This window comes from Lissotriton vulgaris, chromosome 3_1 (assembly GCF_964263255.1).
Source record: "Lissotriton vulgaris chromosome 3_1, aLisVul1.2, whole genome shotgun sequence".
NCBI classification, from domain to species: domain Eukaryota; kingdom Metazoa; phylum Chordata; class Amphibia; order Caudata; family Salamandridae; genus Lissotriton; species Lissotriton vulgaris.
In genome coordinates, this window is record NC_141689.1 from 1946236825 (window position 1) to 1946308913 (window position 72089).

Consider the following 72089-nt stretch of genomic DNA (forward strand, 5'->3'; position numbering starts at 1 on the left):
TGGTTACAGAACCAGAAAGGCTTCAAAAAATGCAGTAAATGCAAAGCCTGCAACCATGGGATAAACACCACTAAAGTCAGTATACCATTCAGACAAAAACCATACACCATAAGAGCACAATACTCGTGCAAAACTGAATTTGCGGTGTATGTGCTGACATGTGTCTGTGGTAAGAGATATGTAGGTTCCACCATCCACCCAGCACATGTCAGAATATTACAGCACTTGAGGGCAATAGTGAACAAAGACCCTGCATATCCAGTAGCAAGGCATATCAACCAGCTACATGAAGGTAATGCCCAGAATCTCACATACTATGTCATCGACAGTGTGCCAAAGAATGCGAGAGGAAGCAATCGGAAACTAGCCCTACGCCGACTTGAGTCCAGATATATAATCCTTCTGAACTCAAAAATCCCGTTCGGTTTGAACGCGGACGAAGCCCTAAACGTACACGTGTAATTCAGTCTGTACTCTTTTCATCCCTCAGAACCCATTCTTTAACATCTGCTGTTCTACTACTACTCAAATTGATTTTAAACCACAAGCACTGCAACAAAATCACTTTTCCTCTAAACTTATCACTAATAACACCAGGAATCACTTTTAATTTTCATTTATCACCTTTCCAATCACACCAAACAAGTTACGAGCCAATACTCCACTTGGAGAAGAGAAAGGCCCATTGTGTTAAGAGTTGCAAAAACTAGTTGCGTCAATATGTAAAAGTATGACACCAATTTTCGATACAGCATTAAACCTAGCATACGTAATATATAGGGTATTGATTTACTTTAATACACGATATAAGATGCTACTAAGTATGTATATTGTCAAGCGTATGCGTATCAGAATCATTATACATGCAGTAGGGAGGCATATAACCTACTTGGGTCTGAATTCCTCGCACTAGTCCTACGAGTATGTCCTCACACTGAAATCTACAGAGGTGTGGTTTTAATATTACCAATACTGACCACTAGTGCAACAAATAGTTATCAGCTAACCAATGGTAGACAGTACACGAATGTATCTGACTTGTAAATAGTGTGGGCGCACGTTTTTATTTTATTTATTTTTAAAAGTGTTCTCAATTTCATGAACTGTACGAGTGTGAGGTTAACACACGTAACAATGAATTACTGAGACTTCTTTGCAATGTGGTTCAAATGAGCGTTACATAGTTGCATAAACATAGGTGAAAGACTGACATGATGTAACATAATGCAAGTCATGAAACTTTTCTATGTCCACACATGAGGGGTAAGCATGTAACCATAACAACCCTGGGCCAATTGAAACTTGTAACACATCTAACACCAAAGTAACCGTGTAACATTCATGTGTATATAAAGTGTAACAAAATGACAATGCAGATGTAGTGAACAAGGCGGGAGCAAGCCGCCGAAACGTGTCTATGCAGCAAATGAGCCATTAAATATCGTTTGGATTATGATTCACGGAGTCAGCGCCTTATTTTGATGGGAAGTTTGGTTTGGTGACAAAAAAAAATATATATATATATATATATATATTTTTATATATATATATATATATATATATATAAATATAGGATTTTACACACTTTATAGCTAGGAATTAGCATTTAAAAAACCTTAGAAATTCTCTGAAAAAACCATAGGTTTCACACATGGTAAAGTTAGCATGACATTTCAGTCATACAAAACCATTGAAATTCCCCCGTTATATTTAGTTCAGCTAACTATAACTCACGCGCCCTCAATGCACTGCTGATGACATCACATACTACATCACTCATGACATGGGATAATCGCACCGTATGCGTATGGTAATCGCTTCCGTGTGACGTCATTTACGTTTGTACGACGCACCGTGCGCGTACCCAATGAAAATTTTATAATGTTTAAAATGATATATCTATGTATTTATTTTAAATTTTAAAGGTAAACATCTGGGATAATCAAGAAAATTGTTTATTTTAACTTTTAATAAGCGTATATTACTTTTCAAAGCAACCGTAAGAGTACGCACAGCCATGTGACTTTAAAAGAAGAGATTTCAATGGTTCATAATACTTCCTACTACAACTGTTGTAATATCCCACCCATTTTGATCATTCTACTTGGACTTTCTGAGGAGCAGGATCTTTTCTTTGGAGCTGAAGTCCTGTAGAACAATTTTCATCAATATGGCTGGTCTGCCTCAAACACCCTCTGACCATTCATCAGATGAAAATGAATTTTTAAATTAGTCTCCTCAGAAAAAAAAGAAGCCTTTATATGGAATTTTTTCACTTTTCCAGAGGGACAAAAAAAGGTGAATGCACCTAAGGTCACGTGTAAGATCTGTGACATGACATTATCGAGAGGTGACCCAACAAAAAAGTACTCTTTCTGTACTGCGAGTATGGACTGTCACGTCAAAAACTTGCATCCGAACAATTATGCAAGGGAGGCAACACGCAGCCTACAGGACAATCCTCCACCTGCAGTGGCTAGCACCTCAAGTGCACCACCACCTCCTGGAAGCAGTCCAAACCCTATAATTGTTCCCCAGTTTGCTGAAATCACTTTCCACTGCAAACATTGCTATGGTGGGCAATCTGTGGACCTGATTGTCAAGAGGCGAGAGCAGCACCGTTGCCCTAACAAATATTTTTTTTTAACTTTTTTGTTCCAAGTCCACATTTTTTTGGTTTCAAAAGTACAATTTTTCTGTTTAAAAAAAAAATAATTTTCGAAAAAACTACAAAAACATATAAAGCAACAAAGACAAAAAAACTGTTCTTTTTAGAACTACCTCTACTGGTCAAAAAAAAGAACTATATTTCTATGTTAGTCTGTAAAAGTTTGTCAGAAAGAATGTGTAGTTCATATGAATGCATGAATAGATTAGTAGTGTATGGTGAATGTGAAAGTGCAGAACTATAAGGATGTGATACAGCATTAATATATAAGGTGTTTACCTATAGTATACTGTAGTCCCTCCAAAGCACTTGAATGTAATATATGCATATAAATATATTACACGTCTATGCTTCAATTTGCACTATTGGTGAAACTGCCTTGATGAATTTGTATGTATTAAAGGCGGTTTTACAACCCCCTTGTGCCTCTTTTACACAACGGTTGTATCACATTTGCAATGCAGTGGTGGTGCAAAAGATGTGCCATAATGTATGGTATTTACAATGTGACGTGATCGGAAGGTGCGTCACATTGTAAAGCCCTCGACCAGAAGGAGGCTTTCCTGCGCAGGTGGGGGGTTTTCTGGCACAGGAACGCCTTCTAAAAGTAACTAAGTGAAATCTAAAAGATTTGATTCAGTCACTTTTGGGATTATATTGCGTCAAAACCCTGCACCTGTTTGAATCAGGTGTAAGGATTGAAACAGCATTATGAGCATAGGGCCCAAAGACCATTCCTGGAGCTGCATTGCTCTTCCAATGCAAGTCAAGCAATGCACCATCTTCACAGCACAGATACATCACATATCTGTGCCATTTTTTCCTAATAGTGCACCACATTGATGCATCCATAGTGGTGATGTCACAGTGCACAATAACTGTCATATCTCTGGGGATATACCACTTATTTTACAACAACAAATTACTGTTTTATTGTAGTGAATGCCTTACTACACAGTGATCAATGAGTCACTAGAAAACTACACCAAGAGTAACAGAGTGTGTGGTGGAAGTGAAAAGATAGAAACTGCAAAATTCAACATAAATAAAGCAAATATGCAGGTACAGAGAACAGTGTATACACAGTCTGTAAGAGTTTGAAACGATCTATGCCCTAAGGCCCACTTTGTACCATGAATACTTGACTACTGAAATAGGCCTTATTTATGAGATTTTGCCGTAGAAAAGTGCAGCAGGCCTTCCTACTACGCTTCCCTATGGCAAAAAAAGGCTCCATATCTATAAGATACAGCGCATTCCTATCCTTTTGCCTTGCACCAGCGCACAATGGTCTGTCTGCACCAACACTGGAACCTTTGCACAATAGTGCAAGGCTGCCTGCGTTTCAAGGATGATTATTTTTGTACAGGTAGAAAAACCTTTCTGTTGAAAAATAATCACAGGCAACTTTTCCTTTTTCTAAGTGTGTTGCAGGAATCAGCACATATAGAAAAAGAATAAATGAAGAGAAATAAAAGTATTTTTCCCATTGTACCTTCCTTATGCCTCCCCTGGGGAGGCATACGTTTTTGGCAGTGCCTCAGATGTACGATTTCTCATAAATGTAGGGCAGTGTCGAAAGGCCATGGGTGTTTCTGGGGACACCCCCAGCAACACCCATTGCACACCCCTTTAACGCACTATACTGCATTAAAGGGGCTGATATTTATCAGGCAACAGTACACCAAATAAAAGGCCTTAGTACTGCTTGATAAATATCACGCTGACAGCTGTACCACGGAACATCACAAAAAGTGATGTTCCAATAGCGCAAGAAGTCCTATAAATGAGGCCGTGAATGATTACTATTCTGCAAGGAGAGTGTCTAGGTGAAAGAGTGTTTGCTGCAGGTGTAAGTGCGGTGAGTGGGGTGACCCTTAACCCGGTCACCCCACTCACCGCACGGCCCCCGTGTGCCCCGGACACCGCTGCTGCCTTCTCGCCGCTGCCTCCTGCTGCCTCCTGCTGCCTGGGCTCCCCCCCTCAGGCTTGCCCCCTCGCCGCTTCCTGTGTCTGTTTTTCCCGGCGATCCCTCCGTGACTGCCTTTTTTCCGGTCCTTGTCCCCCCTGCTCACAGCCGCCGCTCCTCTGTGGTCCCGCCCCCTTCCTTCTCCCCGGTCCCCATTCGCCACCCCGCTCCCGCCTCCCAGATGCTCCTCCCTCCCACTTGGCCATATATGGCGGGACCGCGCCTACGCACAGCGTTCACACGCAGCGGGCACACCGATTGTGCGCTTAAGGCGCACCAAAGGCAAGCCCGTCTGCGCCTGTCCACGCCTGGACCGCGCCCAGCGCCAGGACCCCTGACCCCCGATGCTGCCAGCCCACCCGACTGACCTACGATGCCACCACCCTCAACGCACCCAAACCTGAACGGAACCCCGCCTGCTACCGAGCCACCCCAAATGCACCCATGGACCCTTCACCTGTCAAGTCTGCAATTTCACCTTCCACCGGACCTGCACCGCACCCGAAAGACCAGGCTCCAGAAACAACCACCTCAAGTGCACCCTGCTCAACACCCGCTCTGTCCACAGACACGCCGTCGAACTCTGGAACCTGCTCGACACAACATCACCAGACATCGCCTTCCTCACGGAAACCTGGATGAATGCCTCCTCAGCGCCCGACACTGCCATAGCCATCCCGGATGGATACAAGATCACCCGGAGGGACCATGTCAACCAGACCGGAGGAGGCATCGCCATCGTCCACAGAAACACCATCTGCATCACGACCAACTCCGACGACACCCTCACCGCCGCCGAGCACCTTCACTTCCAGATACACTCCGACCCCAAGACCACCCTCAGAGGCACTCTCATCTACAGACCCCCGGGACCACGCACACAATTCAGCGAAGCCATCACAGACATCATCAGCCTGCACGCCCTCACCTCCTCAGACTACATCCTCCTAGGGGACCTCAACTTCCACCTGGAGAACAACAATGACAGCAACACCACCACCCTGCTGGACAACCACGCCAACTTCGGACTCAAGCCACTGGTGAACACCCCCACCCACTACGCCAGCCACACGCTTGACCCCGTCTTCTCCTCCAGCAAGCACCTCTCCTTCAGCCACTCCACCGGACTTCATTGGACTGATCACAGCTGCGTCCACTTCAACTTCAGGAGAAACACGACCCACCACCACGCGCAACAGGTTCCCTGCAGGAGCTGGAGCAAGATCACCACCGACCAGCTCACCACCTCCCTCAGCCAGAACCCTCCCGCCAACACAACGGACCCCAACGAAGCAGCCCGCAACTTCACACAGTGGCTCACCAACTGCGCCAATGACCTCGCGCCACTGAAGAACCCACCCAGCAGACCCGGCTGCAAGAAAGCCTCGTGGTTCACCAACGAACTCAAAACCTCCAAGAAAAACTGCCGCACCCTCGGAAAAGCCTGGCGCCACAACCAGACCACAGGAAACATGACAGCCCTCAAGAACGCCACTCGCATACACCACCAGCTGATCCGCACCAAGAAAAGGACAACATTCAAAGAACGACTGGACAAAAATGCCCACAACAGCAAGGAACTCTTCAGCATCGTCAAAGAGCTCTCCAACCCCAACATGACACCCTCGCAAGACCTCTGCGACTCACTCGCCTCATTCTTCCACCGCAAGATCGCCGACATACACAACAGCTTCGGCGCACAGACCACGCACCCAACCACCAAACCAACGCCCCCCCACCACCACCCTCTGCAACTGGACCCCGGTCAGTACCGAAGACACCACCCGCACAATGAACACCATCCACTCTGGATCTGCGACTGACCCCTGCCCCACCACGTCTTCAACAAGGCCGACTCCAACATCGCACCCAAACTCCGGGTCATCATCAACATCTCCTTCACCACCGCCACCTTCCCGGAGAGCTGGAAGCATGCCGAGCTCAGCGCCCTCCTGAAGAAACCGACTATGGGCCCCATCACGCTCCTCCCTTTTCCTGCCAAAGTCATTGAGAAGATCGTCAACAAACAGCTCGCCGCCTTCATCGAGACAAACGGATCCCTTGACCCCTCACAGTCTGGTTTCCAAGCCAACCACAGCGCCAAGACTGCCCTCATCGCAGCCACCGCCGACATCAGATCCCTGCTCAACAACGGGGAAACAGCTGCCCTCATCCTCCTGGACCTCTCTGCAGCGTTCGACACAGTTTGCCACCGCACACTAATACAGCGCCTCAGAAAGACCGGAAACCAAGAGAAGGCACTAGAGTGGATCATCTCGTTCCTCGCCAGAAGAACCAAGAGAATCCGCCTCCCCCCGTTCCGTTCCGCAGCCACCGAAGTCATCTGCGGCGTACCTCAAGGATCCTCGCTTAGCCCCACCCTCTTCAACGTCTACATGAGCCCCCTCGCAGCCATCGCACGCCGACACAACCTTAACATCATTTCCTACGCCGACAACACCCAGCTGATCCTCTCCCTCACCAACGACCCCACCACCGCCAGAGCCAGCCTACACGAAGGAATGAAAGACGTCACCGAGTGGATGAAGAACAGCTACCTGAAACTGAACTCAGACAAAACAGAAGTCCTCCTCCTGGGATCATCCCCCTCCGCCTGGGATGACTCCTGGTGGCCCCCTGCCCTGGGCACCACCCCCAAGCCAACGGACCAAGCACGAAACCTAGGCTTCATCCTGGACTCCTCACTCTCGATGACCAAACAAGTCAACACCGTCTCGTCATCCTGTTTCAACACCCTGCGCATGCTCCGTAAGATCTTCCGATTAATACCCACCGAAACCAAGAAGACGGTCACCCAGGCCCTCGTCACCAGCCGACTGGACTACGGGAACACCCTCTACGCTGGAACCACAGTCAAACTACAGAAAAGACTCCAGCGCATACAGAACGCCTCCGCACGACTCATCCTGAACATCCCCCGCAACAACCACATCTCTGCCCACCTGAGAGACCTGCACTGGCTCCCCGTCAGCAAGAGGATCACGTTCAGGCTCCTCACCCACGCACACAAGGCTCTCCACGACCTGGGCCCCAAGTACCTCAACAACCGCCTCACTTTCTACACGCCCACCCGCCAGCTGCAATCAACCAGCCTGGCCCTCGCCACCGTACCACGCATTCGCAGAGCCACCGCCGGAGGAAGATCCTTCTCCTACCTGGCGACCAAGACACCTACGGCTGACCCAGGACCATCTCTCCTTCAGGAAGCAACTCAAGACCTGGCTTTTCGAGCAGTAACAAACCCCCCCCCAGCGCCTTGAGACCCTTACGGGTGAGTAGCGCGCAATATAAATCTGATTGATTGATTGATTAAGGAGAGAGACTAGAGAATTCAATATATAAAAGGCAAATTTGGAGGTGCATAGAACAGTGTGCGCATAGTCTATCGGGGTTTGAAGATCTCCTTGCCTTTTGGCTGACATTGCACTATCAATATTTGGCTAATGACATAGTACCTCATTTATGACATTTTGCCATAGGGAAGTACAGCAGGCGTTCCTGCTGCACTTCCCTACGTCAAATGAAAAAGAGTAGAATGGTATGTATCTATAAGATACGGCACATGCCTCTCCTTTTCCCCTGCACCATAATTCAATGGTGTACCTGTGCCAACGCAGGCACCTTTGCACAATAGTACAAGGGTGCCTGTGTTGCAAGGATAATTATTTTTGTTCAGCAAGGGAAACCTTGCTGTACAAAATGAATCACAAGAGACTTTTATTTTTTCTACATGTGCTGCAGAATGCAGCAAGCATAGAAAAATGAGAAACAAACAGAAATAAACAATGTTTTCATTGTTGCGTCTTCCTCACACCTCCCCTAGGAGGCGTAAGCTTTTGTCACTGCCTCAAACTTACAATTTCTCATAAGTCTGGGGCAGTGTCAAAAAGCTACAGGTGTTGCTGTGAATGCTCCGAGCTAAAACATTGGTTATTTGTGCTTGATAAATATCACGTAGAAAGCTGTGCCATGGAACATCACAAAAAGAGAGTGATTGCTGAAAGTCTAATGATACAGACTTGGGAATTCAAAGTATAAAGGACTAGTTTGTAGGTACATAAAAGACTGCATGCATAGTCTATACAGGTTTAAAGCAGTCCATGGCCTAAGGCAGAGATTTCCAATCTGTGTGTCCCGACACAGTACAGTGTCGCCTACAAATAGTGGGTGTGTCGCAACCACTTAGCTCATAATGGCTGCTAATTAAGAGGCATTCCTTGACACTCTGCTCTATGATCTTTGAAACACCTGTGAAATTCAGCAGTGCTGACAGCTCTCATCTCCAGGATAGACGAAGGAAAATGCAGCCTGTCTATGAACTACAAAAAAAGCACACTAAAGGCTTTCAGTGTTAATCAGGGGTCTACAATTCCTTTTTTGGAAGTTCTTTCGGTGTCTTGAAGTACAGAACAAAGCCTTAACCTTGGAATCAGCGGCCTGTGCACAGCGAAGACAGGGAAGCCTCTTGCAGAGAAGCAGGATGTATGGTCTAGTGTCTCAATGGACTAATGCATCCATTGCAGGACCCTGTGTTCGACCTCATGGTCACAGGTTCAAATCCTGGCAGGTCCACTCAGCCTTTCATCCATCTGAGGTCGATAAAATGAGTACCATTGAGTTGGCTAACAATGAACATCTGTTATTCAGAGCCAAGAGACCTCTGGGTGAACGTGCGCTTTAAAAATACACATGTTATGTTATGGTATGCATGCCAAGTTAAAAATGTGTGTGCATGTGTTCATAGTTTATCTTCACTTTTGGTGCATGCCAGAGCTATTCTGCATAGAACCATTAGAGAGACGTTCCATGGCTACTCGCTGAAAATTCAAGGCATGTTCTCTCTGCTTGCTTTCTCATTTATTGATGGTAGAATATTCATGAAGTGTTGTAAGATAAAACTGTGCACAATTTAGCAAGAGTAAGCCCTATTGAAGAAGTGCTCTGCGTATGGATCACGGCTTGGCTTTTCTTGTGTTAATGGTCTCTACACGGCAGACATCTGCTCTTGCAAAGGGCTCTAGTAAACTCCTTTCAGGGTAGAAACCAGTATAGAACTCAACTTCAGTTGAGTGTAAGGGAGGGTTTCTTGCTGGAAGAAAATTGCAAAACGTGCTGGCTTCCCCCTCTGCTGCCTTGTAGCAACAGAGAGAGAGGGAGACAGAGAGAGTGAGTGACACAGACGGAGAGAGAGTAAGAGAGAGTTAGAGAGCAAGCAAGAGGAAGGTAAACAGAGGGAGAAACGAAGGGAGACAGAAAAAGACAGAGAGAGAGGGAGAGAAAGAGAGAGACAGAGAGAGGGAGGCTGATAGAGTTAAAGATAGAGACAGGCAGATAGAGACAGATACAGGGACAGGGGCAGAGAGATAGAGGCGGAGACAGAAAGAGACGGAGAGACAGAGAGGGAGACAGAGGGAGGAAGACAGGGACAGACAGAGACGAAGATAGAGGGTGACAGACAGAGGGAGGGAAACAGATAGAGGGAGGGAGACAGAGAAAGAGGGAAAGAGGAAAACTGTGGGAGACAAACAGAAAGGGAGAGTAAGGGAGATAGAGGGAGGGAGACAGAGAAATATAGACCTGAAAATAAAAGCTATAAAACACAACTTTGCTGGTGCATAGAAGAGTGCATACATAATCAATAGAAGTTTGAAGCAGTACATGTCCTAAGGTCCACTTTGCACCATGAGTACTTAGATACTACCTGAATGATTTTAATTCTACAAGAAGAGTCTCTCAAACCATTTTTAATTTTAAAACATACATTTATTCCTGTAACATTTCATGATTTATTAGAGCTTCTAACATCATTTCATCTGAAATTTCATTTTCTGGATGATCAATTTCAAAAGTCATATTATGAAACTCGATGTCGTCTAATGCTTGAACAAAATCATCATCCAATGTTTCGTCTAAAAAATTGCAGGTGATATCTCCAGCAGCAATACCTTTATCTTCATTTTCGCTCCCCATGAAAGGTATATTTAGCTCCTCAATCAGTGTTACTAATTTCAAAGCTAATTTCCATATTGTTCTGTTCTTCTTCCATACTGAATTGTTTAATGTTGTTGTTCCTTGTAAAAAAACATAAACACTTAATTTTATCATTTTTCCTAATACATAATGCAAAACTAGGTTTATCAACTATTTTGCCATTTAAAAAATACTATGCAAAAACCATTCTCAACTACTTTATATGCTTAGATCAATAACATTACTTATATGAATTTTTATTTTTAAATGTTCCTTACATTTTCAAACCAGTCACTTTTTATCACTATAAAAAACAAGCATTTGCAATGCAATAGGTCTCGCATTAGGAAAGTTTGAGCTATTGGTATTGTAAATGACAAATGTTTTATTTATGGTTTGGTTTTGAAAATAGCGAAATTAATAGCTTTGTCATTTACAATGCCAATAGTTTTAACTTTCCCAAATGTGACACCTATGTCTTGTCTTTCTCACAACCACGCTATCAAAGCAAATGCTGTTTTATTAGAAATAACTTACAACGGTCTGTCCTTGTAAAATAAATGATATATGGTCACCCTGGCTCTAAGCTACTTAACTCATGCTGCGTTTTCCAGTGTTTCATATAGAAGGCAGTACGTACTACTTCTGGTTTTCCTTCGGCAACACTGTCAGTAAGCATTACAAAACATGCCACGTTTTCCAGCATTTCGTACAGAAGGCAGTACTGTTGCTGGAGTTCCTTCGTCAACATGGTCAGCAAGCATAAAAGTGATTTACATGAGAAGCACATCTATACTAAAGCTTACCTTTCTGCTTCCGTGGCTTGGGGGAGGTCCATCTGAGCTCCTGGTCAACTTCCTGTGTTTCTGGGAAACTCACTTAAACCCCCGCTCCACAAAAACGAGACCTATTGGCTATGCCAATGCTTGTTGGAATTGACAAGTGTGAATAAATCGTGGAGTTGGGCTTGGAGTGGGGCAGTTGTGCAGGTTAACATATGTTAAACTGTGCTAGGGGTTTTTGGTTATGGGCTTTGTGAACGTGCTGTCAAGTTCCCTAAGTCCGCTAGTCCAGTTTTATTTTTGCTTTGCATTCTGGGAGTTGTAGTCCTAATTTTATAATCATTTTAACCGTCTAGAGGTCCCTGAAAGTAAAGCAAAAACTTGGAGTGAATGAGCAACTCTCACAAAAACTTTGGAAACTTTGAAGCTCTGAGCTTTATGCAGTGTACTGTTTGGTTAATAATCTGGGGAGACACTGACATTGGAAGACAAGGACCATGGAAGACATTTAGAAGTCCGGGGAGGGGTCATTGGTAGAAGTCCTGTATAGACCAGGCGGTGCGGTGCCTGTGGAGACACTGGAAGATCCGGACAGTAGAGCCAGGAGGAGACGGCCATAGAGACACTATTTCTTTATTTAATTGATGTTTTATAAAGGAGAAAGGGGAGAACATAGTACGCAGGGACATGAGGCAATAAAGAGCACTGAAGAAAAAAACAAGTTTAAGCTATTGGCATTGTAAATGGCAATGTGTAATATTTATGTTTCGAAAACATAACTAAAAGACATTGTCGTTTACAATGCCACTAGCACAAACTCGCGAGACCTGTTGCATTGCAAAGGCTTGTTTTTAATAATATCACTGCTGTCTTCAGTAATCTGCACCTATGATGTCTGCGGCTAATCCCAATTTCTTTGCAGTGTATCAAATGCAATCTGATAATACAGCTTTTAAAGTTTTTCTTAAGGCATTTTAACTTCTTTTATGCACCCGTGTCACTCAGATATTGTTTTTTTAATTAATACTCACATATTGCTTTCTTTTGTAGAATCCCTACTGACATTGTAAAGATTTTTATGAATCATACAATACATTTATTATTAATGTCCTTGTTGGGGTAGGGGCAAAACTGATTTATATAAGTTTGCCCTGGTCTTTAATGGAATAGTTTTCTTAATAAGGTGCACACTATTTAAACCTGCTATAAACGGTACATATTCAGAAGGCTCTATTAAGCTAGGGAAATTATCACAAATAGTTGTTATATTTAGATGAGATAAAAACTGATATCTATCCGTCTGTCTCATTGCCCTGCGCAGCTCTGAGTTCTTTGCTCCCCGGTCTGTCACTGCCATTAGTAGGAGCGACTCGTCCTTGCTTCTGAAAACCATTAGGGCCTCAGGGTCATGCCCCTGAGCAGGGCTTCTGCCCACTACAGACACCCACGGTTCATCTTCTGCCCCCACCCGCTGACCCCCAGACGAGCGCTGCTGCAATCAGAAGGGACTCGCCTGCATTCTAATGGGCCCACGGGCCCCGAGAGAGCTGCCGCGGCCAGTGATATACTGAACAATGTCACACTTGCAGACTTGATTTAGCGCCCTGAAGTCACCCAAAGATTCTCTGCGATTAATCGCGCCTGTCAGTTACGCGGGGGCACAGGCAGAGTCTGTGAAGCAGGTGCAGTAGCACCAGGGCACGAGGGTGCGTAAGAGTTGCCCACGGTACCACGGTTTGCTTCAGTGACTTCCTGCTGCTAATATGTGAGTGAGTTGCTGTGTTTTTAAAGTGTGGACTGAGGAAACCTCCTACCACGACGGCGCCGCTTAAAGGGCAGTTGGGAAGAGCCTGACATGTGACTGGCTCTGCCCCAGTCCAACCTCCCTTCCCCACCCAGCTGTGTGAACCTTCTGTTAATCAATTATTTGCTCAGTTGTAAAAGATCCTCGCAATCGCTATAAATCCGCACTTAGTATGACTCAGCCTCCCGTTGAGTGACTGGCATGACTTCCGGTTGCAGTGACAGACTAACTTTACACAGTGAGTGGTTCCGAATTCCAGTGGCTCCTCCCATCTGTGTTACAGAGTCCTTCTTACCGGATGTCCTGGACAGCAAGACCAACCTGTTGAAGCTGTGAACGCGCTGCTTTTCATCTCAGTGCCTCTGCTGGCTGGCTCTGGCCTGCATTTCACCTCCCACGAACCCGGCTTCTCTTGGTATGACGTGTTTGTCGGAGGTCTAGTGCTTGAAGGAGAGGCGCCTATAACAACATTGACGTGTGGCTCTAAAAGACTATAGTTCTAATTCCGGTTTCATGTTTTGTACAAATGATGTGATACTGGGCAAATCACGTTTCCTCTTTGTGCCGTCACAGTGCTATGGGCTTTAACCAGTGCTTAGTTTGCGAACAAATAAGTGCCCTGGCTCCTGTCATGAGGCTGCTGCAGCTTGCACTGCTCGACATGCACAACTACTACGAACCATCACAGCTTTCACATAGGACATGCAAAAGAATTGTCAATGGCAACGGGCGCCGACTAGCAGGAAATGCAGCAGGAGGTGGTGCGGGACAGCACGCAGCGTCCAAAATAAATAAATAAATAAATACCGCCTTCGGGTAAAGTCCGCGCTATATAAAAATGCATAAATAACTAAATACATAAATACCGCAAATCACCGCCGTCACTCTGCCGGCCTGCGACCAGGAAGTCAGGCAGGCCGGCGCGACAACAGGAAACAGGAAGTAGGAGGGCGGGAGCCTACCCCGCCTCCCACGGAAGAGCCGCGATTGGACGGAGCTTGGAGCACCGGAGCAGGCAGGAGCCTACCCTGCGCCCCGGTGCCGAAGGAGGGAAGAAGAGTCCTGCTGCCGGGCCCTGCAGCTGAGGAGAGCCGCCGCACGAAGGAAGCCGGTGAGTGGGTTGGGGGTTGGGGGGGGGGGGAAGCATGTGCGCGCGCGAGTGCGGGCGGGGGCGGGCGGGCTTTGTATGTATGTGTGCGTGTGTGTGACTGTGGGGGAGGGGTGTGTGTGTGAGCGAGTGTCTGTGTGCCTGTATGTGTGTGCCTGCGTGTGCATGCGCTCGCCTGTGTGTGCGTGCGTGCATGCAGAGGGGTGGGGGCTGCCTGCCTGCGTCTGTGTGAGCAAGGGCTGTGAGTTACTCTGCGCATGCGCGGGTACTCTGCGCATGCGCGGGTCAGACGCGCGCTCCCGCGGTGAAAACTGCGAGGAAAAACGCTCGTGACAGATTGGTGTCCTCATTCCCAATAACACGGGCCGACGGGCCACAATAGGTCTGAAGCAGACACCTTCAATGCTCACGCATTGAGGGTAGGTCTGCTCGACCTAAAAACTAGGGCTATTATAATAAAATGCATTACTAAAAAAAGTACAAAATATCTATTCACCTTACCAGTTTCAAAGTAGTTGATGTGTTGTAGTTAAATGCAAAGATAACAGGTACACTCAGTAGATATATTTTTTAATTTCTTTAAAAATGTTTAAAAGATACAAACCGTCTTTACAAACTTATGCACATCATGGACGTTCTCCTACTTCAGCTCTGTAGAAGTACATCCCATCGATCATTTTTAACAATTAGTTATACTTACCTTCAAAATAATACATTTAAAAAAAAATTATTATAAATTTAGCATCTGTGGAAGACAAAAAAATACAGTTACAATTTATCTTTTACAACAAAAAATCATTTTTAAAGCATTTCAAATACCTTTTTGCTGTACTTAGAATATATTGAAATTTACTAGAAACAGTGAGTTCAATAGTACTCATCACATAATAGCGGGCAAAAAAAAGACAATCAAGAAGATTATCTAAAAAAAAAAAACAACAATCTCAATAACAATCTTAAATGTTTTTTTCTAAGACCAATTTCTTAGGTAACTATGAGATATGGCAAACAATCTTGAAAAAACAAAACACCATCATTAATTTTCTTCCATTATAAATACTAATACTTACAAATATGTGCAGTCAAAATTTACAACAAAAAGTCATTAAGAGTTTCACATACTTTTTCCCATGGCCAAATAGTATGTGTGAAATTCTTAGTTTAAAAGTTGTTCAATAGAAACTCTGAGCGTCTGCCTCCCAGCCTTCAGATCCAAAACCACTGACATCATTTGTACCGTCTTCCACTGCTCATTCTTCAACCCTATTCAACATCTCCATGGCCACCCTTACACAAATGGCACACCAACTCAACCACAACATTATCTCCTACATCAACAACACCCAGCTCATCCTCTTCCTCACCAAGGAGCCACATACCACCAAAAACAACTTCCACGACACAATTAAGGACGTCACCAAGTGGATAAGAAGCAGCTCTTTAAACATGAATTTACACAACATGAAGATACTCTTTCTCAAACTCACCCCCTTAGCTTCAGATAACTCCTGCTGGTCAACTACACCGTGAAAAGTACCAACAGCTACTGACCATGTACACAACCTATGATTCATATTGAACTCCTCCCTCTACAAGTGTAAATAAGTCCACAGCATTTCCTCATACTGCTATAACACCCTCAACATTCACCACAACATATACAAGTACATCCTAAAGAAAACAAGAAGAAACAGACTACACTGTGGCAACACACTCTACACAAGAATTACAGCCAAACACCTATAACGACTACAATCAATCCAAAGCACCTCCCCCTGATTGATCTTCAATGTCCCCTGCTACAGCCACATCACCCACGACATGATACACCTACTCTGCCTCAACGTCAACAAGAGGATTACCTTCAAGCTCCTCACCCTCAATTAAAAAATACTGTACAACACCAGACAAATCTACCTTAAAATTTTGGCTTTAAAAATATTAGGTAAGAATTTGGTAACTCTTTAGGCAAATGTTGCTTAAAAACGAATTGATACATTTTAAATAAACAGTGTAATGTCCAGATGTTGTAGAAGGTCTGGAGAACCTGACCTTATGGGCCAGGCGGCACAGGGCACGCCTAAGATCTCCGGGTTCACCTGCTTTGGCTGACAGAGACACGTGACACTCTGTTGGGCGTAGAAAAGCAGATTTATTAGCTACAGCTAAGCACAGTGGTCCTGTAAGTACACCAACGGGTAGGATATCAGGAGACTGCCGCTACAATCCGTGGCTCACAGTGTCTTATAGTACATATGTTTACAATGCCAACTCCCAAAACATAAAAAACTGACAAATAGGAATAGTTTGAAAACAAGCTATCAAATGTCTAAAACACACCCTCCTTTCAGACCCTGTGTGTTCTCCCTCCCACAAGTTAATCAACACTAGCACCCGTAATTCAATTTGCATGTGGTGGTACATGTTGAATACTTCAAAGAAACAGTCTATGTAACAGGAGAACACATGAAGAGAATAGCGAAGGTCAGTTAAACAAGATAAAGTCAAAAAGAATGGTGGGACCCAAACAGTGGAGTAAGACATGGATTAATCAGTCTAGACATGGATTTACTAAACTCGGGAGACCCTGACATCGGTTTGTAAACATAGGCAGAAGTTACTCTTTAATCGGGAAGGACACGTAGCAGCTGCAAAAGCAAAAACATCGCGCTCACCATGTCCGCAGTGCTGCCTGAGTGAGGCAACACAAAATGGCGGTTAAACAATAAATGGCAGCTAGATACGAAGCGAAGTCGAAAACCATGTAACCTCAGGTCCATCATGAAAAATAATTGCAACAGCTACAAAAGTTCTTCCTGATATTGAAACTTGACCAGCTACAACATTTTTAATTAAAGTTTCCAATTTTCTTCCATCAGCTCTACAACGTTGCAGCATTAAAATAACATACTGTCCATATCTTTGTAAAAAAAAATGTTGATGACATATCTGATTTACATTGGCTACACTCCATGTTTTAACTAGCTCCTCTTACTAGATTATTAAAAGACACTGATTCACAATCTGGTAAAGTCAAATATATGAATCTTTCAGTGTCTATGTTAGTGCTACATGTTAAAAAAACTATTTTGACAGTCATGTTGCCATTTGTAAGAAAGGCCAAAAATATGTTCAATACCTATACCTTCATCTTCCAGTACACTAAGCATAAACATTAAAAATTCCTGACAATCTTGCTAATTATTCTGTGTAAATTGAGTAGAACCAAAACATATGTCCAAAACATTTCGAATATCAGAAACACTTTGTATTTTACTTTTATCACTACTACATTTATCATAAACAGAATACAACAATGAACAGAATCTTTCGTCCCGATTTTCAACAATTTGCTGTTGCAAACTTTCAAAGAAAAAAACAACATTAACTACTACATTAGCATAGCAGTTGACACCACAACTATTTTCAAATCAATAATCAAAATTCTCTTCGACACTGTCCTTTTTCTTTTTCCTTGCAGGCGCAACTTCATCTTGTTTTTTTTCTTTCTCTACAGTTTCACTACAGATTTTCTCAAATCTTATTTTTCTACCTACCACACGCTTTTCAAATACTGGATATTGACCTAAATTGGGAGCATATTCTCTTCTTAACCTATTATACTCTTTCACACAATTTGCATCTGCACTAACCTTTGTCTCATCAAAATCAATCAAGTACAATCCAGATGAAGTTCTGACTCGGGACAAAGCAACATATGCCATACCCTCTTTAAACACAGTACTTCCAATATTCACTAAAGCACTATCTACATTTAAGCCGAGATTTATGAATGGTCACCGCATATGCCAAACAAATAGGAAACTGTTTTCTGCGTACATACAAATCTTTTACAAGCAAGAACCGAGATGAAAAATGAACAAATTGTTGTATTTCAGGAATTTCATCAAATTTGATATTCAAAAATTCAATCCCATTTCTATTTACATAATTAAGAAAATCAACAATTTTACCCATTGCTCCATTTACTAAACCTTTTTCCACATTCAAATGACAGCGTAAAATTGCCCTACAGTTTACACAAGCATACAAATTATTTTCTAAACCAGCAGTTTTACTTATCGACTTCTCCAAAGAATACAATTTCCTCTTCAACTTTTCAGTCAAAATAAAGTGATTCCTTCATGCTCTATTTTATCAATAACAATTTTATTATTTCTTAATTTTCCAACTTTAATATTTCTTCATTGAATACAGAACATTTTCCCTGGAACAATATTTTCATTTGAAAACAAATTGGGAAGTAATCGTCTCAGGAAAGCTTGTTTGCCATGTTCTGTCACTTTTCCAATTCTTACATCTTGAAGAATTTTTCCATAATCTGCTTCATTTGCCTGACGCATATTTGTAATTAGTTTCTTATACTCAAAATATGACCAAATATTAACATTCTTTAAATCAGTGGGGGGTTGGATCACTTGTCCTGCCAACCTGGATTACTCAGGTATTCGGTACGTCCCTCTGTAAAAAACCCTCATAGACTCGAGATGGAATGGTGGGTAGCGGTATATCTTGATTCTCCGCTGAATTTATCGAGTGTCTGCATAATCACAGGGTTCTTTGGTATGCAGCCTCCGCCCGGAGGTAGTCATCCAAGGTTGTGTGCAGTAGTGTCCAGTGATTAGTGAAAGTGGTGAATCTAAAATAACTCGAAGCGCCAGAGCGTGAATTTTATTATTCTGGGTTCGAGCCAGTGAAGTTGAAAATATCGTTGGTATGCGTTTGTGAGAATTATTAGGGTTCTCTACGCTACCTATTTTCGTGAGTTAAAAGGTCGACATGTTTCAGCCCTTATTCGTCAAAGTGATCGTCGGGTTTTCTTCAGGACCAGGTGAGGAAGTGAGAAGGGGTCTTTTATATCCCCTTCCTTATGAGGTCAATCTTTGTGCCTGTAGAAAAAGGGGGATGTGTCAGTTCAAGGGAGGGTATTATACGGGGCGTATTCTATATACATTAATTCGCTCTGTGCTTACGGTAAATTAAGTCCTTTGTTTACCATTCATAGCTTCACCACAATCTTGTCTTGGGAACTCAAAAATTTGCCAATTAAATCTCAATCCTTTAAGTCACATATTGTTCTGTCATCAACCCTCATTCAGGAATGAAGTTTCTCATGATTACTCACCGAAATGAATTTCACAGGATTCTAATATCATACCCCTATTTGATGTTATCATCATCCACTAGGACTTCTTTAACTCTACTTTAGGTTGCATATTCTAAACAATTCTCAAAGTTAGTTTTTTGCGTGCTCAAATTAAGTATTTACGATATTTGCCTGAAACGGTTATTAGCCTCAAACATAAGGTGTGCTCTCAATCGCATGCTTTATAACATACCTCCGCACGTGTTAATACGTGCTTCCGCGGGTGCCTTGGGAGTCTGTGGGGAGGTCTTATCTAAAATTTAAGAAAAATGGGAGGCAAGGATTGTTAAGGTTGAGCGGGGATAGCGGCACTTATCTGTTTTCTCAGGAGCATTTCCGCGTTCTACCTGTAGATCCTCCTTTGCGCCTTGTGCTGACTCTGCCGTCCAGGACCCGGTGGTATTCCCTAGTTCCTGGCACTCTTTTATTCAGTTCTTCTTAATAGATATAGTGGAAAGACTATTGTCTTAGTTTTGATACTTTGCGTCTGTTTACTTAACATGAATTTTCTCGCTACTTTTCATTTTGCGAAAGGGCAAACTATATTTTATTTCCATAGGTATTTATTGTGTTTAGAGTTATGTTTTTTAATGTTTTTTTACGAAAGGGCAATCTACTTATGTGGGCATTATTTATTGCGCTGGTTAATTTAATGGGACATTCTTTGACAACATTTATTCTATTCATAATTAATTTTAGTTAACCAATGAGTCAATCACTCATCTTTGGAGTTTTTCCTCGAAAATAGATATTTGCAGTGGATGGATGGTAAAGTTAAATAGGGTATTTGTTGTTTTTTTTTTAAATTAGTGAGTGCTCATTATCTATTCATGCTGGCCCATGGAACACTGTCATTTAGACCATGTACATCCGTGCCCAGTCGATGTACCCACCTTTGTTCTTTCTCGAACAGTATGCGTTCCGCATTGTGGTCCTTGGTCTGTAATGTCTCTAGGATCAGCCATTGAAGATCATCTACTGAGTGGCCTTTCTCCAAGTAATGTGTTGCCATTTTGGTTGTCTCCTTCTTACATCTAACGTTGCTGCGATGTTCGCTGATTCTTGTTTTTGCCTTACGGCACGTCATCCCAATGTAAATTTTACTGCAGGGACATGTAATCATATAAATTATATGACTCGTATTGCAGTTTGTGTGGCTTCGTATAGTCCATTTGAAATTAGGCAAAAGTTGTAGTTCTTTTGTCGGACTTGTGAGTGGGCAGACCCAACAAGAGCCACATGGGAAATGTCCCACAATCGGTGGTAGGTTCCACAGTGTAGTTTCTCTTGGGAGGGCAGCAGGTTTAGGTCTTGTATGGACTAGTTGGTCTTTTAAGTTCCCAGTTCGCTTGTTAGCGAAACTTGGTTTTGGCCATGATATATTTGCAGATGTAAGTATTCGCCAATGCTTGTTTATTATCATAGTTCCAGTACTAACATTTTAGCAAGCTTAGCATTGTACAAACAGGCTACTGGGTGGTTGCGCTCATACTTTCCCTCCTGCCTAAACATGCTAAGAATGGTACGCTGCTTGGTATTTCCTTCAGTTATGCTCAATGCAGTACTTCGCGTCGCAGACTTCGAACCCGTACTCCTTGGTGTCTCTGGGTTACTCTTACTCTGGTGCCACTGAGGTGTTGCTGATGCGGAGGATGTGGGCTCTACCACTGCAGTGCTGGGGACAGGGGTACTTTGTGTACCACTACCAGATAGAATGTCTCCCTCTTCTTCCTGTTCGACCGTGAGTGGACCTTTTCCTACTTCCCCACCAACATTAATGGTTCCTGCTTCCATGCTACATAGGTGGTCCTCCCACTGGATTGCGTGGTGTTTTTTCAAATGGGTCATTTGGCCTCCGGTACCATAGTTTGTACCAAGCTTACCACGACTAACAGAGGAATGACAAATGGAGCATAAAGCAATGTTGTCCTCATTTGCGCTAACTGTAAAGAAGTCCCACACTGGGGAGCTTAACTTTTGTCTCCTGCTAGAGGTGCCACTTCCAATGCCGGATGAACTGAAGGTTGAGTGTTGAAATTCACAATGTGGCTGCGCAGTAGTACCATGACCTACTTCTGCTGAGGTGGAACCTGTGCTGGATGTAGGATGCTGCCGGCCCTGTGCAAATGTAAAAATGGAAGCTGGAGGTAGTTTTGCTTTTGGTGTTGCCTGTGTTGGAGGTATGCGTGCTAAATCCCTACTAGTCACAGCCATTCTCGCTAGGGTTAAAATGTTGGTCTCCATGTTCTCAGGCCCAGGAATAATGCTTGTGATGGCTGGGTCTGACTCGTCATCACCATCATTATCCGGCTGTTCAACATCGCACTCCATAAGTGTAAGGCTTCCTGGAACCTTCCTTTTCCCTAGCCTGGTCTTCTTCGGATGTCTCTCCCTCCCATGCTTAGATTGTTGTGGCTCCCAATTGAGATCAAGATCATCAGAAGGGATGGTTGGCGAAGAACTCGATGGACTAAACCTCCTTTTCCTTGGTGGGGATTTGGAAAACAATAGATGTCCTGCATCAGGTGCTTCCTCTTCTTCTTGCTCTGCATCAGGCTCAATTTCCTGAACTGCCCGACTTCAGGAGGAACAATAACTACTATTGCGGGTGGTGGCTGTTGAACAACAACTATTGCAGGCGGTGGTTGTGGTTGTTGTTTTTGAGGAACATCTACTATTGAGGGCGATGGTTGTGGAACAACTACTATTGCAGGCGGTGGTTGTGGTTGTCCTTTTCGTTGAGCATCTACTATTGCGGGCGGTGGTTGTTGAACAACTACTATTGCGGGCGGTGGCTCAGGGTGAACATCTGCTATTGCAGGCGGTGGTTGTGGTTGCTGTTTTGGAACATCTACTATTGCGGGCGGTGGTTGTTGTTTACCACTTTTCTACTGTGTTCCCTCTTGCGTGGATTGTGTACTACTTTGAGATAGCGCTAAGTTTAGGTCAGGCTCAGTATCACTGCTTTCCACCATTAGGCTGGCTACCTCTTCCCCACTCATCTGCTTGGGGAGGGGTGGTGGCTTGGCACCACTGATGCGGAGGTGCTGGCCCCAGCTTGGATCCCGGTCCCCGCTGCTGCAGTCATACTTTTTTCCCAAAAAAGGTTTTCGGGTCAACACCAGACTTAAGTGTCACTTCCTTCTTCTGTTATTCCTTCTTCTCAGCAACTTTCTTCGTCTTGGAGGACCTGGTACCTGTTTTCTTTGGGCCCATCTTCTTCAGATGTCAGCAGCAGCACTCAGTTGCACAAGTTGCTGAGAATGATGTCTGGACAGGTGAGTCACACCACACGTCCGTCTGGCAGTAGAACAGGTGATGAATGATGACGGACACCTCCTCTCAGTCTTCAGTCTTTAGTGCACCTACAAGCAAAGAAGGCAGAATAACCTCAGTCGAATGTGGAATTTGTTTAGCTTTAATTTTAATTACTACTAGAAGTATTAGTACACTCAGTAAGAGTAAGAATAGCAAATAACTAAAAAGCAAATGTAGTGGAAGAGGCACTTGTTTATCCTTAATTTGTGCATCATTTAGGATGGATGCAGCATCAGTGACCTGCAGCAGATAGCAATGGGAATGTTAACAGTCGTAAGCCAACAGGAACAATGGCAAGACACAGGCCAATTTGTCAAAAACAAAACAGCACACTACCACACAGCTCCCAGCCACAAGGGCATATAACACAGGTACATGGGTAAAGGCCATAAAACAATAAACTCAAGCAGGCCTATATACCTATATGGCCAGAAAAAGAGGATGTCTGTTACACATCACAGCTTAATCCACAAAAAAGAAAATCCCATTGGCTAAAAGGTTTGAAAGTTACACAACAACAACACAAACAACAAAGGCATTTACCGTTTTTTTACACATACCCAAACAGTTAACTACACCCCAAACACCACATTGGGAATTCAATGTATTGCCATCCGCGCCCTAAATGATGTTAAATTCAACAGACAAAATGGAAACCGCTACATCAAGCACCCCTGCTGCGCTGACTACCTCTGGGACTCTAGGCCTACTGGCAGAAGAAGTTACAAGTTTGTAGGCCTGCGACAAAACTGAAGCACGATGGAAGGTCACACAAAATGGTCGCCCCCACATGGCCTGGCCATCCCCAACAACATGAAAAGAAAGAGAAGACAGACAATACATGCCTACGGCAAAAGGACAATGCTTGGCTTCACAAAATGGCCGCCACGCCACCCACATGGTCAGGCCACCCTCAAATAACAAAGTACATAGAGGACAGAAACAGTAAGTGGTCCATGCTCCAAAAACTACAACCAAATGACAACCTGAGGAGATTCTTTAGCAAAATGAACAGCATCAATAATTTCGAGAAGGTTTTCTGCAACTCGAGACATATTGCTCACGAGATTACAAAATCGGCGTGTTCGGCAGCGCGACTTGTACAAAGCGTCGTTATCACGTGCCCGAGCACGCACATTGAGCGCGCGAAAAAGACAAAAACTGTAAGGTCGTGTTGTCACGCTGTGCAAAGTTACTGAAACTACGCGAGCTGAATTTAAGGGTTACCTAGTGCGCAGAAAAAGCCATATCATTCAACACACACCCAAAACCTGCAATTCAACACCAAACACACATTTTGCTAATCAATCCAAAGCCATCCATGACTTACATGATGTTACACTTACAACTTATACACTACAATAACAGTTGAACAACTTTCATGCACCCATGATGATGACTCTAGTGGTTCCCTTGTGCCTACTGGCAGAGTAGGCCACAAGCTTGGAGGCCTATGGCAAAAACACAGTGGCTACTAGCACCAGAAAATGGCCACCACCACATGGACAGGCGATCACAAAAAAAAATAAGAAAAGGAATCAAAAAAATAAGGAAGGAATAAGAAACAGACAAAGCAGGCCTATGGGAAAAGCAAAATGCATGGCTTCACCAAATGGAAATGTGCACCAGCCCCATGGTCAGCCAACCAACAAGAAAGTACATACAATTTAAATTAACTCAAGCAGGCCTATATACCTATATGGCCAGAAAAAGAAGGATGCCTGTTACACATCACAGCTTAAGGCACAAAAAAGAAAATCCCCATGGTTAAAAGGTTTGAAAGTTACACAACAACAACACAAACAACAAAGGCATTTACATTTTTTTAAACATACCAACACAGTTAACTACACCCCAAACACCACATTTAGGAATTAAATGTATTGCCATCCACACCCTAAATGATGTTAAATTCAACAGACAAAATGGAAACAGCTACATCAAGCACCCCCGCTGCGCTGACTACCACTGGGACTCTAGGCCAACTAGCCGAAGAAATCACAAGTTTGTAGGCCTGCGACAAAACTGAAGCACGATGGAAGGTCACACAAAATGGTCGCCCCCACATGGCCTGGCCATCCGCAACAACATGAAAAGAAAGAGAAGACAGAAAAAACATGCCTACGGCAAAAGGACAATGCTTGGCTTCACAAAATGGCCGCCCCGCCACCCACATGGTCAGGCCACCCTCAAATAACAAAGTACATAGAGGACAGAAACAGTAAGTGGTCCATGCTCCAAAAACTACAACCAAATGACAACCTGAGGAGTTTCTTTAGCAAAATGAACAGCATCAATAATTTCGAGAAGGTTTTCTGCAACTCGAGACATATTGCTCGCGAGATTACAAAAACGGCGTGTTCGGCAGCGCGACTTGTACAAAACGTTGTTATCACGTGCCCGAGCACGCACATTGAGCGCGCGAAAAAGACAAAAACTGTAAGGTCGTGTTGTCACGCTGTGCAAAGTTACTGAAACTATGCGAGCTGAATTTAAGGGTTACCTAGTGCGCAGAAAAAGCCATATCATTCAACACACACCCAAAACCTGCAATTCAACACCAAACACACATTTTGCTAATCAATCCAAAGCCATCCATGACTTACATGATGTTACACTTACAACTTATACACTACAATAACAGTTGAACAACTTTCATGCACCCATGATGATGACTCTAGTGGTTCCCTTGTGCCTACTGGCAGAGTAGGCCACAAGCTTGGAGGCCTATGGCAAAAACACAGTGGCTACTAGCACCAGAAAATGGCCACCACCACATGGACAGGCGATCACAAAAAAAATAGGAAAAGGAATCAAAAAAATAAGGAAGGAATAAGAAACAGACAAAGCAGGCCTATGGGAAAAGCAAAATGCATGGCTTCACCAAATGGAAATGGGCACCAGCCCCATGGTCAGCCCACCAACAAGAAAGTACATACAATTTAAATTAACTCAAGCAGGCCTATATACCTATATGGCCAGAAAAAGAAGGATGCCTGTTACACATCACAGCTTAAGGCACAAAAAAGAAAATCCCCATGGTTAAAAGGTTTGAAAGTTACACAACAACAACACACACAACAAAGGCATTTACAGTTTTTTAAACATACCAACACAGTTAACTACACCCCAAACACCACATTTAGGAATTAAATGTATTGCCATCCACACCCTAAATGATGTTAAATTCAACAGACAAAATGGAAACAGCTACATCAAGCACCCCCGCTGCGCTGACTACCACTGGGACTCTAGGCCAACTAGCAGAAGAAATCACAAGTTTGTAGGCCTGCGACAAAACTGAAGCACGATGGAAGGTCACACAAAATGGTCGCCCCCACATGGCCTGGCCATCCCCAACAACATGAAAAGAAAGAGAAGACAGAAAAAACATGCCTACGGCAAAAGGACAATGCTTGGCTTCACAAAATGGCCGCCCCGCCACCCACATGGTCAGGCCACCCTCAAATAACAAAGTACATAGAGGACAGAAACAGTAAGTGGTCCATGCTCCAAAAACTACAACCAAATGACAACCTGAGGAGTTTCTTTAGCAAAATGAACAGCATCAATAATTTCGAGAAGGTTTTCTGCAACTCGAGACATATTGCTCGCGAGATTACAAAAACGGCGTGTTCGGCAGCGCGACTTGTACAAAACGTTGTTATCACGTGCCCGAGCACGCACATTGAGCGCGCGAAAAAGACAAAATCTGTAAGGTCGTGTTGTCACGCTGTGCAAAGTTACTGAAACTATGCGAGCTGAATTTAAGGGTTACCTAGTGCGCAGAAAAAGCCATATCATTCAACACACACCCAAAACCTGCAATTCAACACCAAACACACATTTTGCTAATCAATCCAAAGCCATCCATGACTTACATGATGTTACACTTACAACTTATACACTACAATAACAGTTGAACAACTTTCATGCACCCATGATGATGACTCTAGTGGTTCCCTTGTGCCTACTGGCAGAGTAGGCCACAAGCTTGGAGGCCTATGGCAAAAACACAGTGGCTACTAGCACCAGAAAATGGCCACCACCACATGGACAGGCGATCACAAAAAAAATAGGAAAAGGAATCAAAAAAATAAGGAAGGAATAAGAAACAGACAAAGCAGGCCTATGGGAAAAGCAAAATGCATGGCTTCACCAAATGGAAATGGGCACCAGCCCCATGGTCAGTCCACCAACAAGAAAGTACATACAATTTAAATTAACTCAAGCAGGCCTATATACCTATATGGCCAGAAAAAGAAGGATGCCTGTTACACATCACAGCTTAAGGCACAAAAAAGAAAATCCCCATGGTTAAAAGGTTTGAAAGTTACACAACAACAACACAAACAACAAAGGCATTTACAGGTTTTTTAAACATACCAACACAGTTAACTACACCCCAAACACCACATTTAGGAATTAAATGTATTGCCATCCACACCCTAAATGATGTTAAATTCAACAGACAAAATGGAAACAGCTACATCAAGCACCCCCGCTGCGCTGACTACCTCTGGGACTCTAGGCCAACTAGCAGAAGAAATCACAAGTTTGTAGGCCTGCGACAAAACTGAAGCACGATGGAAGGTCACACAAAATGGTCGCCCCCACATGGCCTGGCCATCCCCAACAACATGAAAAGAAAGAGAAGACAGACAATACATGCCTACGGCAAAAGGACAATGCTTGGCTTCACAAAATGGCCGCCCCGCCACCCACATGGTCAGGCCACCCTCAAATAACAAAGTACATAGAGGACAGAAACAGTAAGTGGTCCATGCTCCAAAAACTACAACCAAATGACAACCTGAGGAGTTTCTTTAGCAAAATGAACAGCATCAATAATTTCGAGAAGGTTTTCTGCAACTCGAGACATATTGCTCGCGAGATTACAAAAACGGCGTGTTCGGCAGCGCGACTTGTACAAAGCGTCGTTATCACGTGCCCGAGCACGCACATTGAGCGCGCGAAAAAGACAAAAACTGTAAGGTCGTGTTGTCACGCTGTGCAAAGTTACTGAAACTATGCGAGCTGAATTTAAGGGTTACCTAGTGCGCAGAAAAAGCCATATCATTCAACACACACCCAAAACCTGCAATTCAACACCAAACACACATTTTGCTAATCAATCCAAAGCCATCCATGACTTACATGATGTTACACTTACAACTTATACACTACAATAACAGTTGAACAACTTTCATGCACCCATGATGATGACTCTAGTGGTTCCCTTGTGCCTACTGGCAGAGTAGGCCACAAGCTTGGAGGCCTATGGCAAAAACACAGTGGCTACTAGCACCAGAAAATGGCCACCACCACATGGACAGGCGATCACAAAAAAAATAGGAAAAGGAATCAAAAGAATAAGGAAGGAATAAGAAACAGACAAAGCAGGCCTATGGGAAAAGCAAAATGCATGGCTTCACCAAATGGAAATGGGCACCAGCCCCATGGTCAGCCCACCAACAAGAAAGTACATACAATTTAAATTAACTCAAGCAGGCCTATATACCTATATGGCCAGAAAAAGAAGGATGCCTGTTACACATCACAGCTTAAGGCACAAAAAAGAAAATCCCCATGGTTAAAAGGTTTGAAAGTTACACAACAACAACACAAACAACAAAGGCATTTACAGTTTTTTTAAACATACCAACACAGTTAACTACACCCCAAACACCACATTTAGGAATTAAATGTATTGCCATCCACTCCCTAAATGATGTTAAATTCAACAGACAAAATGGAAACAGCTACATCAAGCACCCCCCCTGCGCTGACTACCTCTGGGACTCTAGGCCAACTAGCAGAAGAAATCACAAGTTTGTAGGCCTGCGACAAAACTGAAGCACGATGGAAGGTCACACAAAATGGTCGCCCCCACATGGCCTGGCCATCCCCAACAACATGAAAAGAAAGAGAAGACAAACAATACATGCCTACGGCAAAAGGACAATGCTTGGCTTCACAAAATGGCCGCCCCGCCACCCACATGGTCAGGCCACCCTCAAATAACAAAGTACATAGAGGACAGAAACAGTAAGTGGTCCATGCTCCAAAAACTACAACCAAATGACAACCTGAGGAGTTTCTGTAGCAAAATGAACAGCATCAATATTTTCGAGAAGGTTTTCTGCAACTCGAGACATATTGCTCGCGAGATTACAAAATCGGTGTGTTCGGCAGCGCGACTTGTACAAAACGTCGTTATCACGTGCCCGAGCACGCACATTGAGTGCGCGAAAAAGACAAAAACTGTAAGGTCGTGTTGTCACGCTGTGCAAAGTTACTGAAACTATGCGAGCTGAATTTAAGGGTTACCTAGTGCGCAGAAAAAGCCATATCATTCAACACACACCCAAAACCTGCAATTCAACACCAAACACACATTTTGCTAATCAATCCAAAGACATCCATGACCTACATTATGTTACACTTACAACTTATACACTACAATAACAGTTGAACAACTTTCATGCACCCATGATGATGACTCTAGTGGTTCCCTTGTGCCTACTGGCAGAGTAGGCCACAAGCTTGGAGGCCTATGGCAAAAACACAGTGGCTACTAGCACCAGAAAATGGCCACCACCACATGGACAGGCGATCACAAAAAAAATAAGAAAAGGAATCAAAAAAATAAGGAAGGAATAAGAAACAGACAAAGCAGGCCTATGGGAAAAGCAAAATGCATGGCTTCACCAAATGGAAATACGCACCAGCCCCATGGTCAGCCCACCAACAAGAAAGTACATACAATTTAAATTAACTCAAGCAGGCCTATATACCTATATGGCCAGAAAAAGAAGGATGCCTGTTACACATCACAGCTTAAGGCACAAAAAAGAAAATCACCATGATTAAAAGGTTTGAAAGTTACACAACAACAACACAAACAACAAAAGCATTTACAGTTTTTTTAAACATACCAACACAGTTAACTACACCCCAAACACCACATTTGGGAATTAAATGTATTGCCATCCACGCCCTAAATGATGTTAAATTCAACAGACAAAATGGAAACAGCTACATCAAGCACCCCCGCTGCGCTGACTACCTCTGGGACTCTAGGCCAACTAGCAGAAGAAATCACAAGTTTGTAGGCCTGCGTCAAAACTGAAGCACGATGGAAGGTCACACAAAATGGTCGCCCCCACATGGCCTGGCCATCCCCAACAACATGAAAAGAAAGAGAAGACAGACAATACATGCCTACGGCAAAAGGACAATGCATGGCTTCACAAAATGGCCACCCCGCCACCCACATGGTCAGGCCACCCTCAAACAACAAAGTACATAGAGGACAGAAACAGTAAGTGGTCCATGCTCCAAAAACTACAACCAAATGACAACCTGAGGAGTTTCTTTAGCAAAATGAACAGCATCAACATTTTCGAGAAGGTTTTATGCAACTCGAGATATTTTGCTCGCGAGATTGCAAAATCGGCGTGTTCGGCAGCGCGAATTGTACAAAACGTTGTTATCGAGTGCCTGAGCACGCACATTGAGCGCGTGAAGAAGACAAAAACTGTAAGGTTGCGTTCTCACACTGTGCAAAGTTAAGACCAGATAAGGTGGAAAGGAAATTAAAATTGGTGGGGTCCGAAGCATTTTCCACATGGAGGTTAAAATCCCCAAGCAGAGTAAAATTTGCATAGTGGGAGCTAGCCTGAAGAACATAGTCTAAGAGGACAGGGAGATAGGAAGCCTTGGATTTGGGAGGACGATAAACTAGTAGGCCTGAACATGTGATGTTAGCGGCAAGTTTAATGCAGAATGGTAGTGCTTCGATGGATTCTATTTGAGCATAAGGGAAGGAGGAAATAGTCCATTGTGATCTATAGATGATGGCTACACCTCCACTCAGATTATGACTCTGTCTATTGGCGCACAGGATATTATATTCAGGAGGAACGGCGAGGCATTGGGCAGGGTTGGTTTCATCCCCCAACCAAGTTTCAGTTAGAAAGAGGAGATCCCACATGTTGTCCTCCAAAGTTTGAGCTATGTCTAAAGAGTGTTTAACTAATGAACAGCAGTTAATTAAGCCCGCTTTAATACTAATGATATTACTGGCAGGGGGTGTCGAGCGGGTACGTGTAGGAGGGGGCATTGCTTCATGGAATTACATACAGCCTTTCCAAGGCTGCAGGGAGTGTTAGGCAGGAGGTAGGGGCTGGGGTCAGGTGGTGGGATATGCGAGAAGGTACAATATTTGGGATTAAGAATCATTAGAGACTCCCTACTGTAGGAAATGATGGGGATGGTGCCGAGACCAACTGAGTTGCTAGCCACCATGGCCGCGTCATGGTCGCGGACGGGCGCAGGCGGGCAGGACTCTGGCACCACTCCGGCGCGGTTCCGGCGCCTCCGCTGATCGCGTCTGCTGCGCGGAGGCATGCCCGTCCCTTTTTATGCTGGCCACTAGAATGCGTGCTGACGCTTCCCCGACCCAAGATGGCCGCTGTGATTTTGAGCTCGCCCAAGACTGAAAGAATGCCCTCCGCACCTGAGTCGGCTCAGACTGACCCGGTGAATGTGGGAGTGCGGGGGTGGGGAAGTACAAATACCACGCTTAGTACTTCAAGCGGGGGAAGAGGGGAGAACAAAGTGCAAAGTGCAATTTCCAGCTACAAAGATGATGGGGCAATATTTATATAATGTAAACATAAGGAATGAGTGCTTAAGATAAAATAAAATAAATGTGGTCCACTGCCTGATACCAATGAATGAAAAAAAGATTTTGCATTTCACCCATATGATAAATATAAAAGACTCAATAAAAATATTTTGAAAACATGAGCATTTTTCTTTCATGGATGGTTTGAACAATTATACATTTAATAAAAGAACATAGTAATCCACGGTAAAGGAGAAGCACAATTATGATAGAATAAAAAATAGAGTAATATTTGTAAATACCTTTACAGTCAACAAACTCGTAAGCAGAGTACAAAGTTTAAGTCAAAAACACAATACCACAACTATATTTTGAAACGCATTGTAAAATAAAGTGTGTCACACAATGGGCTACGTACATGGTGAGGGTATCATAACGTCACATAGAAAAAACAAGCCAATCAACATTAGGATCAGGAAGGTAGAGTTAACCACACAAAAGCCAATCAAATGTTTTTCAAAATCTGCGCAAGGAAAGTGATTGATTGGTAATATGTCTTCTTACAATGCTTCACAACCAATTAAAAAGAGGTGTAGAATGTTTCTGTTTTTACATATGAGCAAATCAGATGACCTTGCAAGTACACGCAGGGGGAGGCAATTATTGCAGATGACTTGCTTTCGCAAGACCCTGAAAGGCTACTTGCACAATAACTACACACTCATCTGCCAGACCTCATTTAATGATTAACCAGGCTCTCAAGCCTAAACACGTTGGAAATCATCTCTCATCACTTTCTCTTCTTCCAGGTTCACCGTGAAAGTACGCCTCTCCTTCTCCTTTAACTCCTTTCATTTTCAAAGTAATGTGGTACTCATACACTATCCAGCAAATACCCCACAGATGCAACCCCCTGGATTTGCAATAGTAATTGTTACTCATACACTATCCAGCACATACTGTATAGATTCACCCTCCTGGATTTAGAATAGTAATTGTTACCCCTACACTAACCTGCACTTACCCTACAGATGCACCCTGTTCTCTCTTTCAAAATCCAAACCAGATTTACAACACCCTTGCACCACTTTCCAATAGAAGCCCATCTTCACACCAGAACATGGGTTTCTATTGGAATTCAAATGGCCATATTATCAAGCCCATTAAAACAGCGACTCCAGTGCATTTGGTGCACAACTTCTACGTTATTGGGAGCCGGCACTGCTTTTCCACATGGGGAACTACTAACATGCAGCTCCCCATGTGGAAAAGAAATCTGATTTAGATTTTGAAAGCAATAACAGATTTCCTTGCTATGGGAGGGTGGGATGGACCCCCCTGGACACTGCAGGAGCCGGCCCTCCCACAATACATAAAGCCCCGGGGAGTGGTGGTCCCCGGGGCTTTGGAGATCTTGCAGCCCCCCCAACCATTTTTTTGCAGCCCCGGGGGTAACACGCCCTCAAGTGCTTCAGGAGGGGGGCCCGGTAGTCTCCCTCCCACATTACATAAATCCCTGGGGGTGGTGGTCCCTGCGGCTTTGGGGACCTCGGACCCCACCCCCACTTTCCTTTTTTTTTAGCCCCTGGGGTGACAATCCCCGGGGTTGCGTGGCCCCTCTGGGCCCCCCATAAAATGTAATAATGTTGCCCCTGGTATTTAGCCCCACAGGGGCTAATTATAAAAAAGCTCTGTTTCTTTTTTTTTTTTACAGCAGAGTCTGCGCACCCTACACGCACCTGCCGAGTTAAAAAAAAAAGTGGGTCCTGGAGGTCCTTCTGGGACCCCCTAAGCAGGTCTAGAGGGTACAATTATTTCTGCCCAACCCCCTTTCGACGTTATGCACACGTATTCCACTGACTTCCTCAGCCTCGCATCTACCGAGGCACAAAATGGCTGTCAACAGTTCCTGATTTTGAATGTTGACAACCACTTGACAGCCAATTAGCATTCAGCGCATGATCGGAAGGGTGCGCTTATAGTATACAATGCGCGCAAACTCCGCGGATCCACTGCACCCATAAATATATAAATTACTTTAACTGTAATTTTCTCAGGAACTACTGAACAGATTGACACCATTTAAGCAAAAGGCACTAGTTTGAACGGAAGGGCTATCTCTTTGCCTAATTTGGTGTCATTCCGTTCAGCAGTTCAAGCTGTAGCTGTGGCTAAAAGTCTGATGGGAAATTGCATGGGAAAAACATGCTTTCGGACCCCCCTTTTTTTTCAGTCCCCACTTGACGAATCACCATGAAACTTTCAGGGTAGGAGCGGACCAGAGCTGGACAAAAGTTTGGAAAATTTCGCAAAGATTCATCAATCAATGCCAAAGTTATTGGGAATAGAATGTTGCGGATTTCCTATAGATAATAGGTCCTAACTATAACTACCTACTGGCGACCGCCAGTAGGTTATATACCGTGGCAGGACCAAAAAGCAGTGGAAATACATGGAGGACAATTGTACATCGCAGACTGTCCCTGACAGCTAACTACGGTGACGGGTAAGCGGTGCATAAAAGACTATATTTAACTCCTGTACTTCTCCGGACTTCTTTTGAAAACCACAGAGAGAACCGGCCTACGAGGGCACCGGCTTGTTGGTGCAAGTGGAGCTGAAATATATATATATTCACTGAAAAAACCATAGGTTTCAAACCAGTTATAGTAAGGAATTAGCATTTAAAAAACCTATTAAATTCACTGAAAAAACCATAGGTGTCACACCAGTTATAGTTAGCTGGAAATTTTACTGACATAAAACCATTGAAATTCCAACGTTATAGTTAATTGGACTCACTATAACAAGCGCGCCTGCAGTGCACTGCTGATGACGTCAAATATTACATCACTCATGACATGGTCAGTGACATCACTCATGATATCACTGATGACACCATCCAGTGAATGTGTGTCTTTCTGAAAAATAAATATGTTTTATATATGTTTTTATAAAGGTCGATGGAAGAATACATTTTTAAATAAGTGTCTAAATGGATGTTTAAAAAATATAAAAATAGATTGGTTAACTGGCTTATAAAGTGTATCTTAGTGAATACATATATTAGTGAGTAATTTTTACAATTTTAAATATATGTATCAGTGTTTCACTTTGTGTATAAGTGGGTGCATGGGTTGGTGAGTAGCTACATGTGTGTGTATATGGGTCATTAGATTTTTTTTTATTATCAGTATGAGTGTCAGTATGGTTTGGTGGGGGTATTACTTAGCACATAAATGCATCAATGACTGACGCACTGTTTGTATGTGTTTTGAAGACAGCATATGTGCAGGACTGTATGGGTGGTGAGTGAATGCCTGCCTCACTATTGTCTTTATCAGTAACTCCATATGTTTTAATCTAGTATATGTGAGTATTGATGTATATAAGTGAGAGTGAGAGATTGTAAGAGTTCCTATTTAAATACGTATGTGTTTCTATAAGTGATTGTTTAAGACCGTAAGTATGTGTAAGTTTCCTTAAAAGTAATGTGCTAGTGTGTGTATAGTTGTATATGCAAATAAATGGATGTTCAATAGTTTATTTGCATGTGTGAGTATGTGTGTGAGTAACTTTTGGATGACTGTTGGTGTGTAACAGGATGTATATGAGTGAGTATATGTATGAGTGGCTATATAGAACTCTTGCTGAATGAGTGGATGTGTATATAGATGGTGGAATTACTGAATTGGTTGTTGTATCTGGTATGGGTATCTCCATTTTTTTGAAAATGTTAGTTTCTATTTTTGAATATGTGTTTCAAGGGTTACATTACACTGAAAGGAGGTCTGTTAGTGTGTCACAAGGATGTTGTCATCAGTGATGTCGTGAGTGATATCACTGACCATGTCATGAGTGATGTAATATGTGTCGTCATCAGCAGTGCATTGCAGAAGCGCTTGTTGTAGTGAGTCCAACTAACTATAATGTTGGAATTTCAATGGTTTTATGTCAGTATAATTTCCAGCTAACTATAACTGGTGTGAAACCTATGGTTTTTTCAGTGAATTTAATAGGTTTTTTAAATGCTAATTCCTAACTATACCTGGTTTGAAACCTATGGTTTTTTCAGTGAATTTCATTGGATTTTTAAATGCTAATTCCTAACTATATATAGGGCCTCAAACCTATGTTTTTTCAGTGAATTTCAAAGGTTTTTTAATAGCAAATTTCTTCAGCTGTGAAATGTAATATTTTTTGTAATAAATCCTCTTTTTCATATAAATGTAATACTATTTTATTTATGTTTATTGTTGATGTTTTTGTTTTTTTTTGCCCTGGAGCGCTCCCGGTGCTCGTACCGGTGAGCGCCCCGGAAAGCGCAGTCTTGCGGCACGCCCCGGTGCGTGTACCGGGGAGCGTCCCGTTAGCGCTATTGCTGCGTACGAAAACATTATTGTGCAGTATCGCGTAGCCGCGTCCGCGTATTACGCACGGGGTTAAGCGCACCCGGAAGCACCCATGCGCATATGAATGTGCTACGTAATGGCGCGCCCCGGGTCGGGTAGCGTAATCGCATCGGGTCATGTGACCTGAAAATAACACTTTTCATTGGTTCAGAACAGTTTTGGTTTCCAAATGATGAAAGGCCGGATCATGTGACCTGAAAATAACACTTTTCAGTGGTTCTGGACAGTTTGGTTTTTCCAAATGATGAAAGCCCCCACCTTTTTTCCTTATTCTGACTTTGACCTTTGACTGAGGAAGACCTGTTTGGAGATCTGTGACTAATATTTTGGACTTTAAAATGGCTTCATTAGCAGCAGCAGCAGGAGCATCTCAGCCACCACCACCAAGAGGACCACGACAACACCACAGTGGTGGAGATGAAGAAGAGGAGGAGGAGGAGGGGAGGAGGTGGCTGCCAGAAGATAATACCCCATATAGGCCAAAGCAGCACATTATCTGGGAGTGTTTTTTACATCCCAAAGGACCAAAAAAAAGTGAATCCACCAAAGGTGATTTGCCTAATCTGTAACATGGAACTTTCAAGGGGGAACCCTAACAAAAAATACTAATTTGGCAATAACACCATGATTCGCCACATGCAGCGCAGGCATCCCAACAACTATGCTGCGGCAGAGGTACGTGAACTGGCCAGTAACCCCCCCGAATCTTCACCCAGCACCTCCAAATGAAAGCAGCCCACTCCATCGGGACCAGAGACAAGGGAGATGGTCCCAAATATACAACCACAGTTTGGGCAATACAAGATCACTTGTATTTTTTGTGGTAAAACCATCACATATGGTGAGCAAAGCATAAAGCTCATCAACCATTCTGGTGACAACCACAATTGCCCCAAAAAACCATAATTTTTTCCTGATTTTTTTTTGCTCCAGTTGAGCCGTTTTCAATTCCCTGTTTTTTGTTTCTCCCCATAAAAATATGAAAAAAATATAAAACAACAAAAAAGAAGAAAAAAAACAGTTCTTTTTAGAACTACCTCCAATTTTTTATAAAAGGCTACATTTTTAAAAAGACTCTGTCATTCTTTTTTCCCCATGGTATGCTCCCCGGTTCGCTCCCCGGTGCGCGTACCGGGCGCTTCCCCGTGCAAATCGAAAAAAAAAAACACATTTTTTTTTGCCCCGCGTGGCCCTTTTATGGCCCCTACATCAAACCTAGGGGTCAGGGGGGGTCTACTCTGCCTCCTTTTGGTTATTTCCCCCTTTGTTTTTGCCACCTCTTGTGTCGCGATCCTACCGAGACACAAGATGCCGGCCGCTCCGGACTGTTTGGAATGTTGACAACACCCGAGAGCCAATCAGGTTTCCGCGCGTGCAGTCGCGTAGCGCGCTGGTTCGCGCCCCGGTGCGCGTACCGGGGCGCGCTTATAGATATATATATTTTTTTGAACCTAAATTACTCAAAATGCACTGGAGCACATATCTTGAGACATAGCAAAGGCACATTGGGCTACCAGTCCCTACAATTTTGCCAAGTTTGGTGAAAATCTATTCAGCCGTTCGGGCTAAAAGTGAGGTTGACCGCCCTGTGGAAATTACCATGGGGAAAACATGTTTTGGGACCCCCTTTTATCTCGGCCCCTGCTTGACGAATCCCTCCCAATCTTTCAGGGAAGGACCGGAGCACCGCCAGACATTTCTCAGGAAATTTTCAGGCAGATTCCTACACCGGCGCCAAAGTCATTCACAATAGAATGTTGTGATTTCCATATTCAAAATAATCCTAACTATAACTACCTACTGGCGACCGCCAGTAGGTAATATATATATGTGTGTATATATATATATATATAGGATTTTACACACGTTATAGCTAGGAATTAGCATTTAAAAAACCTTAGAAATTCTCTGAAAAAACCATAGGTTTCACACATGGTAAAGTTAGCGTGACATTTCAGTCATACAAAACCATTGAAATTCCCCCGTTATATTTAGTTCAGCTAACTATAACTCGCGCGCCCTCAATGGACTGCTGATGACGTCACATACTACATCACTCATGACATGGGATAATCGCACCGTACGCGTATGGTAATCGCGCATACGTCACAAATACCTTTTGACGTTACGCGGCGCATCAGCGCTTCCGTGTGACGTCATTTACGTTTGTACGACGCACCGTGCGCGTACCCAATGAAAATCTTATAATGTTTAAAATTAAATATCTATGTATTTATTTTAAATTTTAAAGGTAGACATTATCTGGGATAATCAAGAAAATTGTTTATTTTAACTTTAATAAGCGTATATTACTTTTCAAAGCAACCGTAAGAGTACGCACAGCCATGTGACTTTAAAAGAAGAGATTTCATTGGTTCATAATACTTCCTACTACAACTGTTGTAATATCCCACCCATTTTGATCATTCTACTTGGACTTTCTGAGGAGCAGGATCTTTACTTTGAAGCTGAAGTCCTGTAGAACAATTTTCATCAATATGGCTGGTCTGCCTCAAACACCTTCTGACCATTCATCAGATGAAAATGAATTTTTAAATGAGCCTCCTCAGAAAAAAAGAAGCCTTTATATGGAAAGTTTTCACTTTTCCAGAGGGGCAAAAAAAGGTGAATGCACCTAAGGTCACGTGTAAGATCTGTGACGTGACATTATCGAGAGGTGGCCCAACAAAAAAGTACTCTTTCTGTACTGCGAGTATGGACTGTCACGTCAAAAACTTGCATCCGAACAATTATGCAAGGGAGGCGACACGCAGCCTAAAGGACAATCCTCCACCTGCAGTAGCTAGCACATCAAGTGCACCACTACCTCCTGGAAGCAGTCCAAACCCAATTATTGTTTCCCAGTTTGCTGAGATCACTTTCCACTGCAAACATTGCAATCAATTGCTTTGCTATGGTGAGCAATCTGTGGACCTGATTGTAAAGAGGCAAGAGCAGCACCGTTGCCCTAAGAAATAATTTTTTTTTAACTTTTTTGTTCCAAGTCCACAGTTTTTTGGTTTCAAAAGTACAATTTTTCTGTTTAAAAAAAAAAAAAATCGAAAAAACTACAAAAAAAATATAAAACAACAAAGACAAAAAAACAGTTCTTTTTAGAACTACCTCTACTGGTCAAAAAAAAAGAACTATATTTCCATGTTAGTCTGCAAAAGTTTGTCAGAAAGAATGTGTAGTTCATATGAATGAATGAATAGATTAGTAGTGTATGGTGAATGTGAAAGTGCAGAACTATAAGGATGTGATAAAGCATTAATCTATAAGGTGTTTACCTATAGTATACTGTAGTACCTCCGAAGCACTTGAATGTAACATATGCATATAAATATGTTACAAATCTATGCTTCAATTTGCACTATTGGTGAAACTGCCTTGATGAATTTGTATGTATTAAGGGCGGTTTTACAACCCCCTTGTGCCTCTTTTACACAACGGTTGCATCACATTTGAGATGCAGTGGTGGTGCAAAAGATGTGCCATTATGTATGGTATTTACAATGTGACGTGATCGGAAGGTGCGCCACATTGTTAAGCCCTGCGCCAGAAGGAGGCTTTCCTGCGCAGGGGGGGGGGGGGGTTCTGGCGCAGGAACGCCTTCTAAAAGTAACTAAGTGAAATCTAAAAGATTTGATTCAGTCACTTTTGGGTTTATATTGCGTCAAAACCCTGCACCTGTTTGAATCAGGTGTAAGGATTGGCACAGCATTATGAGCATGGGGCCTAAAGACCATTCCTGGAGCTGCTCTTCCAATGCAAGTCAAGCAATGCACCATCTTCACAGCACAGATTCATCACATATCTGTGCCATTTTTTCCTAATAGTGGCCCACATTGTAAATATGATGCGTCCATAGTGGTGATGTCACAGTGCACAATAACTGCCATATCTCCCGGGATATACCACTTATTTTACAACTACTAATTACTGTTTTAATGAAGTGAATGCCTTTCTACACAGTGATCAATGAGTCACTAGAAAACTACACCAAGAGTAACAGAGTGTGTGGTGGAAGTGAAAAGATAGAAACTGCAAAATTCAACATAAATAAAGCAAATATGCAGGTACATAGAACAGTGTATACACAGTGTGTAAGAGTTTGAAACACTCTATGCCCTAAGGCCCACTTTGTACCATGAATACTTGACTACTGGCATAGGCCATATTTATGAGATTTTGCCGTAGAAAAGTGCAGCAGGCCTTCCAAACTACGCTTCCCTATGGCAAAAAAAAAGGCGCCAGATCAATAAGATACAGCGCATTCCTATCCTTTTTCCTTGCACCAGCACACAATGGTCTGTCTGCACCAACGCAGGAACCTTTGCACAATAGTGCAAGGCTGCCTGCGTTTCAAGGATGATTTTTTTTTTACAGGTAGAAAAACCTTTCTGTAGAAAAATAATCACTGGCGACTTTTCCTTTTTCTAAGTGTGTTGCAGGAATCAGCACATATAGAAAAAGAAAAAATGAAGAGAAATAAAAGTATTTTTTAGAATTGTACCTTGCTTATGCCTCCCCTGGGGAGGCATACGTTTTTGGTATTGCCTCAGATTTACGATTTCCCATAAATGTAGGGCAGTGTCGAAAGGCCATGTGTGTTGCTGGGGACACCCCCAGCAACACCCACTGCACACCCATTTAACGCACTATACTGCATTAAAGGGGCTGATATTTATCAGGCAACAGTACACCAAATAAAAGGCCTTAGTACTGCTTGATAAATATCACGCTGACAGCTGTACCACGGAACATCACAAAAAGTGACGTTCCAATAGCGCAAGAAGTCCTATAAATGAGGCCGTGAATGATTACTATTCTGCAAGGAGAGTGTCTAGGTGAAAGAGTGTTTGCTGCAAGTGTAAGTGCGGTGAGTGGGGTGACCCTTAACCCGGTCACCCCACTCACCGCACGGCCCCCGTGTGCCCCGGACACCGCTGCTGCCTTCTCACCGCTGCCTCCTGCTGCCTTGTGCTGCCTGGACTCCCTCCCTCAGGCTTGCCCCCTCGCCGCTTCCTGTGTCTGTTTTTCCCGGCAATCCCTCCGTGACTGCCTTTTTTCCCGTCTTTGTCCCCCCCGCTCACAGCCGCCGCTCCTCTGTGGTCCCGCCCTCTTCCTTCTCCCCGGTCCCCATTCGCCACCCCGCTCCTGCTTCCCAGCTGCTCCTCCCTCCCACTTGGCCATATATGGCAGGGACCGCGCCTACACGCAGCGTTCACACACAGCGGGCGCACCGATTGTGCGCTGAAGGTGCACCAAAGGCAAGCCCCTCTGTGCCTGTCCACGCCTGGACCACACCCAGCGCCAGGACCCCTGACCCCGACGCTGCCAGCCCACCCGATTGACCTACGACGCCGCCACCCTCACCGCACTCAAACCTCAACGGAACCCCGCCTGCTACAGAGCCACCACCAAATGGACCCATGGACCCTTCACCTGTTAAGTCTGCAATTTCACCTGCCACCGGACCTGCACCGCACCCGAAAGGCCAGGCTCCAGAAACAACCACCTCAAGCGCACCCTGCTCAACACCCGCTCTGTCCACAGACACGCCGTCGAACTCTGGAACCTGCTCGACACAATATCACTAGTCATCGTCTTCCTCACGGAAACCTGGATGAACGCCTCCTCAGCGCCCACCATAGCCATCCCGGATGGATACAAGATCACCCAAAGGGACCATGTCAACCAGACCGGAGGAGGCATCGCCATCGTCCACAGAAACACCATCCGCGTCACGACCAACTCTGACGACACCCTCACCGCCGCCGAGCACCTTCACTGCCAGATACACTCCGACCCCAAGACCACCCTCAGAGGCACTCTCATCTACAGACCCCTGGGACCACGCACACAATTCAGCGAAGCCATCACAGACTTCATCAGCCCGCACGCCCTCACCTCCTCAGACTACATCCTCCTAGGGGACCTCAACTTCCACCTGGAGAACAACAATGACAGCAACACCACCACCCTGCTGGACAACCTCGCCAACCTCAGACTCAAGCCAGTGGTGAACACCCCCACCCACTACGCCAGCCCCACGCTTGACCCCGTCTTCCCCTCCAGCAACCACCTCTCCTTCAGCCACTCCACCGGACTTCATTGGACTGATCACAGCTGCGTCCACTTCAACTTCAGGAGAAACACGACCCACCACCACGCGCAACAGGTTCCCTGCAGGAGCTGGAGCAAGATCACCACCGACCAGCTCACCACCTCCCTCAGCCAGAACCCTCTCGCCAACACAACGGACCCCAACGAAGCAGCCCGCAACTTCACACAGTGGCTCACCAACTGCGCCAATGACTTCGCGCCACTGAAGAACCCACCAAGCAGACCCGGCAGCAAGAAAGCCTCGTGGTTCACCAACAAACTCAAAACCTCCAAGAAAAACTGCCGCACCCTCGAAAAAGCCTGGCGCCACAACCAGACCAAAGGAAACATGACAGCCCTCAAGAACGCCACCCGCATACACCACCAGCTGATCCGCACCACCAAAAGGACAACATTCAAAGAACGATTGGACAATAACACCCCCAACAGCAAGGAACTCTTCAGCATCGTCAAAGAGCTCTCCAACCCTAGCGCCGGAAACAACAACATCACACCCTCGCAAGACCTCTGCGACTCACTCACCTCATTCTTCCACCGCAAGATCGCCGACATACACAACAGCTTCGGCGCACAGACCACGCACCCAACCACCGAACCAACGCCCCCCACCACCACCGTCTGCAACTGGACCCCGGTCAGTACTGAAGACACCACCCGCACAATGAACACCTTCCACTCTGGACCCCCGACTGACCCCTTCCCCACCACGTCTTCAACAAGGCCGACTCCATCATCGCACCCCAACTCCGGGTCATCATCAACATCTCCTTCACCACTACCACCTTCCCGGAGAGCTGGAAGCATGCCAATTTCAGCGCTCTCCTGAAGAAACCGACAGCGGGCCCCATCTCGCTCCTCCCTTTTCCTGCCAAAGTCATTGAGAAGACCGTCAACAAACAGCTCGCCCCCTTCATCGAGACGAACGGATCCCTCGACCCCTCACAGTCTGGTTTCTGAGCCAACCACGGCACAAGACTGCCCTCATCGCAGCCACCGACGACAGCAGATCCCTGCTCAACAACGGGAAAACAGCTGCCCTCATCCTCCTGGACCTCTCTGCAGTGTTCGACACAGTTTGCCACCGCACACTAATACAGCGCCTCAGCAACACCGGTATCCAAGAGAAGGCACTAACGTGGATCATTTCGTTCCTCGCCGGAAGAACCCAGAGAATCCGCCTCCCCCCGTTCCGTTCCGCAGCACCGAAGTCATCTGCGGCGTACCTCAAGGATCCTCGCTTAGCCCCACCCTCTTTAACGTCTACATGAGCCCCCTCGCAGCCATCGCACGCCAACACAACCTTAACATCATTTCCTACGCCGACGACACCCAGCTGATCCTATCCCTCACCAACGACCCCACCACTGCCAGAGCCAGCCTGCACGAAGGAATGAAAGACATCGCTGAGTGAATGAAGAACAGCTACCTGAAACTGAACTCAGACAAAACGGAAGTCCTCATCCTGGGATCATCCCCCTCCACCTGGGACGACTCCTGGTGGCCCCCTGCCCTGTGCACCACCCCCAAGCCAACGGACCACGCACAAAACCTGAGCTTCATCCTGGACTCCTCCCTCTCGATGACAAAACAAGTCAACACCGTCTCGTCATCCTGTTTCAACACCCTGCGCATGCTCCGTAAGATCTTCCGATGGATACCCACAGAAATCAGGAAGACGGTCTCCCAGGCCCTCGTCACTAGCCGACTGGACTACGGGAACACCCTCTACGCTGTAACCACAGTCAAACTACAGAAAAGATTCCACTGCATACAGAACGCCTCCGCACGACTCATCCTGAACATCCCCCGCAACAACCACATCTCCGCCCACCTGAGAGACCTGCACTGGCTCCCCGTCAGCAAGAGGATCACGTTCAGGCTCCTCACCCACACACACAAGGCTCTCCACGACCTGGGCCCCAAGTACCTCAACAACCGCCTCACTTTCTACACGCCCACCTGCCAGCTGCAATCAACCAGCCTGGCCCTCGCCACCGTACCACGAATTTGCAGAGCCACCGCCGGAGGAAGATCCATCTCCTACCTGGCGGCCAAGACATGGAACTCACTCCCCATCCACCTACGGCTGACCCAGGACCATCTCTCCTTCAGGAAGCAACTCAAGACCTGGCTTTTCGAGCCGTAACAGACCCCCCCGCCCCAGCGCCTTGAGACCCTAACGGGTGAGTAGCGCGCAATATAAATCTGATTGAATGATTGATTGATTAAGGAGAGAGACTAGGGAATTCAATATATGAAAGGCAAATTTGGAGGTGCATAGAACAGTGTGCGCATAGTCTATCGGGGTTTGAAGATCTCCTTGCCTTTTGGCCGACTTTGCACTATCAATACTTGGCTAATGACATAGTACCTCATTTATGACATTTTGCCATAGGGAAGTACAGCAGGCGTTCCTGCTGCACTTCCCTACGTCAAATGAAAAAGAGTAGAATGGGCCGTATCTATAAGATACCGCACATGCCTCTCCTTTTCCCCTGCACCATAACTCAATGGTGTACCTGTGCCAACGCAGGCACCTTTGCACAATAGTACAAGGGTGCCTGTGTTGCAGGGATAATTATTTTTGTTCAGCAAGGGAAACCTTGCTGTACAAAATGAATCACAAGAGACTTTTCTTTTTTCTACATGTGCTGCAGAATGCAGCAAACATAGAAAAATGAGAAACAAACAGAAATAAATCTATTTTTAATTGTTGTGTCTTCCTCACACCTCCCCTAGGAGGCGTAAGCTTTTGTCACTGCCTCAAATTTACAATTTCTCATAAGTCTGGGGCAGTGTCAAAAAGCTATAGGTGTTGCTGTGAATGCTCCCAGCTAAAACATTAGTTATTTGTGCCTGATAAATATCACGTAGAAAGCTGTGCCATGGAACATCACAAAAAGAGAGTGTCTAATGATACAGACTGGGGAATTCAAAGTATAATGGACTAGTTTGTAGGTACATAAAAGACTGCATGCATAGTCTATACAGGTTTAAAGCAGTCTATGGCCTAAGGCAGAGCTTTCCAATCTGTGTGTCCCGACACAGTACTGTGTCGCCTACAAATAGTGGGTGTGTCACAACCACTTAGCTCATAGGGGATGCTAATTAAGAGGCATTCCTTGACACTCTGCTCTAAGATCTTTGAAACACCTGTGAAATTCAGCAGTGCTAACAGCTCTCATCTCCAGGCTAGACGAAGGAAAATGCAGCCTGTCTATGAACTACAAAAAAAGCACACTAAAGGCTTTCAGTGTTAATCGGGGCTCTGCTATTCCTTTTTTGGAAATTCTTTCAGTGTCTTGAAGTTACAGAACAAAGCCTTAACCTTGGAATCAGTGGCCTGTGCACAGCGAACACAGGGAACCCTCTTGCAGAGGAGCAGGATGTATGGTCTGGTGTCTCAATGGACTAATGCATCCATTGCAGGACCCTGTGTTCAACCTCATGGTCACAGGTTCAAATCCCGGCAGGTCCACTCAGCCTTTCATCCATCTGAGGTCAATAAAATGAGTACCATTGAGTTGGGTAACAATGAACATCTGTTAATCAGAGCCAAGAGACCTCTGGGTGAACGTGCGCTTTACAAATACAAATGCTATGTTATGGTAGGCATGCCAAGTTAAAAATGTGTGTGCATGTGTTCATAGTTTAACTTCACTTTTGGTGCATGCCAGAGCTATTCTGCATAGAACCATTAGAGAGACGTTCCATGGCTACTCTCTGAAAATTCAAGGCATGTTCTCTCTGCTTGCTTTCTCATTTATTGATGGTAGAATATTCATGAAGTGTTGTAAGCTAAAACTGTGCACAATCTAGCAAGAGTAAGCCCTATTAAAGAAGTGCTCTGCGTATGGATCAAGGCTTAGCTTTTCTTGTGTTAGTGGTCTCTACACGGCAGACATCTGCTCTTGCAAAGGGCTCTGGTAAACCACTTTCAGGGTAGAAAGCAGTATAGAACTCAACTTCAGTTGGGTGTAAGGGAGGGTTTCTTGGTGGAAGAAAATTGCAAATGTGCTGGCTTCCCCCTCTGCTGCCTTGTAGCAACAGAGAGAGGGAGACAGAGAGAGTGAGTGACACAGACGGAGAGAGAGTAAGGGAGACTTAGAGAGCAAGCAAGAGGAAGGTAAACAGAGAGAGAAACGAAGGGAGACAGAAAAAGACAGAAAGAGAGGGAGAGAAAGAGAGAGACAGAGAGAGGGAGGCTGATAGAGTTAAAGACAGAGACAGGCAGATAGAGACAGATAAAGGGACAGGGGCAGAGAGATAGAGGCAGAGACAGAAAGAGACAGAGAGACAGAGAGGGAGACAGAGGGAGGAAGACAGGGACAGACAGAGACAAAGATAGAGGGTGACATACAGAGGGAGGGAAACAGATAGAGGGAGGGTGACAGAGAAAGAGGGAAAGAGGGAAACTGTGGGAGACAAACAGAAAGGGAGAGTGAGGGAGACAGAGGGAGGGAGACAGAGGAATATAGACCTGAAAATAAAAGCTATAAAACACAACTTTGCTGGTGCATAGAAGAGTGCATTCATAATCAATAGATGTTTGAAGCAGTACATGTCCTAAGGTCCACTTTGCACCGTGAGTGCTTAGATGCTACCTGAATGATTTTAATTCTACAAGAAGAGTCCCTCAAACCATTTTTAATTTTAAATCATACATTTATTCCTGTAACATTTCATTATTTATTAGAGCTTCTAACATCATTTTATCTGAAATTTAATTTTCTGGATGATCAATTTCAAAAGTCATATCATGAAACTCGATGTCGTCTAATGCTTGAACAAAATCATCATCCAATGTTTCGTCTAAAACATCGCAGGTGATATCTCCAGCAGCAATACCTTTATCTTCATTCTCGCTCCCCATGAAAGGTATATTTAGCTCCTCAATCAGTGTTACTAATTTCAAAACTAATTTCCATATTGTTCTGTTCTTCTTCCATACTGAATTGTTTAATGTTGTTGTTTCTTGTAGAAAAACATAAACACTTAATTTTATAATTTCTCCTAATACATAATACAAAACTAGGTTTATCAACTATTTTGCCATTTAAAAAATACTATGCAAAAACCATTCTCAACTACTTTATATGATTAGATCAATAAAATTACTTATATGAATTTTTATTTTTAAACGTTCTTTACATTTTCAAACCAGTCACTTTTTATCACTATAGAAAAAAACTAGGGCTTTTATAATAAAATGCATTACTAAAAAAAGTACAAAATATCTATTCACCTTACCAGTTTCAAAGTAGTTGATGTGTTGTAGTTAAATGCAAAGAATACAGGTACACTCAGTATATATATTTTTTAATTTCTTCAAAAATGTTTAAAAGATACAAACCGTCTTTACAAACTTATGCACATCATGGACGTTCTCCTACTTCAGCTCTGTAGCAGTACATCCCATCAATCATTTTTAACAGTTAGTTATACTTACCTTCAAAATAATAAATTAAAAAATAAAAATTATTATAAATTTAGCATCTGTAGAAGACAAAAAAATACAGTTACAATTTATCTTTTACAACAAAAAATAATTTGTAAAGCATTTCAAATACCTTTTTGCTGTACTTAGAATATATTGAAATTCACTAGAAACAGTGAGTTCAATAGTACTCATCACATAATAGCGGGCAAAAAAAAAGACAATCAAGAAGATTATCTAAAAAAAAAAAAACAACAATCTCAATAACAATCTTAAATGTTTTTTTCTAAGACCAATTTCTTACGTAACTATGAGATATGGCAAACAATCTTGAAAAAACAAAACACCATCATTAATTTTCTTCCATTATAAATACTAATACTTACAAATATATGCAGTCAAAATTTACAACAAAAAGTCATTAAGAGTTTCACATACTTTTCCCCATGGCCAAATAGTATGTGTGAAATTCCTAGTTTAAAAGTTGTTCAATAGAAACTCTGAGCGTCTGCCTCCCAGCCTTCAGATCCAAAACCACTGACATCATTTGTACCGTCTTCCACTGCTCACTCTTCAACCCTATTCAACATCTCCATGGCCACCCTTACACAAATGGCCCACCAACTCAACCACAACATTATCTCCTACATCAACGACACCCAGCTCATCCTCTTCCTCACCAAGGAGCCACATACCACCAAAAACAACTTCCACGACACAATTAAGGACGTCACCAAGTGGATAAAAAGCAGCTCTTTAAACATGAATTCACACAACATGAAGATACTCTTTCTCAAACTCACCCCCTTAGCTTCAGATAACTCCTGCTGGTAAACTACACTGTGAAAAGTAACAACACCTACTGACATGTACACAACCTATGATTCATATTGAACTCCTCCCTCTACAAGTGTAAATAAGTCCACAGCATTTCCTCATACTGCTTTAACACCCTCAACATTCACCATAACATATACAAGTACATCCTAAAGAAAACAAGAAGAAACAGACTATACTGTGGCAACACACTCTACACAGGAATTACAGCCAAACACCTATAACGACTACAATCAATCCAAATCACCTCCACCTGATTGATCTTCAATGTCCCCTGCTACAGCCACCTCACCCACGACATGATACACCTACTCTGCCTCAACGTCAACAAGAGGATTACCTTCAAGCTCCTCACCCTCAATTAAAAAATACTGTACAACACCAGACAAATCTACCTTAACAGCAGTAATCCTGAAAGGCCAAATTTTGATCTTAAAATTTTGGCTTTAAAAATATTAGGTAAGAATTTGGTAACTCTTTAGGCAAATGTTGCTTAAAACCTAATTGAGTATCATTACAATGTATCCAACATGTCAGACATTTTAAATAAACAGTGTAATGTCCAGATGTTGTAGAAGGTCTGGAGAACGTGACCTTATGGGCCAGGCGGCGTAGGGCACGCCTAAGATCTCCGGGTTCACAGTGGTCCTGTAAGTACACCAACGGGTAGGTTATCAGGAGACTGCCACTGCAATCCGTGGCTCACAGTCTCTTATAGTACATATGTTTACAATGCCAACTCCCAAAACATACAAAACTGACAAATAGGAATAGTTTGAAAACAAGCTATCAAATGTCTAAAACACACCCTCCTTCCAGACCCTGTGTGTTCTCCCTCCCACAAGTTAATCAACACTAGCATCCGTAATTCAATTTGTAGGTGGTGGTACATGTTGAATACTTCAAAGAAACAGTCTATGTAACAGGAGAACACACGAAGAGAATAGCGAAGGTCAGTTAAACAAGATAAAGTCAAAAAGAATGTTGGGACCCAAACAGTGGAGTAAGACATGTATAAATCAGTCTAGACATGGATTTACTAAACTCGGAAGACCCTGACATCAGTTTCGTAAACATAGGCAGAAGTTACTCTTTAATCGGGAAGGACACGTAGCAGCTGCAAAAGCAAAAACATCGCGTTCACCATGTCCGCTGTGCTGCCTGAGTGAGGCAACACAAAATGGCGGTTAAACAATAAATGGCAGCTAGATACGAAGCGAAGTCGAAAACCACGTAACCTCAGGTCCATCATGAACAATAATTGCAACAGCTACAAAAGTTCTTCCTGATATTGAAACTTGACCAGCTACAGCATTTTTAATTAAAGTTTCCAATTTTCTTCCATCAGCTCTACAACGTTGCAGCATTAAAATAACATACTGTCCATATATTTGTAAAAAAATGTTGATGACATATCTGATTTACATTGGCTACACTCCATGTTTTGACTAGCTCCTCTTACTAGATTGTTAAAAGACACTGATTCACAATCTGGTAAAGTCAAATATATGAATCTTTCAGTGTCTATGTTAGTGCTACATGTAAAAAACAATTTTGACAGTCATGTTGCCATTTGTAAGAAAGGCCAAAAATATGTTCAATATCTATACCTTCATCTTCCAGTACACTAAGCATAAACATGAAAAATTCCTGACAATCTTGCTAATTGTTCTGTTTAAATTGAGTAGAACCAGAACATATGTCCAAAACATTTCGAATATCAGAAACACTTTGTATTTTACTTTTATCACTACTACATTTATCATAAACAGAGTACAACAATGAACAGAATCTTTCGTCCCGATTTTCACCAATTTGCTGTTGCAAACTTTCAAGGAAAAAAACAACATTAACTACTACATTAGCATAGCAGTTGACACAACAACTATTTTCAAATCAATAACCAACATTCTCTTCGACACTGTCCTTTCTCTTTTTGCTTGCAGGCACAACTTCATCTTGTTTTTTTTCTTTCTCTACAGTTTCACTACAGATTTTCTCAAATCTTATTTTTCTACCTACCACACGCTTTTCAAATACTGGATATTGACCTAAATTGGGAGCATATTCTCTTCTTAACCTATTATCCTCTTTAACACAATTTGCATCTGCACTAACCTTTGTCTCATCAAAATCAATCAAGTATAATCCAGATAAAGTTCTGACTCTTTAAACACAGTACTTCCAATATTCACTAAAGCACTATCTACATTTAAACCTTGAGATTTATGAATGGTCACCGCATATGCCAAACAAATAGGAAACTGTTTTCTGCGTACATACAAATCTTTTACAAGCAAGAACCGAGATGAAAAATGAACAAATTGTTGTATTTCAGGAATTTCATCAAATTTGATCTTCAAAAATTCAATCCCATTTCTATTTACATAATTAACAAAATCAACAATTTTACCCATTGCTCCATTTACTAAACCTTTTTCCACATTCAAATGACAGCGTAAATTTGCCCTAGTTTACACAAGCATACAAATTCTTTTCTAAACCAGCAGTTTTACCTATCAACTTCTCCAAAGAATCCAATTTCCTCTTCAACTTTTCAGTCAAAATAAAGTGATTCCTTCATGCTCTATTTTATCAATAGCTTCCAATTTTATAATTTCTTCATTTTCCAACTTTAATATTTCTTCATTGAATACAGAACATTCATCTAGTGTTGGCATTAAGCAGATTACAGACTTGTTTTTTGCAATTTTCATATATATTTTTCCTGGAACAATATTTTCATTTGGAAACAAATTGGGAAGTAATCGTCTCAGTAAAGCTTGTTTGCCATGTTCTGTCACTTTTCCAATTCTTACATCTTGAAGAATTTTTCCATAATCTGCTTCATTTGCCTGACGCATATTTGTAATAAGTTCCTTATACTCAAAATATGACCAAATATTAACATTTCCAATGCTCCCCAAGGACTTTCTGGTATCTTCATGTGCCAGTGTTTTAAACACTGGTTGTCCTTTTACAGGAGTAAGTTGTAGTAGATCTCCAAAAACTATGACGTGTTTTCCTCCAAATAATACGTCATAGTCTGTTTTAAGAATTTGCTGCATTCTTAAATGCACAAAGGCAAGCATTAGGCTTGATACCATGCTTACCTGATCAATAATGAGACTTTCGTTTTCTTCAAGACTCTTGCAACTTCAAAACAAGCTTCTCCAGATAGCTTGTAGTATTCTAATTTGTTTTCATGCTCTACTGGTAGCATTAATAAACAATGTAAAGTAACTCCTTTAATATTGTGTGCCGCCAACCCAGTTGGAGCAGTGACAACACAAGACAAATACGAGTCAGTTGTTTTGTGTAAATAAGTTGAAATTACTTTAATAAAAAAACATTTTCCTGTTCCAGCTTGTGCTTTCACATACAATTGGATAGGTTGAAATAATGAGCAAGATCACTCTTTTTTTTCATGAAGTAATCCATGAATAATCTGTTCTCTCACTTGCTCATATATTTGTTTCTGCTCAACATTTAGTTGTTCTTCCAAATTTCCTAAGTTTCTTACATTTTCTTGAGCTTGATACATTGCTGTTTCCACCTCTTCCATAGCAGTTGCTGCTTTATTTTGAATAATTGGTTCTCCTAATGGATCCTGACTTAACGGAGCAGAAGTTTCACTGTCTTGAGAACTGTCTCAAGCAATCTCAGCTGCAATTGTAGCTTCTTGTTCAATTTTATCGTTCAACATTTTCACATAATTAGCAAAAACAGGCCATTCTATACTATCTTTAGTTGCATAGCTTTCAAAATCTCCAAGTAATTCTAATTATGAACGCCATGGCTTGAAAAGTTGCAAAAGAGCTAAATAGTAAAAGTCCCTTTTTGTCAGGTGTTTCGCAACTCAGTTTACGGTGATTAATAAAATGTCCTTTTCTTTGTTTCAGCAGACATCATTCAGAACCAATCACGGCATATGTACCATTATTGAGGTTTTCTGTAATATTCCGTTTAAAAATATAGTTTTGCAGCACTTCATAGAGACAAATGTTCTCCAGATGATGACTTCTGTTTGGATAATATGTATCTAATATATTTGTTTTCACAATATCTCTACATTCAAGCTCCTTTTCAGCTAAATATTCAATTTCTTCTACAGATTTAGGTACTCATTTCATGTTGCAGCAAGACCTAGACTCACCCAAATGATTCTTCTAGATTATAGCCTTGCAGATGACAGGCGATCCAAGCATTCATACGCTCCAATTTCTCGATGAGATAACATGTTCAAACTGTGAGTATATAATTTCTTACTTAGACTCTTCTCGAGGGAAATCTCTTCCCACATTTCCTTCAATTCCGCGTTTTCTGATTTTGTTATGTAGGATATTACATATTGAGCAACAGCAATGGAATTGTCTGCAACATATTGAATATCCATGTTAGCATTCCACACAGACAAAATGACTGGGTTGTAGTCATTTATGTATTATGAGTCTTCATTTCTTCTTAAATTGTAGGCATTTTTAGGAGACTTTCTTGTGATAGTATGTGGCAAAGATGACATAAAACTAACCCTGGGCGTAGTACGCGTAGTTGCGCTACACGAAGCTACGTGAAGATGTTCTTGCACTACGCGAGCTTCGCGTACCTTCGCAAACGTGCGTAGTAGCTTGCTGAACACGTTGGCGAGCTGTTTTTCTTGCTCTGGAGCACGTTGTGCGTGTTTGGGGCGCTGTCTGCGTGTTCGGGGGATTGTAGCATGCAACCTTACTCATGTGGTGGGCTATGGGTGCGCCATCTTGTTTTTTCAATTGTCCCGCCCGCTCGCGACCCCTATTTCCTCTTCCGGGTCGCGTATAACGTGCTCGCGTGGTGCACGTCTTGTTCGGAAATACAACTACTTGTTCACACTGACAAAGGGCGTGTTCGCGTGAAATCGCGCGCAAACTTACCCACGTGGTCGCGATGGGCGTGGCCATCTTGTTTTTCACACTCTATGCTATGGTTCTGGGCCTAGTTTTCTATCCACCTTTTATCTTTGCAATCTTTACCTATTTTCACAGTTTTTCTTACTTTTTTTTACTTATCATCGATCTCTCTCAGTCCCTAAGTTTATATTTTGCATTTTATTTCTACTTTTCCACTTATTTTTAACTTTTCTACTGTTTTATTTTACTTATTTATTTAAGCTCCTACTTATTCCCCCTAACTTTTTTCCTTTTGTTCTAACTTTTCTTTTCCACCTCCACCTCCACCTCCACCCCAGAACCATGGCAAAGGGGAGCAGCAGAACCGGCTCGAATGGCAAGGCGCGTGCACCCAAGAGCCGGCTGCCTTGCGGCAGAATGTAACCTGCAGGGGTGCATGCCCGGAATCTTTTCGGGGAGGCGGAGGTGGCTGCCCTGGTTTTTTTCATCCAGTGTCACCTCCCCTTGACCTTGGCAGCAGGCGGCGGGCCAGGCTCCGGTTAACTCCCAGAGGAGGGTCACCGCCGGTGGGCGAAGGTGCGCTGGGCAGTCTACCATTGCTCGGATCTCCGGCGCACCCACCAGCAGCTGGCCCACCGGTGGGCAGACATTCTGGACCGGGAGCAGGACCTGTTGGAGCTGCTAGATGTTGAGGTTGTGGGGCTTGGTGAGTAGCTAGTAATATTAATAATTTAATATATAATATAGTTGTATAAGTATTGTGTATAATTCTTGGACGAATAAGTAACACGATTACTGGTGCGCTTAGTTACATTGCAGATCAATTCCGTCTCAAAATCTTCTGTTATTGTATGACACATGTGCTGTTCCCCACTTCTCTTACTGGTTTGTAACTTTGCGCTAGCTTGGGCTTGTGATTATTGATGTTAGAGTTTTTAGAGAACTGAAGTTAGTTAATGCTATTGCTAGAGTCTAGTCCTTATATTGTCCTTTAGTGAAATAGTGGTGGATGGATAGTATTAGTTCATATTTTTTTAACGGTCTGCATGATGCCTCCTCTGTCACTGAATGCTTATTTCTTAATAATCCCACCCCTCCAGAGAACCGGTTTGAAGTTTGTTTACTGAGTGGCCCGTCTGGATTCTGGAATAGGTGGTGTAGGTCAGGTGGAACTGGCGTCGTTAGTATATTCTGCAATCAGAATGTTTATGGAACATTTGATTAGTGTTCTATAAGTAGACGGTCTGTGAATCCTGCAAGCCAGTAGTCATTTATACTTCGGAATCAATTTTATTGGAATTGTTGTTTCCTTAAATGTTTGAGAGTATTTTTGAATGATGTCTTTGTTTCACAGCACTTAATATTTCTCTTTCTTTATTATTTCTTACATGATCAGCACCACCCAGGGGCAAGACGACGGGGTCCGAGTTGACGGGACAACGACGAGAGGAGCGCTCCTCTACCGAGGATCCTGCTGCTGGCCCCAGTTAGTCCTACAGTGATTATATTATTAACAGTTATATTTCCCTGACTTTTTAACGCACCTTATTTTTTCCAGCCTATTAAGCCTCCTTTCTAATTCAATGTTAGCAATACCTTCTTTGGTCTTCAATTTGTTTTCCAAATTTTGGATATCCAATGGCATCCCTGACTTTCAGTTCCTTCAAACTGCCTCTGCCCTATGACTGTCTGCGCTAATACTATTAGACTGTGAGTAGCTAAGCTTTAGTTAAGGTATTCTTTTAAATAAAGCTGTGATAGAATAGTTGTAGCCACTGGGTCCACTCCTGTCTTTTGCGTTGTCCTCTGTAATCTTTAGTCTTTGTAAATTCCCACCAACAAAATGTGCAACCAGATGTTTGCCTACTAATTTTTGTTCGGTTAGTATACTACTACTACTGTTGTGGTTATTATTCTCTGCACATGCACATACAGAACTATGCACAAGAAAATAGGATGTTGATGTTGGTGATAGGGAGGTTGGACCCTACTTACACCTTACACCCTAGTCACAGAACTCAGTCCGAAAAACCCACAATCCAATGACCGTCTACCTACCTAAATGTCTCAGTCATAGTCATTTGTCCCACTCCCGACCCCCACACGAAGATAGTTAGATATATTTACCCAATGATTTTATTACCCAACCCAGAACAGGAGAACACCCTTTCGCTCACTCACTCGTTTCAGTCCACAACACCCCAGACACTCAAAATATACCACAGAGTCTATGTACAAGTTCAAAAACTTTATTTTTTTAACAACAAGCTTTTTATTGTTGTAACTTGTAAGTATTTCCATGAAAAACATCCTGTTCCACCATGCAAAATGAAGAAGATTAAATACTATACATTTTGTACATCTAGTGCACGATAGAGAAATGTGTGAATTGTGGGAGACCCCTCACCGTTGAACGTATACTGGTTACACATGCATCTTTCGGAAGCTCTGCAAATCTCTGGTTCGTAGAAGGCAATCTTCTCATCTGCCTATGAGAAAAATGTTGCACGTTAGACAGTGAATACAACTATGCCAGTTTTTAGCAGTCATGGCAAAAAGTGCAACAGTATGGATAAGCAAAAGGGACTAACAATACTGGTTTGTCAACCTCTTTAGTTGTATGCAACACTCATGTGGCCTCAAAGGTGTCTTTCTTACTGTGCAACAAGCTGCGGAAACATGGGCAAAGCAGTAGTCCCGGATCTAAAATGGTTATATGGCTCAGCCTAACTTTCCAAAGACGAGTAGGAGTAGAGATTAGATGACCCTAGGGACCATCTAATAAATTAAAATTAACTCTGTCTAATGTGACTGCTGTACAGTAGGACATAATTTGGACTAGTTACAACGATTTATGTTGTACATAACTATTTTTTCAATCTTCTTTCCTGGTGAAAAAAGTGCAACTAGTAAAATAGGGGAGGTTTGCCGGCATCTAAAAAGGTGTACTTGCTTTTATAGGTGCTCAATCACTACCAACTGCCAGTGCCGACGGGGCCAGCGGCGATGCGATTGCCATCCTGGAGGGGACAGTGGCTGTGGCACCTGCAGGAGCATCAGTGGGGGAGGAAACCTCAGCGGTGGGCGGTGGTAAGTTATATTCATTACTTATTTGCATTACTAGGTGGAAGGGGAACATTTTCCTCACTGAGCTATGAGACTTATTAAGAAAGTATGGTTTTTAAGTTATACTCGACAATAAACAATGGTTGAAGAAGACATCCTTTGCAGCATTACCAGTGTGAGTTGAGTTAACAAGGCCTCTTCGATCAGACTCCAACTCAGCTGTGAAAGTTATGGAGAAGACTAAAACTCAGATCAGATGACCCTGAGGGATGTGTTGAACAAAAAGGGAAAGAAGTGAACTAGCGTGGAAGGAGGAAGGACTATTAAAGATGTAATAATAAGACTACCATTGAAGGATACTTTGCAAGGTTCATGCACATGGCTGATATGAATACGATGCATGGGTTGTCGAAGGATGCGTAGAACTGGAAGGTGAAAGAAAATGCAGGCCTGGTTAGGCAAAACAATATGGCTGCATGGATATAGTGGATAGAAAGAATCATGAGCGGAGTTTGTGTCAATGAAACCCAAGGCAAGGAAGGAGTGGACGCATGGGTGGTTGCTGGTAAAAGTGAAACCAGCTAAGGCGATAATAAAAAATGATAAACATTTACTTTTAATGGGTGGATGCCCCCTAAATGTATTGTATTCATCATAGGTGGAGACTGTCACTGGAAGCAGAGTCTTACTTTGAAAATATAAAAGGAGATACAAAAAAGACTGGTGTTCTTCTGTGTACTCAAGTCCACCCATAGTACTAGGGCAAGTATAACTGCCTTGTACACTAGTACATAAAGTGAGCTTGTTGGGCAAGCAGAAGAAGATCCTCGCCCTGCCTCATTGACATTTGATTTCATTAGTGTTGCTTTCACCACATCTGCCCCAGCGAGCGTGTGATCAATTGTTGGTGTAGATTTAATGTAGTAACATCGCACCTCAATATAAAACCACACAGCCCGGGGGAAGAGGGTTAGGGTTTGATGAATGGATGAGAACGGGGGTTTGGGGAAAGGTTTGACAAAGAAAAACAGTACGCATGGAGACAACAAAAGCAAAACAATGAAGACGATGATTGATGATGATCCACTACTACCCAATAAATCTAAAGTTCAGAAAAACAAAATGCATGCATGATGAAGATAAGTTATAACTTGATGGTAACTAAAAAGTGGTACTTAACTACTACTACACAATTCAAAGGAAGTATTTCTTATATATGATATGAATATGACTTTTGCCTAGGCTGTATGCCCTCTGAGAAACTGTAATACCTGCTGTAGCGGGCTGAAAGCTAGCAAAGAAAAGTAAGCAATAGTTTAAGTGAACAAACAATTACCAAACACAAGCATAAAATAAATAAAGAGGAAAAAGGAATCCAAAAAATTACGAAAATGATACTAAAGTTAATGTATTATCCAGGTCCAAATGTGTAGTTGTATATCGTCATTCATCTATGTCCCCCCTTCTATGGACACTGCGACTGTATATCATTCTTGGGCGCCTCTGGCTTGATGATGAGGAGGATTGGTGAAAGGCTGGCCTGTAAGTGTTGATGAAAATAGAAATGAGGTATTCCAAAATAAGTTAACTGAATGAAAACATTTTAAAAAATCAATTACGGTGTGGTGCAAAAAAGAAAAGACAGTCACAAGTCTTGTGAGAGAGAAGATTTTCAGAATGAGGCGGCTTGGATACATTGATTAACTCTACTCTTCTAGTTGCACAGCAGTCATCGAAAAGAACAACAAGATAGGAGCCAGCACAGAACAGTTACAGGACCACACCACAAGACCGGACCGTGAGTCTGTGGCCCAAACTCCATTTACTTACATTTTTCACAGTTCCAGACAAAAGGCATTTACTGTAACCTAGCATTTGCCAAATCAAGTGAATAAATCAATGCGCCATTGTCAGTCAATCATACCACTATTCTATTCCACCACTGCACACACATGTGGTCTGCTGTGGTTCTTGTTGATTGGTTGTGTTTACCTTGTATTCCACTTCCTGAACGTATTCCATCAATCATCACAGATTAAAATGACTGACAGCGTGTAAAGATGGTATGTTGGTCATCATCATCCGGTGTGGCACGTGTACGTGTTGTCCAACAGACCACCAACAGCAACTCAGTCTGTAGTGAGTGACTTCCAACTACTAGTATACTTCTACGTCATGCACATTTGCTCTGAGTCAGCAAGCATAGAATGCAATGTATGGCATCATTCATTTCACATACCTGTCTCTCTCTTCTTTGTGACTGTCGAATCACAGATGCAGCAGAGCCTTCTGAAAGTGATGACGAGTTTACTTTAATTTTGGAGCCCAGCTCAAGTTCTGACATTGAAGAGTTGTGTATGCCAGTGCAGACAGAGGTGGTAGCATTAAGACAATGATGCGTTTCAGATTGGAAACAAAACAGAAGATGGCTATAGTCACGTACGTTTCACTTGTTATGGAGGGACTGTTAGACGCTACATTATTGTACTATTCTCCATCTCCATCCAATGTATGGCAAGATGGAAATGTATTTAGGGTGAGTCAGGAAGATGGAGCAGGACTGTGAGGAGTGGAGTGCACAGTTAAATGCACAGATGTGCAACTCCAATAGGTAATTAAAAAAGTAAAAGAAAGGATGGTGTTGGTTTTGAAGTTTGAACCAGAAAGACAGATACACACAAATAAAGGAAGGGAGAATGCAACAATTTAAAAGCCTAGAAGAGCTCGTCCTCAAACCCTGGTGGTTCTTCTGACAGAAGTAGGTCATGTAACCCAGTAGTTATGTCTTCCGACTCGCTTTCCTCTTCCAGCTGTGATTCACGTATTTTGGAGTCTGGTGGTATGAAGTGCTGATTCATTTTGAACATGGTTAACCTCTTCACACTTTTGGGCGAGAGACTGGTCCTGAATACCGAAAGTCTTAAAATTGGGATTTTTCTCTATTTAGTAGTAGTAAAGTTAGGACTACTAACTTTAGGATGCCTAAATGCCTTCTGTGAATACCGAAAGTCTTAAAATTAGGATTTTTCTCTATTTAGTAGTAGTAAAGTTAGTAGTCCTAACTTTACTACTACTAAATAGAGAAAAATCCTAATTTTAAGACTTTCGGTATTCACAGAAGGCATTTAGGCATCCTAAAGTTAGGAGTCCTAACTTTACTACTACTAAATTGAGAAAAATCCTAATTTTAAGACTTTTGGTATTCACAGAAGGCATTTAGGCATCCTAAATTTAGTAGTCCTAACTTTACTACTACTAAATAGAGAAAAATCCTAATTTTAAGACTTTCGGTATTCACAGAAGGCATTTAGGCATCCTAAAGTTAGGAGCCCTAACTTTACTACTACTAAATTGAGAAAAATCCTAATTTTAAGACTTTCGGTATTCACAGAAGGCATTTTGAAGTCCTAAAGTTAGTAGTCCTAACTTCTGTGAATACCGAAATGAGTAAGTTCATTCTGTGAATACCAAAAGTAGTAAGTGCATCCCGTGAATGCCAAAAGTAGTAAGTTCATTCTGTGAATCGGGCCCCCAGTGTGCAGTGATGCACATGTAATCAGTGGCTTGGCAACTGGTCCACATGTCTGTTGTCAGGTAGATACTATGAACAGCACTCTGCTGCAAGGCTTTTCCAAGCAATTCCAGCACGTCGTGGTGTAGTGCTGGAACAGCAACTCTGGCAAAATAGTAGCGGCTGGGAACATTCAATTTTGGGCAGAGGGTTGTCACAAATTCCAGGAAACCCACCCCTTCAACAAAAGAAAAAGGGAGAAGTTCCAGTGCTAACATTTTAGCAAGCTTAGCATTGTACAAACGTGCTACTGGGTGGTTGCGCTTGTACTTTCCCTCCTGCCTAAACATGCTAAGAATGGTACGCTGCTTGGTATTTCCTTCAGTTATGCTCAATGCAGTACTTTGGGTCGCAGACTTCGCACCCGTACTCCTTGGTGTCTCCGGGTTACTCTTACTCTGGTGCCACTGAGATGTTGCAGATGCGGAGGATGTGGGCTCTACCACTGCAGTGCTGGGGACAGGGGTACTTTGTGTACCACTACCAGATAGAATGTCTCCCTCTTCTTCCTGTTCAACCGTGAGTGGACCTTTTACTACTTCCCCACCAACATTAATGGTTCCTGCTTTCATGCTACGTAGGTGGTCCTCCCACTGGATTGTGTGGTGTTTTTTCAAATGGGTCATTTGGCCTCCGGTACCATAGTTTGTACCAAGCTTACCACGACTAACATAGGAATGACAAATGGAGCACCTAGCAATGTTGTCCTCATTTGTGCTAACTGTAAAGAAGTCTCACACTGGGGAGCTTAACTTTTGTCTCCTGCTAGAGGTGCCACGTCCAATGCCGGATGAACTGAAGGTTGAGTGTTGAAATTCACAATGTGGCTGCGCAGTAGTACCACGACCTACTTCTGCTAAGGTGGAACTTGTGCTGGATGTAGGACGCTGCCGGCCCTGTGCAAATGTAAAAATGGAAGCTAGGGGTAGTTTTGCTTTTGGTGTTGCCTGTGTTAGAGGTATGCATGCTACATCCCTACTAGTCACAGCCATTCTCGCTAGGGTTAAAATGTTGGTCTCCATGTTCCCAGGCCCAGGAGTAATGCTTGTGATGACTGGGTCTGACTCATCATCACCATCATTATCCGGCTGTTCAACATCGCACTCCATAAGTGTAAGGCTTCCTGGAACCTTCCTTTTCCCTAGCCTGGTCTTCTTGGGATGTCTCTCCCTCCCATGCTCAGATTGTTGTGGCTCCCAATTGAGATCAAGATCATCAGAAGGGATGCTTGGCGATGAACTCGAGGGACTAACCCTCCTTTTCCTTGGTGGGGATTTGGAAAACAATAGATGTCCTGCATCAGGTGCTTCCTCTTCTTCTTGCTCTGCATCAGGCTCAATTTCCTGAAGTGCCCAACTTTGGGAGGAACAACAACTACTATTGCGGGTGGTGGCTGTTGAACAACAACTATTGCAGGCGGTGGTTGTGGTTGTTGTTTTCGAGGAACATCTACTATTGAGTGCGGTGGTTGTGGAACAACTACTATTGCAGGCGGTGGTTGTGGTTGTTCTTTTCGTTGAGCATCTACTATTGCGGGCGGTGGTTGTTGAACAACTACTATTGCGGGCGGTGGCTCAGGGTGAACATCTACTATTTCAGGCGGTGGTTGTGGTTGCTGTTTTGGAACATCTACTATTGCGGGTGGTGGTTGTTGTTTACCACTTTTCTGCTGTGTTCCCTCTTGCGTGGATTGTGTACTACTTTGAGATAGCGCTAAGTTTAGGTCAGGCTCAGTATCACTGCTTTCCACCATTAGGCTGGCTACCTCTTCCCCACTCATCTGCTTGGGGAGGGGTGGTAGCTTGGGCCCACTGTGGCGGAGGTGCTGGCCCCAGCTTGGACCCCAGTCCCCGCTAATGCAGTCGTACTTTTTTTCCCAAAAAAGGTTTTCGGGTCAACACCAGACTTAAGTGTCACTTCCTTCTTCTGTTCTTCCTTCTTCTCAGCAACTTTCTTGGTCTTGGAGGACCTGGTACCTGCTTTCTTTGGGCCCATCTTCTTCAGATGTCGGCAGCAGCGCTCAGTTGCACAAGTTGCTGAGAATGATGTCTGGTCAGGTGAGTCACACCACACGTGACGTAGTACAGAAGGACGTCCGTCTGGCAGTAGAACAGGCGATGAATGATTACGGACACCTCCTCTCAGTCTTAGGTCTTTTGTGCACCTACAAGCAAAGAAGGCAGAATAACATCAGTCGAATGTGGAATTTTTTTAGCTTTAATTTTAATTACTACTAGAAGTATTAGTACACGCAGTAAGAGTAAGAATAGCAAATAACTAAAAAACAAATGTAGTGGAAGTGGAACTTGTTTATCCTTAATTTGTGCATCATTTAGGATGGATGCAGCATCAGTGACCTGCAGCAGATAGCAATAGAATGTGAACAGTAGTAAGCCAACAGGAACAATGGCAAGACACAGGCCAATCTGTCAAAAACAAAACAGCACACTACCACCACAGCTCCCAGCCACATGGGCACATAACACAGGTACATGGGTAAGGGCCAGAAAACAATAAACTCAAGCAGGCCTATATACCTATATATGGCCAGAAAAAAGAGGATGCCTGTTACACATCACAGCTTAATGCACAAAAAAGAAAACCCCAATGGCTAAAAGGTTTGAAAGTTACACAACAACAACACAAACAACAAAGGCATTTACAGCTTTTTTACACATACCCAAACAGTTAACTACACCCCAAACACCACATTTGGGAATTTAATGTATTGCCATTCGTGCCCTAAATGATGTTAAATTCAACAGACAAATTGGAAACAGCTACATCAAGCACCCCCGCTGCGCTGACTACCTCTGGGACTCTAGGCCAACTGGCAGAAGAAATCACAAGTTTGTAGGCCTGCGACAAAACTGAAGCACGATGGAAGGTCACACAAAATGGCCGCCCTCTCATGGCCTGGCCATCCCCAACAACATGAAAAGAAAGAGAAGACAGACAATACATGTCTACGGCAAAAGGACAATGCATGGCTTCACAAAATGGCCGCCCTTCCACCCGCATGGTCAGGCCACCCTCAAACAACAAAGTACATAGAGGACAGAAACAGTAAGTGGTTCATGCTCCAAAAACTACAACCAAATGACAACCTGAGGAGTTTCTTTAGCAAAATGAACAGCATCAACATTTTCGAGAAAGTTTTATGCAACTCGAGACATATTGCTCGCAAGATTGCAAAATCGGCATGTTCGGCAGCGCGAATTGTACAAAACGTCGTTATCGAGTGCCCGAGCACGCACATTGAGCGCGCGAAGAAGACAAAAACTGTAAGGTCGCGTTGTCACACTGTGCAAAGTTATGAAAACTACGCAAGCTGAATTCTAGTGTTACCTAGTGCGCAGAAAAAGCCATATTATTCAACACACACCCAAAACCTGCAATTCAACCCCAAACACACATTTTGCTGATCAATCCAAAGCCATTCATGACCTACATGATGTTATACTTACAACTTAAACACCACAATAAATGTTGAACAACTTTCATGCACCCAAGATGATGACTCTAGTAGTACCCTTGGGCCTACTGGCAAAGTAGGCCACAAGCTTGGAGGCCTATGGCAAAAACACAGTGGCTTAAAACACAAAATGGCTGCCACCACCTGGCCAAGCCACCCACAGAAAGTAAATGAACTCAAGCAGGCCTACACTAACTACATGAACTACTAGGGTTACCTAATTGTACTAGAAACCAAATGAAATTCTACTACAACAGAGTTTGCAATTGAATCCAATGCCATCCATGATGTTTTACAGACACCACAGAAACATGGTTAGACCCGTGGGTACCTCTAGGCCTACTGGATGAAATTTCAAAGACATACAACTTGGCCCCTCATGAAAGTACAGGCCTCCCTCAATAATATTTTTTAAGAAAGATTGAGAAGCACAGAAAACTGTAGTACAAAAACCCAAACCAAACAAACATTTACAGTACACCAATTCTCAAACTTACTTGTAAAAGAAAAGTTCAAATCAAAAATTCCTCAATAAATCCAATCAAATGCTATGATGCAGCAGACATTCACAAAGAGTGATCCTTCCAGCTCCAATTCCAAATGAAGTTGAACAGCACATGGACAAAGCACTGGGAGGAGCCTGGTGGACAGGAAGAGGAATTTGGAGACTCAGGGGCACTTCCTTTCTCTTGAAAAAAAAAGTAGAAACAAAAAGAGGACTCCTTGCCCAAAAAAATACAGCCAAATCACAATCTGAGGGGTTTCCTGAGCAAAATGATCATTTTTTAGAAGCATTTAAAATGCTCGAGAGATATTCTGTGCCAGATTGCAGTTTCTGCGTGTTTGGAAACGTGATCTTACCTACATGGCGCTGCAAGGAAGATCACGCGTCCTAATGACGTGTACGCGCGTCCGAATGACGTTATCGCATTCTCACAGTCGGTGGGATTGTGTGGCCGGATTCCAAACATCGTAGCGAACGCGAACAGGAGAGAAAAGCGAGAAATCGAACACAGAACCACGGTAAGTCATTACCGCGCACGCGAGAATACTATTGAGTGCGCGAGGAAGAAAAACTACTACTCTACGCTATAGATTGCAAAGTAGTCAACAGCATCGTGCTAGCCACGAAGTGCGAAGTTGCCGAAAATTCGCAAACTCCGCGAACAAAGCGTAGTTCTCCGCCCAGGGTTACATAAAACTTTCACTCTTCCTTTCGATATTACTGGACGTGGAAATCCAAAACAGCATTTGGTGTTGAATTTGTCTTTAGATTTATACTTTTGGCAACAGTATTTCCCACAATGACGGCTTTGGAATTGTAAGACTTGTTGTCTTAAGTCCTTATCCTGTGCGCTTTTGGGTATATCACATGTAGCGTATTCTTCAATAAAAGACAACACAGTATCATCTTACTCTGTTCCAAATTTGGGAGCATCTTTGATCCATAGTAGCATGTGTATGGGAGGAGCAACTCATGCTTGATACTCCTTTCTCAAAAAGAAGTCCACAACCTCTCCAAGAGGAGGACATCATAGTTTCAAATCTATGATTGAAATACCTACATACATTAACTGGATCCAAAGAGCACAATTCTCCAGGTGTCTTGTATTCAATATTTATAATATTTGGATTTGACTCTCGAAGAAATTGAAGTAAATCACCCCAAGCATATTCAGCACAGCTTAGAGTAAGGAACCATGTAGGAGTTCCTAAATTCCTTAACATACATTTAAGTTCTCCATGACGATGGTACCAGTACTCATTAGTACCACGCTGACATGCCATGAGATTAATTAGCTTAGATTCCAAAACATTATCTTTCTGGTGTACTTTATCCATAAATTCATTTGCCGAAACATTTTGCAGATGTACACCTGTTTTCAATATATGGTTTACTGCATAAGAAAGTCCAGACAAATCACTCTCAAACAAAAGATGAAACAAATACAGAATATATTGTCGAAATCTTGGATCTTCTGCATACAATCTTAATGTCCGGTATTCAGATGCAGGAATATGCACAGGTCGGTCATCATATCGTCCTCCTTTTCCTCTAGGAAACAAATGAGGGAAACAACAAGATGCCAAGCTTTTTTCCCATACACCAATGGGACTTCCCTTTGCTTCTTTCATTTGGAATAACTCTATATTCCCCATCACTTCTTTGAAATGTAGTGGATGAACACTGTAATGTTTGTATATTTCTTCAATTCTGGACACATCCACTTTTTCAATTTGTCCAGATTTCAAGTCACTATCTTCTTCTACAGTTATTTCTTCTTCACTCATAAACACATCTTTATAATATAGATTATTTTTTATCAGATACAACGTTGCCTTTTTCACTTTCGTAACTTCCACTAATTCTTGCCAGATTTTCTTACTCTTAGTAGGAACGCCATTAATAAGAATAACTAAAGATTCATCTTCTACATTTTCTACACAAACTGTTTCAATATTTTTCATTAAATCTAATGGCAAATACACAACTCTTCCCTTTAATCCTCTCTGTAAATCTGAAGGAGGCAATTTCCCTGTCTTAGGCTCCATACGAACAATAGCCTGAAAAGGATGCACACATTGAATAAGAATAGACTCAAAAGTATATAAATCCACCAGTTCAGAAGGAATTTTTACCAACTCAAAATTAGTATGCACAGCTCTAGCAGGCATTTTATTCTCGTCTAATTTGTTATAACAATATTTACAAATACGCTGATCACAATCGAAATCAAAAGTGTTCTCTACCAACAAATGAGTTACAAATTCCATCCACTTATTATTTTCCTTTTCACATTTTAAATACAAATCAACAGTCCTAGTCTGATCTTTATAATGAGTACGTCAACAACAAATACAAGAATAATTTGGTGTTTCACCTGAAATCACCTTGAACTTTGTAATTTCTTGCTCAAATTTTTCTGTACTGCACTGTTGTACATTCTCTTCTACATTTCCTTCTACTAACGTATCAATTTCTGCACTATCTCCTTCTGCAACAAAGTAACTAACCTGAATTTCATCACAAACGTTCTTTACATCTGACACAGATCCATGCAAAAGAGCACTGTTCAACTTCTTTAACATTAGAGATGGACTTTTTGCATAATACAACGTTCTGACTAATTTCCTCATTTCAGTATGATGTACTGCCAACATCCTGAAATGGTGAAAAACAATTCCACATACTTTTTTAGAAAGACAAGCCAAAGAATGTCCTTGCAAACCAGTATTTTCTCTCACTCTGCAAGCGTCTAATCCTTGCAACATCTTAATCTTTTGTTTAACACTTTTCCTAATATAGTTACGTAAGAAATTGCGTCAAAAATCAATGGATTACTGCCGTACACCACAAATACTACTGCAATTCCAAGTGTACACTGGAGCTTTAGGCCTTCTCCCTAATACTTCATCAGCTAACTCCTCTTCTACATTTCTAGAAATCAATTTTCTCTTTCTCAATTGGACAACCATTTTTACCTCATAAGCATGACCTGTGTGTCAACTGCATGCAACAACTCATTACTCTGAAAATAACTCTCCTCATTAAAAAAAGGCTAAGAACTTGAACTATGTTTCCATTCACCCAAAAAAACTTCAGAAAAATTACTTCTATTAATTACTTTTCTCCACTTACTTTTGCTCTTCATTAAATGGATTGGCTTATCTAGTGATCGAATTCTATTGATTACTAAAACAAAAAGTTTTTTTTTAATTCAAAAGCTTTCTCAACTACATTTTCAATACATTTTCTCTTCGCATAAAATGTAGTTTTCTTCTTAAAATTCTTTATTAACTTAGTCAAATTAAACAAAATTTTATTATAAAACATCTTCCTCCTTAGTTCCTGAAATTGGCTTTTCCTCCTTTTACTATATACATGGTTCTTATCTTTTCTCTTAGTTGGAGAAATTCACAGTATTTTTTACTTTGCGCACACTACTGTTACTGGTTGACAATCTTCGCAGAAAAGTCCTAGGGGGATATTACCAACAACAGGCAAAAATATATCGCTAACGATATTTAGCGGGAAAAATGTTATCGCCATGCAAAGCCTGGAATTATCGCTGCCGTAGCAAGGAATTACCAACACCCCGCTAAGCGGCGATATTTTCCCGGAATTCCAATAAAATAGCGCGATAGAACTAGCGTGACGACGCTAACCCATCGCACGCTAACGTGAAAAAAAGCACGTTAGGCCTATCAGCGATGATCATCGCTAAACCAATAGGCCCGAGGCTACCACATAACGCGTTAGCGGGACGAAAAATGCCCGCTAACCCGAAAATCATCGCTAAAGATGGACAATACTGTAAATGATGGTGAGCAGCCAGGGACTAGTGCAGAGGGCAGAAACAACACCCAGGAAGGCCAAGATGAGACCCAGGGAAAGTCCAAGAAGAAGAGGAACCCAAAGTTCACTCCGGAGGAGAACCAGGTACTGGTTGAAGAGGTGACGCGACACCAGCAGGAACTCTTCGTGAGTTCCACCGTCACCATGGCGAGGAAAAGGGAACTATGGCAGGACATCATGACTAAGGTCAATGCCATGGGGGAGCGCAAGAGGACAGTGGACGAGTGCAAGAAGCGGTGGCACGATACGAAGAGCAAAACTAAAAGGAAATTGGGAGCCGACCTAAGGGCAGCAAGTGCGACGGGAGGCGGTGGACCAGCTCCACAGGAGGAGCTGGATGATCTGTAGGAGCAGGTGGCCAATGTCATCATTGAGGAGACTGTGATCGGAATCGCAGGCCAGGAATGTGCTGTACTGGAAGTCACACAACAACACTAGGGTGAGTGTCAAACCGGGACGGGTGGAAGTGGGTGGAAGGGCACAGTGGCATTCATGTACCATGCAAGTCATTACATCGCATACACATGTACTGTACAACAAGTCCTGGGGCCTCATCCGTGAGAAATGACGCACCGCTGCGTGAAAGCAGCGATGTGTCACTTCACAGTGCGCACTCCTTGCGACATTCCTGAAGCGTCATATTTAATGTATGACGCATCATGTCACAAGGAGTTACAGATACGTCAGGATTGTAGACATATCTGTAAGCGCAAAAATGACGCATTGCTGGAGTGACGCAACTCCAGCAATGCGTCCTTTCACATGGGGTAAGCCCCATGTGAAAGAGCCTGCGTCAGTCTTACGCCTGCTGTGAGGCAGGTGCAAGATTTTGACGCAACGGCGTCCTAAAAGTGACGCAGTGAAACCTCATAGATTTCACTGCGTCACTTCTACGACCCTTCCTTGCGTCAATACGCCTCCCTTGCATACATAATACCTGGCGCAGGTATAAAGTGGCGCAGGGGTTTACAAAGTGACGCATCTACCTAGATGCGTCACTTTGTAAATATGGCACAACAAGATGTATTTTTTACGCCACTGGTGCGTCACAAAAAGTGCGCACCAGTGGCGTAAAAGTGACGCACAGCCACAGAAATGAGACCCCTGGAGAGCCCTGGGCATGCTGGCATAGGGACACATCACCAGGAGGATGAGGGCAGAAGTGTAGCTGTTGCACAGTTGGCTCATGATGTCGTCAGTGGCGGACATGAGTCCTTCGAGGGTGCTGTGGACTTGTATGAATCTGGCCTGGGATGGGTACAGGATGTTGTTGTCTAGCAGGTGGTGGGCCAGTTGCATGTTGAGTAATTCCCAGTGATCCGCCCTGGCAACAGGAGCAGGGAGACATGCTGGAAGCACTTAAGGGCCTTGTGGCCTGGCTTCCGCTACTTGAGGAGGGTGTACATTTTGTCGTGTCACAAGCCCCATGGAAATGTCGCTGTCCTGTAGTCGGGTTAGATGATAGCATCTGCCATGTTATATACGTGGTGTGGCCATAGGTGTGACAGGGAGCGTGAGTGGATGGAGTACATAACCTTGTGTATTTTGTTGCTGTTGACATTGGACCAGGAGGCCAGGTGGCATGCGCCTCAGGTGTTCACAGGGGAGGTGGGCCCTGGCATAGTTTGGGTGGGTGTCGTGTTGAAGCTGTCATGGCTATCTGCGAGCTTGCAGTGTAAGAAGATGGCTAGTAAGTTGCACAGTTATTCTGAGGAAGTCATGTGGTTGGTGTTGACGCTGGAGTTGGAGAGTTCCCTAACAATGCCAAAGAGCCCCTTGCTCATGTGTGTGTTGTCATCCAGCTGGGCTTTGAAGGAGTACCCCTTGGCCAATCAGAAGAGGTGGTGATGTATGTGTATGGCATCCTTGTGGTCTGTGTGCTGGTCCAGAGTGCGTATGGTGAGCTTCATCCACTCCAGTTACCGGCATCCAACTCAGGAGGCGCATCAGCACATTGGTGAACGTGGTGGCTGGCTTGCTGGTCTGGGTATTACAGGGTTCCTTGAGTGCCACAAATGTGTTGTCAAATTGTACATACACTGCCTGAGGTGGCGGCCTGCAGCGTTGGAGTTGTCAGAGTTCTTGTGTGGCCTGTGGGTAAGGGTGGTGATCAGCTGGTCTACAGTTACTCTCCTCCAGCAGTGGTGAGGTATCTGTTGTGTGTGGTGGTCTGTGGACTGTACATTTAAGGGGGAATGGATGCAGCAGGGTACAGTCCCGTGGAAACAGGTGGTGTGTCCTAAAGCAACATTGGTGCCTGTGTAGAAGGTGGTGTCCAGCGTGTGGCCAGCCACGTGGGAGGATGGGTGGGTGGGGTGACGAGTTGGCTGAGGTTGAGGTTGGCCAGTGTGGCTGACAGGGTGCTGGAGTTGGTGGTGTCCTTGTTCCTGACCTGGAATTTCAGCTCCACGAGGAGGAAGTAGTCTGTGGATGTGAGTGCATGGTTGCAGGCGAGGATGGCGAGGGACATGCTGAATTGACAATGTTGACCTGGGGGCTGTAGATGAGTGTACCTCTGAGGGTGGTGTTGGGGTCTGTGTGGATCTGGAAGTGGAGGTGTCTGGCAGTGTTGAGGAATTTATCTGCGTGGGTGCTGAGCATGAGGGTGGCAGTGGTGGACCAGAGGATGCTGTGAGTAACCAGAGGGTGGCGCAGCTAAACTGCCTGGGAGACCTGTGGTTGTGAGCCCTGTGCTGCAGAACTGCCCCGGAGCACTCCCAGAGTGAAAAAATGTTGTGCTCAATTGCCTGGGAGCCCTCTGGGTGTGAGCACACATTGTGCCAAGTGACCCCTGCCCCCAGTACATATATACCCGTAACGCACAGCAACTTCATGCTTGTGCACCATGAAGGCGTGTGCCTGGATGCTCCATATCTGTGTAGGCGGTAACACCGTCAGTGCATTCAAAATGTAAAGTCACAACTACCTACACAGCACCAATGAACACGTGTCCCCCTTGGCAAAGGTATGTGCATGTACCAGGCGTGCAGCACCTGCATGCCACTGCACCCTACTGCCCAGCGCCAGCATAGTCCTGTAAGGGGCAGTTAAGTATGAGATGGGACATTGTGCAGCTGCTTCATGCGCATGAACACACAGAGCAGGATCTGAATGGCTATGTACCAACATGCGCAGCAGAGCAATCTTGGACATCTGAAGGATTCTGTGTACCAGAGCCAAACTCATATTAGCATCCATTACCTTCCCAAGCGCAATCCCCGTGAGGCTCCTGTGACAAGGAGCCTGCATTCTCCTCACCTGCTGTTCTGCTTGGTCTCTGACCCTTTCTCAACAAGATGCATGTGAACTCCCATAGAAGCTCCACCCGTTTGGCCCCCTCCACCCCACACTAGCGGTATGAAACATCTTCCTGCCGTCCACACTATAATGGCCAGTTGACTTAAGGGACCTAGTTGCATTATGGTGCACTGGCAAAGTGACAGGCACATGTGGTCACATATTTGTCCAAAGGGCTACAAAATCCGCAACTACGCCGGCAAATTAGCTAACTTGTGGACTGTCTTGCCATTTAGTGCAAAATAGCAGTACGCATATTACCTGATTTTGCCCATACACCATTAATCCAATGTAACATGTCAACCATGGAAGTCAACACATACCACAGCAAAGGCTTACTTAACACTATACATGCATCCCAGTAACAGGTTGCATCCATAGTCCCACATACAGGGATCACTCCACTGATGGCCTGAGAAGCATACAATGTGTCAAGACCCACACGCTGCAACCTACCTGACACCATTGCAAGTAGTAATAAATTCAAAATTATTTATTAAATATAATCTAACCTATCTAAAACTACACTAATCACTAAAACTAACACTATATCAAATATCCCTACACACATATAAAACTAAACTACACATGTAATACTAACTATACACTACGACACAAACTAAAAAAGGACGTCAACCCCCACCCAAAGAGAAAAGAAACTTAGCCCCAACACTATCTTAACCTCTCATAAAAATATCCTACTATACTAAACTAACTATACCTAATCTAAAACTAATCTACATCAAAATACTATACGACAACTATCAATAAAATAACAAAGAACAATGAGGGAAAATGCCAATGTTCACGGAATACCCAGTTTCGCTGCTATTGCATCCATCCTCCGGTTCAGGGTCAGCAACTCATGTTTTACATCAATGAGCAAGTCATTGTTCCGTTGCTGCTCAACCAGGAGCTTCTGCAGTGTCTCACTAATTGGAGGCGTTGTGGTGGGTGTCCCGAGATCCTGGGGTGTTGAGGTCTGGCCTGGTCCCTGGCTCGGTGCAGCTTGAACCGGCCCCTGGCTGCTGGTACTTGGAATGGCAGCTGGTACACTAGTTGGTATGGCACTTGGAGTGGACAGCACAACCACAGCACCAATCCCTGGTGACACCTGTTTCTTGGACTTTTTCACCCGGCCAGCCTTGCCAGCAGCCCCGGAGGTGGTATCCGTGTCCTTCTG